The 72,089-nt window shown below is 46.5% G+C and overlaps 1 protein-coding gene across 1 annotated transcript; it reads left to right on the top strand.

Moving 5' to 3' along the window:
* The first annotated feature begins 12,739 nt into the window (after window positions 1-12,739).
* TRIM29 (tripartite motif containing 29) lies at window positions 12,740-37,182 on the top strand. The gene is made up of 9 exons (XM_032780813.2): window positions 12,740-13,594; window positions 21,086-21,181; window positions 22,848-23,081; window positions 23,507-23,705; window positions 27,052-27,135; window positions 30,006-30,095; window positions 31,356-31,457; window positions 32,567-32,643; window positions 36,361-37,182. The coding sequence occupies exons 1-9, from the start codon at window positions 12,740-12,742 to the stop codon at window positions 36,421-36,423; spliced, it is 1,800 nt and encodes a 599-aa protein (XP_032636704.1). The 3' UTR covers window positions 36,424-37,182.
* The last annotated feature ends 34,907 nt before the right edge of the window (window positions 37,183-72,089 follow it).

The following is a 72,089-nucleotide window of genomic DNA, read 5'->3' on the forward strand; positions in this document are numbered from 1 at the left end:
TCGCTCCTGAGAAGGCTTCTGCCATCCTGAGGGTGTGGTGTTAGCTACAGTGCACTTGGGTGAAGAGTGTGTGAAGAGCACGGAAGGCAGGCTGGGCCTGGGGAGAGGACCTGGCCTTCAGGCTTTTCCCCTAGTGGGTGGAGTGGGGCAGGAGGTTGAGGGGGGCTATTTGTTTGTACATTTAGCACAGTTGCTTCTGGGAGCACAATGGGCCCTGCTTTATAAACAAACCATTGCACAGGTGGGTGCATCTGGGGGGTAGCTCTACATTTCCTACAGCATTCTCACCCACAGCTGGCAGAGGGAGCAATGAACATGACTTGAAATGAGAATTGATGGCCAAAGCCCTTCAGGCAAGAGCCACAGGAATCCCCATTCCAACCCCATCTGCTTCTTAAACTTGCTGCTCTGCCACCTGACCCTCTCCTCACTCGCTGCCCAGGAGCTACCCCTGGGATGTTCTCTACCTCGACAAGACTGTGCAAGCGCTCCTCTTCACGCACACACACATTGCCTCTCTCCTGTCACTTGACAGCACCCCAACCCCATGCAAGAAGTAGGAAGAAGGGAGCTGGGATAGACTCTACTGGTCTCACAGGAGGGGTAGTAAATTGGGGCTGGGGACGCGTCCCCATGTTGCCCATCCATGTGTCTTTCCCCTGGTGGCAGAGGTTACATCCAGGTGGGAACATCATCCTGTGGCTGACAGGTCATCCACCAACAGTTCAACCCCAAACCTCTCTTCTCTGCCCACAGCTTCTGCCTCACCTGGGTGGCACCCTCTTCACTGTGCAGGAATGGGCACTGGGAGGAAACAAGGAGACTTGCGTGGCAGGTTGGCACCAGCAAGCAGTGGGTGGGGGAATGCATGCCCAACCTTGTTTTCATCTAAGGAATCAACACACCTGCGGCCAACCCTGCTTGCGCTCCCTCCTGGGCATCAGCCAGTCCCATGATGCTATGCTGGGCTGAGTTCAGACTTGACAAAGCCTCCAAGTTAATTGCAATTAATTTAATAAACGACATCAGCTAGTGCGCACTCACAGCCAGCCGTGAGATCCCCACTGGGGCAAGGGAGATGACACTGTCAAGCATTGAGATGCCCATCTATCCAGGTGTTCTTTGCACCTACATGGCACCCAGTGCTGCTTTCCCCTCCCCTTAAAGATCACATTCCCCTGGAGCTGCAGTGCCTGCCAGCATGCCTGAGATCCCTGTGGCAATCACACTCAGGTCCCGGGCAGCAGCAGCAGCGCTTTTCTTATCCGCAATGAGCTAAGAGGTTTTGGCCAGAGCTGGTTAAATAAACAAAGGTCCAGTCAGCAGGAAATACTGAGATTTCAAAATTATGTGTTGCCTGAATTGGGACCAATAGTGGAAATCTCAAGTTTTCCACAAAATGAAATATTCTGAAATATTTGGTTTTGACTATATCCTTTTGACATATAATTAATGGAATATATATTATAATACTAGTCTAAATGTTTCAATAATGACAAAACATAGAAGTCAAAACAATAAAGGAGAATGAAACACTTAGTTAATTTCCCATCAAAAATTTCAATACGTTCCTGCAATACTTTTCAGTATTTTCCAGTGGAAAACTGTTCTAGCAGAACATTTCTGAGCACCTCTAGCTGCGACCTCTTCTGGTGTGGACCTTGCCAAAATCCTCTACGCCTTTGAAACCTCCCTTCTGGGATGTGGTTACTCTTGCAGACCCCAGGGATAGATGAGCTGGCATAGAATGCAGTAGCTTGAGAGAAACATACTTACCCCTGTGCTCAAGTTTCCCATCTGCTTCTCTGGACAAGCAATTCAAGATATTGCTATTAATCTCAGGTTCTATGGGGTTTGGGACCTGGCTAGCTCAGACACCCCACCTCTTTCTGTGCACTATTGCATTAACTGGGATACGCGGAGACATTTTTATTGTTAATTCCTGGACGAGCGCTCCAGGCCATCAAATATAATAAATAATAATAAGTGATAATACCTAGCCCTTTATAGCACTTTTCACCAGCCGATTTCAAAGCACTTTACAAAAGGAGGTTAAGTACCATTATTCTGATGGGGAAACTGAGGCACAGAGAGGTGAACTGACTTGACCAAGGTCACCCAGCACCAGTGGAAGAGGCAAGAATAGATCCCAGTGTCTCCTGAGTCTCAGTCCAGTAAGCTATTGTCTGATTTTGTAAGCAAGTAGTTCTAAAGTGAGGTGAAACTTGGGGTACACAAGACAAATCAGACCCCTGAAAGGGGTACAGTCATCTGGAAGGGTTGAGAGCCACTGCCCTAGGCTACATTGCCTGCACCACAGGGGTGGGAGGGGACAGATTTCCAAAGCAGATTTGGACACCCCTTCCCCATTCGTTTTAATGGGAACTGGACGTCCAAGTCCCATAGGCAGCTTTCAGAAATCTCAGCCTACGTTGATTAGCTTTCTGAGCCTTGTGCAAGGTGCATTTTTCAGCCAGGCCTTTCCTCTCACAAGCATTCCAAGCAAGATATTGAGAATGCTTTGCTCCCTTTTAGAGTACCTTCCTTTTGAGGGCTTGGAAGCTCAATAGAAACATTCAGAAATAAATCCTCTCAAAGATAGGAAGGAATTCTCATCCTGCCCACCCCATGGTGGAGGTGGGGAAATCAAGGCACAGAGTGGGAAAAGGGTTTGACAGTCAGCCAGTGCATCTGTGTCAGAGCTGGAAATAGAACTCAAGAGTCCAGATTCACAGATTTTCAAAAGAGGAGGAATCTTTATGATCACCTAGTCTGGCCTCCTGTATAACACAGACCAGAAAATTTAAGCCAGCGATTCTGAGAGCAGAAAGAATAATTCTTCCCTATCATCACTCAGTGGGTATGTAGAGACCAGAGACACAATTGTACTAGCCACCTAGTGGCGTGACATTGGAGCCCGTCTCTCCAGTTAGGAGAAAGTGATCATGCCTCTAGGCCCTTGAAATAAATGGGTGCTCAAGGTCTGGGAGCACAACACCCTTCTCCTCTTTTAGATGCAGCCATGCTGTGAGAGGCACCACATCCTGGCCAGCCCTGGCAAGCTGTGCCTACTCCATTCCAGCCCCAACACCAGGGAAATCTGTTGCTGGGTTCTGCCAGATTCCCCCACGAAGCCGGTCCCCTGTTCATGGCCACCACAATAAGGGGCCACCCCAAGAAGAGCAGGAGATCCATACAGACAGCCGTGTTAGGGACCCGTGAAGCACCATTTGAAATTTGACCTATGAGACTGAAGAAAAGTTGAGCTTCATTGTACTGCAGCCTGGGGAAGACCAACTTCCACTTTGTTTCCCGCACATCCTGCTGCTGCGCACTGGAGACAAACTGGCTCCCCAGAGACATTTCACAGGCACTTGTCACCACCAGCTAAACACTCATAAAAACCTAGGGTGAAACTCAGCCATGGAGGAAAAATGCTGATCAAAGGCAAGCCAGCAAGCAAGCCTGGGCAAAGCATCTATATGCAAAGCAGGGTCTCACTCGCTATCAGACACGCACAAGGCTGGATTTGGATCTTGGTTTTACTTTGGTGTAACATCACTGACTTTAGTTAAGTTAGTCCTGATTTACACCTGGTAAATGAGAGAAGGATCAGGCCCCTAAGATCTATTCTTTTGCCTTTCTCCCCTCCCACCCCCATCTGCTCCTCGTTTTTCCTCAGCCTTTTCTCCTTCTTGTCCTCTCCCTTCACCTCTCTCCCCAGCTGTCTAATTTCTCCTGCATTTACAATTTTTGTAGGCAACAGAGGGGGAAGGGAGAATAGGCTCTGAATGTTTGTCTTGCCCAGCCACAGAGCAAATAAGCATCCCTGTTTCAACACGTTTTCCCCATTTAACTTCCCGGGGGCTTTTCAGCCTGAAAACTCCACTGAACAATAAGACGCAATAACTGAGCTCACAGCTCTTTACTGTTTGCGTTGGACTCATTCCTCACGGCTTCTCTCGCCAAGGGCGTTGCACACAGATTTCCAGTAACCCAACCATACAGAAATCAAGATCCCCCCGGCCTCACTGACACCCCTTGCAGCAGCCTCAGAGCGGGGCAGCATATTAAGTCCAGGATGTGGTTGTGGTATTGCACTGTGGATTTATGATGGCATCACAAGATGGCAGCCCTAGCTCAGACAAAGCCTGGAGTTTGATCTCTATCAACCTACAGGGCCCAAGGGCCATTCAGCTACCTGCCTCACGCTGCTCTGCCTTACTGACAAGCTGGGTCCAGTCCCAAGAGGCTAAAGGAGGGCGAGCGGGATGCGCAGAACAGCACAGGAAGTTAGGAGGATGGCAGTTGGAGGCTTCTAGAGGAGAAGGGATGGTGGACCACCAGAGGGTGCCAGCCACAGGCGTAATGATGGGGCCGGGGAAGGAACCTGCCTCACAAGCAGGAGACGCTCATCACTCCCCACCTCCAAGACACCCCGAACTCTGGATCAGTGCAAAGCACTTGCCACCCCACTGCACGTGGCCCTGGAGCACAAACAGCAGATGCCTCACTAGGATTTCCCCCTCTTCCCAAAGCTGCGGGGATGGAGTGCCACAGCTCTACTGCCTGCCATGCAACTGGAGACTTGCCAGCGGTGCCTCTCCCAGCCCTGACTGCCTCCCCCACCCTGTGCTGTTCTGCTCAGGCCCAGACAGCTCAGGGAGGAGACAGCCACGCTCTGGTAACACCAAAAACAGGGCTTCCAAGGGAACGGTTGCCAAGTGCTTGGCTGCCTCTGCAACTCAGCACTGCCCTCATCAAGTAGGGCCAGATTAATGCTGGGGCTTCAGGGGCTGCAGCCCACGGCCTTGGGCTAAGGGGGGCCCTGCAAGCCCATGAGCTGGAGGCAGCCTGCTGCTTCTTTTCATCCAGCCTGTGGCAAGTCTCCGTTGAGGGCTGGACACTGGTTCCCGAGCCTTGGCCCTCCCCCAGGGCTGTAACCGTAAGTGCCGGCTCACCGTGGCCCCTACGCAAGGGCCTTCAGGGAATTTCTGCGCGCTACCCCCACCCCCAGCACTGGCTCCACAGCTCCCATTGGCCGGGAGCCACGGCCAATGGGAGCTGCAGGGGCAGCGCTTGCAAGCATGGGTAGTTTGCACCGTGCAGACAGCCTGGCTCCTCTGCCTGGGGGCTGGACATGCCGGTCACCTTGTGGAGCAGAGCAGCACAGAGCCAGGGCAGGCAGCCTTAGCTCCACGGTGCTATTGACCAGGGGCTGCCAGAGGTAAGCGCCTGTCGCCCAGAACCTGCACCCTGCACTCCAATCCCTTAGCCCAGCCCAGATCCTCCTCCTGTGCCCAAACTCCCTCCCAGACCCCACACCCCCGCCTGCACCCTAACACCAAGTCCCAGCCCTGGGTCCCCTCCTGCAGCCCAACCCTCTGTCCCATCCCAAGCTGCAACCCCTCCTGCATCCCAATCCCCTGCCCCAGCCCTGAGCCCGCTCCCGAACTCCAAACCCCCAGGGGCCCCACAGAATCCAATAGCCCCGGGTCCACAGCAGAAGTAATCCAGCCCTGTCACCAAGCACCAAATATCTCCGGGAAGGAAACCAACCAGCTGCTAGATGGACACAGAAAGATACAGGTGGTCTCAGTGCACTAGAGACTCTCTCCCCTCTCCAGTCTCTCTTTTGCTCTCCTCCTCCCTCTATCCTGCTTTTGTCCTCCTCTTTCTCTCCATCTTTGCTCCTCCTGCTCCCTCATTCCCCCTCTTTACAGCCTGCCTCTCCTGGTCTGACTCCCGCCATCCCCACTTCGCCTTCCCATCCCTGACTCCCTGAAGCATGCATCATGTCCTGTGCCACCAGCTTCGCTTGTCTTCACTCCCCAACATAGCTAAAGACTGGAGATGTCAAGCAATTAGCAGGAGGCTGTAGACAATGGAGATCCGCTCACATCAGTCTAGGGAGGGCAGGGCGTAAGGGGGACTTGTTCTTTGCTGTCAACTCCCTTACTGCATGGTATATTATCAAACTCAGAAGCTCCGTTCTCCAGCTCCATTTGAAAGAGAGGGCAGTTTGTGTTGTGCTTGATAGATCCTTCTTCTATCAGATGTGATGATGCATCCCAAGAAAAAGGGCCTGGGAGACCAGGCAGGTCCAGAGTTCTGTTCCTGGCTTTGTGGCCCCGGGTAAGTCACTTCACCTCAGACCAATTCAGTTTCCCCATCTGTAAAACAGGGAAAATATTTCCCTTCCTTGCAGGGTTGTCATGAGGTTTATTTAATTAGCTAATGTTCCTGAAGTGCTTTGAAGATGTCAACTACTCTATAAATGCTAGGGAGCAAACTCGGCCTAGGCTCACATCCTGGATGCCAGGCTCACATCCTGCAAACTGTTGCAGAATGAGACCTTGAGGGGCAATTTCTGTTCTTGGTTACATGCTACAAATTCCACGCACTGCAGAGAGAGAAGCCACCACGTAACTGAGCACAGAGTTCGATCTCAAGTGATACTGTTATCGATCCTGATATAAAACAGGAAGCCAGATGATTAGTTGGTCTAAATGCTGCAGCTTCCTTGGTTTCCATACTGTAAATTCAGTGTAGCCATTTCTTGCATCAAGTGTCAGGATATTTATTGTTTTTCTTATAATTCCAGCTCCTGGAGTCATATGATTATGGGAAACTCTCATCTGGCATTTTAATAAATAATACCACCACCACCTAGCTCATAATCCATAGATCTCAAAGCACTTTACCAAGGTGGTCAGTATCATTATCTCCATTTTACCCCATGGCTACCCAGCAGGTCAACAGCAGAGGCAGGAATAGAATGAGGTCTCCTGATTCCCAGTCCTGTGCTCTTGCCGCTAGGCCACACAAACGGACTGGGAATCAGAAGACCTCATTCAATCAGGGAATGCAGAGAAAAGCTTCCACCTCACCAGATTGCACCCTCCAGGCTCAGATCCCCACTTTATTGAAGTGCAACATTTATTATTTTTAAGTCAATTTCATGATTTGAGGCAGGGGCTAATGCTTGGGGCTGGCAATGGTATGAATTACATGGGTGTAAATTGCACAGAAAAGGAGTTTAAGTTTCTGTAAGCTGTAAAGGGGCCTGAATCCACCCCCACCCCTCAGTCACTGAAATAAATGGGTGTTGCATTAGTACAAGATGGTCTTTTTGTTTTGTGTTTGCACCACACCTAGCAGAAGGGGGTTGTGGCGCATGACTGGGCCACTCCAGTGCTACCACAATATAACAAATGACTAATGGGAATGGAAGGCCAGTAAGTGTAACTTGTTCTGGAGCAAAACCAAATTCTGCTCTCAGGGACCTCTTGGTCCCATTGAATCAATGAAAAGATTCCCAGTGACTTTAACGGAACCCAGATTTGGCCTTCAGTTTCATCAGCATAAATTAGTCAATGTCAAATAGAGTTACTCTGTTATAACTGAGCTCAGAATTGGATACTTGGCCTTCAGTGAGTGTGAAAATCGAGTGTAACTAATTTAGGCATTCTCATCCTCTTTTTAGTGACTCTTCCTACCACCCACACCCCATCCCCACAATGTCACACTTGTTTTGCACACCCACAGACCGAAGTTGCACTAGTTAACCATTTATACCTACCATGTAACTCTCACAACTAATTTAATCCTGTGTCCCTTTGGCTTAGCTGCCTCTCCCAAGAAGGTACAGTTGACTTTAACGGGAATATATTTGGGCCATTGCTTGTTATAGATTTCTGAGGTCAGGTTTATAACTAACCCCACCCTCCCCATCGGAGCTCACATTTTAAACAAGCCTAGCACTTGAGTCTTCTCTCATGCAAGTTTTCTGCTAGTATAACGCCACCGGCATCAGTAGCTTTACTCCTGGTTTACGCTGATGTGAACTAGAGTGGAATGAGGCCTCTGAACTGGTTTTACTTGCTGTAGTTTGAAATTAGGCACCATATAATGGCTCTAGGAAAAGCAATCTTATGGTCATGGATCGTTACTATCAATGTTTTTTGTTGGATTGATTTATACAGACCCTGTTTGCAATATGGATTATTTATATCTTTGTTCACCACTGAGATGGGGGCTTCTCTTACGAAAGCGCATTGGTGTATCCTAGGTAAGAGACAGGTATGTAAAGAGAGGGCACGTCGTCCAGTGGTTAAAACACAGGGCAGGCAGGCAGGCAAGTGGTTTCTGTTCCCAGCATTGAGCCACTGGGAGAGTCAGCGCAAGGGAGTAAAACCAAAACTGAAAATCAAACATAAGAAATGGGGAGAAAGAAACTGATGAATAAAAATCCTAACAAAAATATGCTGAAAAAACCCAAGATGCTCCATTTCTTGGCAGTCATGTCCATCAAAAAATTTAAAACAATTTAAAAAAATCCAAATGGTTTTCACAAAACTTTTTAAACAACAAGCAGCTTTGATGCCATTTTTTCAATTGAAAATTTTTAAATGCTTCTGTTGCCTGTGCCTCAGTTTCCTTCAATTTTACACCTGGTTAGTAACACTGACCTACTTTGCAAGAGTATTGTGAAGCTGAATGTATTCATGTACATAAAGGGCTTGGAGTTCCCCAGATGAAAAGTGCTGAAGGGTGATTAAAAGCTCTAAACATGGGTGTAGCCTGTGAGTCAGGGATTGTGCCCTGCCTTATATGTGGGAGAAATGGGTATACACTGTCCCTAATGCATGAAGCACAGATGCACCATGCAAGAAATATCAGGGTGCCTTGGGCAAAACACACATGCACCCTAGACAAATATTAACACATCCTACAGAAATGGGCATGTCTTTATGTAAAAAAAAAAAAAAAAAAAAAAAAAAAGGTGTGCTAACTCAGGTTAACTAACCCACATTAGCTAACTCAGGCTAAAATAGCAGTGAGGACATGACAGCTCAGTTTTAAACTCAGGTTAGCAGCTCAAATGAACAACTAGGGAAGCAAGGGATTAAATTCAAGCTGTTAACTTGAGTTGAAAAACGGTTTGCCGTCTTCACTTCTACCTTAATCAGAGTTGGCTAATCTGGGTTAAGAGTTTACTTATTTGCAGTGAGGAGCTAGTGTGTTCATGCTAAAAATAGCAGAGTGGACGCTGTAGCAGGGGTGGCAGGGTGGGCTATCCGCCCCAGTCCAAGCCCGCCTGACCACTTAGGTCTTAGTGTGGCTGGCTAGCCTGAGCTGCCATGCACGCTGCAATGACCACACAGCTATTTTTAGCAGGCTAGCTGGAGCAAAGCTAGCAGGGGTCTGTCTCCTTGGGCTGGGATGATCCCAAGACACAGATAGAGTCTGTAGTAACCATAAGTCTATCCTATGAAAAAGACAACTGTGCCCCCGTGGAGCAGTATCGGTCCACTGGCCTGACTTGACTGAACTACTGATGGGAGCTATAGCCCCCCAACTGGGAGTCGAGAGATAGCCCACCCCAAAAGCTGCCAGCCGGGGATGGCTATTTATCCTCAGAATTCCCCACCACCCTCCCAGGCATGGGCACCACTTGTTATCAAGCCGCTACTGCTGGCACTTAACAAGATCAGAAAGACTGTGCCAGGCTCATGTTTCAGACAGGTGAGAACAGGATCGATCCACAGCAGAGGCCAAAGGTAACAAATGGGAGGTGGGTCACGTGTCGGCGAGGAATTTTCTGACTATCATTCAACGAAAGTGAGGTGCACAAATGGAAAAGCAAAGCAGGCGGCTTTTTCCTTTAACCCTTTCAGCCATGTCCACTGTGAAACGGCAGCTCTTCAGAAGCAGCGTGGCCAGGAAGCAGGGGAGCATGGGAAGTGAATTTAGCCCTCACTCACTGGGCACCATACAGCTATGGTGACCAAATCAGGAGCACCCTAAAGGCTGACAAGGACAGAATGGAATTCTGCAACAAGTAGTTACCCAGAACTAATGTACAACAGCCAGGCAAAGCTCGTGATGCTTTTGGCTCAAAACAAAGAGGGCATTACCCACTCTGCTGACTCAAGGCAAGCACAACCCGGCATGCAGGAAGCTACAAGCAGATAAAATGCAGGTCTGTCTGCTTTTGACTACTGTCCATTTGCTATGATCACAATCGTTCCCCCTCTTTGCATAGATAGCAGTTACAGGCATGGCATGATTCTGCAGGAACACAGAGTGAGCACAAGTGCATGAGAGCCACTATCTTGCCTGACACCAGGGTGTCAACTGGAGACCTCAGAGATGAAGAGTATGAGTTGCTATCGCTTGGGCTAAAGAGCAAGCTCCCTGGCTGGGGCTATAACAAACTCATCTCCCCTGTGCTCATCAGACACACCCCCTTAGCTTTTCCACCCCCTAAAACCTCCCCAACTCTGTGACTATTGGTGCAGCTCCAATTGTGGTGGAATTAGTGCGTACAAGGTCATGGCATTCAACACTCCCTTCTCATTGCCCAGTGCTGCCAACCTCAAATATTCAAAAATCAGGAGCCAGGCTCCCTCATAATGTAAGACTGCCTTTAAAATCAAGCAGTTTTATAAGCTGACAGAGAGATTTACTTCGAATTTACATCAGCAGAATGGATATCAAAATCTAGCCCTTAACCCTTTGCACTGCGTAACCAGACCCAGAGTGGTAGAAACCAAATTGCCTCTCTCTGAGCTGGGTTACTGCACACTATTGTCTTCATTCTTGAACTTTACTGCCAGTTTGAAAAGCTCTGCATATTTTTCTCAGTACATGTGAGAACAGACTATACCACCCTGGAAGGTTCCTTAATCATTTTCAGTTCCACAGGGCTGTTGCTGAGATCCTTTCTGCTCATAGGCTACCAGTATGTTGCTTTTAAGCTCTTTATCTTTGTCTCTCTCTGCATTGACAAAATCCTTAATTAAAAAAAATAATTGAGGACTGAGCTCTTTTTGGAATCCAGATCCAAAGTGTAGACTGTTCAGATTCAGGGCTTTGGTTCTACCCACTATGGACCAGCTGCAAAGCATGGACCTTGACTTAACTTCCTTCAGAGTGTAGGGTACTTAGATTTGGGGTTCTGGTATGAAGCCTCTCTAATGAAAAGTATTGTTGGGGAAAATGACACTCCCATCCCAAAGTAATAACCCCATTTTAGTATTGAAACTGAAACTAAGCACAGACCACAGGCCCGCTGAATGCCCTTACTAGGTGTAAATCCAGAGTAACTTCACTGATGTTAGTAGAGTGAAATCAGTATTAAATCGATGCGAGAGGAGAATCTGCTCCATCTCTGGAATTCTCTGAAGGTATACCTCATCCTGCCTTGGTGCAGGGGGATGGACTGGCTGACTCTGGACGTCCCTCCCAGTCCTACTTGTCTATGATACAAAGCACAGTGGCCTTTGCCTTTGGATCGTTCCATGTCTACAGTTTGTCGACATTTTATCATCAAAAAGCTGGAAGGGGTGTGTGTGTGTGGGGGGGGGAGATGAAATGGGCATATCGAATAATATGACCCTTTCACGGAAAATTTTGGTATTTCTCAAAATATTTCATCCAAACAAAATGAAAACATTCAATGTAATCTCAATCAAAACGAAAAGTTGTAGGGTCTCCTCCCCGATTCTTCTCCTTCCCTGCCCTCCCCCACCCTTTTCCAAGGGAGAAAAAAAAAGGAGATAAAGAGAAGAAAACAAAACCCCAATCTCTCAAATTCTTTCATTTCATTTGGACAAAAAGGTCAAAGGTTCTATGGGAAAAAACTCAATTTTTTTTCTCATCTTTTTCAGAAAATGTTCACAGAACACACTATGTTTGGCCACCCCTAGCTCTGCCAAGCAAGCTCTGAAATAGTCACTCATTCAGCTTCGAGACCCGCTGCTGGTAGAGGCCTAGGCAGTTGAGAGTTTGATTCCTGTCCAGTGTGAAAGAGTGTTGGGATGTAAAGGGGGTTAAAGTTGTACTGGTCACATGACTGGTGATCACATGATATGTGGTAAGCTGAGAAAAAAGTTAGCTTTTTTGAGCTTCTGATTGATTTTTTCCTTTGTATCTCCCACATTCTTCTCTTTTTTAAATGCATGGCAGAGCTACCTAAAGCTCTAGATGCATGCCCCATGACATGGAGTTTATATGAGATCAAAATCTAAATAGATAAAGATACAGGGATCATTTATATCTAGTATGATCCATAATTTTCTCCCCTACTTGTACTCATCACCTTAAACCTTAGGGAGATCCCACCTTACATACAACACATTTTATTCACCATATTCATTTTAATTTCAACCATATTTTGTGTGCAAGTATTTCATGCAAGTGTGTGAGAGAAACTCAATGAAACCGATGTCATTGACCTCACACTCTCTAGCCCTGCCCACATCTGAAAGGAGGTAAACCTCAGCTCCTGATGGCAAGAAAGTCATTATTTTCGAAACAAGCTGCAGAACTGGTTGCTCCATCTTAATCAAAATTATTATTATTATTATTTTTTTTTTTAAAAAAAAGGATATAAACAACCCTTCCTTCCAAAACCTGGTTAGGCAAGAATGTTCTGGGTGTGGGCTGCCTTGTATAATTAATCGCACACCTGTGGCTTCTGATCCCTTTTTAACATCTCTCTCTCTGACTCTACCCAGCACAGTTCTGGTGTTCTCCACCTCCCAGCAGATCAAGGTGTGTCATTTAGACAGAGGCTTTCCTGCATTCTGCCTCTACTCCTTGCTGACCCAGCCACCAGCAAGGTTGCCTGATCTACAGAGAGAGAAAAGCAGTTGGACAGAAGGTCTACCCCCTGCCTAGAGGGCTGAGAAAGGAGCAAGGGTACAGAAAGGCCAAATCCTCCCTCTACACAATGGAAACAGGGTTTGCTGCAAGGACCAATGGTGTGGCTGGGAACCAAGAAAATGTGACTTGTCCTTCCCCCCCTAAGAAAGATGGACAGGAGCTAAAGAAGTCCACCAGTCCCAGTGGGGGCGAGAAGGAAGGTGCCCAAAGCACCAGCAGTCCTTCTCTTGAGACGGGGAAACTGAAGAGCTCCATCTACTCGGGGACTGACTGGAAGAGGCCAATCATCCAGTTTGTGGAGTCTGATGAGAAGAAGTCAACCTACTTCAGCATGGATTCAGGGGACGGGAAGAAACCATCATACCCTGGGGTGCAGCTTGGGGATGTGAGTCGACCCCCCATCTCCTTTGTAGACAAAGGGGACTTGAGGAAACCACTCTTCTTTGCAGAGTCAAAAAAGACCTTCTCCAGTGAAGGAGAGGGAAGGAGGTCATTGTACTCAGGCGGGCAGACAGGGGACCTGAAGAAGCCCTCACTCCCTCTGGTGGAGACAGGGGACCTGAAGAGACCTAGCTACAACACGGCCAACAGAGTGCCCGGGTCGAGACCCCGGGTGAAGCTGGAGGAGGTCCTGTGCGACTCCTGCATCGATAACAAGCAGAAGGCGATGAAATCCTGCCTGGTGTGCCAGGCTTCCTTCTGCGAGCTGCACCTCAAGCCCCATCTGGAGGGGGCTGCTTTCCGGGATCACCAGCTGCTGGATCCCATCAAGGACTTTGAAGCCAGGAAGTGCCCGCTGCATGGCAAGACCATGGAGCTGTTCTGCCAGACAGACCAGATGTGCATCTGCTACCTCTGCATGTTCCAGGAGCACAAGAACCACACCACAGTGACGGTGGAGGTTGAGAAATCGGGGAAAGAGGTAACGCTTCCCACTGCCTGTTCCCATCATTCTTTCCACTCATCTAAATAGTGGATAGCTCCCATTCTGTTCCCACCCTTCAACTCCCCCCATCCCAAACAACATCTCAGTATAATGTTACTTACTCTGGGAGTGGAGCATGGAATGGACGTTGCCGGTGCACTGGATGATATTAGTAAGGTGCTGATCTTGGGGATAGGTGTGGGGCAACCTAGGTTCTAGTCCCTGCTGTGCCCATAGCTCACTGTGTGATCTTGAGCAAATCATTTAGGTCCCAATTTTTTAAGAGCAACCTCAAATTTTGAATGCCTCAGTTTTTCGGTACACAAACCTAGGTAGGTAGGGCCTAGTTCAGGTTCAAAGTATCTCCAGTTGGGGACCCAAAAGTGGTGGTCCTCAAAAAAAATAAAAAATCAGTGGTCACTTTTGAAAAGGTTGGGCTGAACCTCTCCGGGCTTGTAGTTTCCCTCGTGAAGATGACAATGCTGGCCCACTCTTTGTTGGGACAAAAGCTGCCTAGTAAATGCAAAGTGTTATCATCACTGAGCTGTTCGCGTGTACAGAAGCTTGTAGGGCTGGAATCATATTTGAGAGGGAGTCTGCAAGAGAATGTAGTAGCCTCACTAAAATAAGGGCTAAAGAAAGACTTTCCCACCTTTATTCAGTCTGTTTACTGAGTGGATGCGGTACGATTACTACAGAGGTATGGGATTGAGGTCAGGGCCCCATTGTGCTAGGTGCTGTATGGGTTAGTCCTTGCCCAGAGACCTTCCAATCGAAATAGATAGGACAGAAAAAGGCCCATTATCCCCATTTTACACATGGGGACTTGAGGCACACAAAGATCAAGTGACTTGCCCAAGATCACACAGCCAAGTGTCAGGAAATGAACCCAGATCTCATTCCTGTGCCTTAAGCACAAACCCATCCTTCCTTTGAGAATTGGGAAGCCACTCAGATACCATGGTGAACAGGAAAATACAAATGCCAATATGGACAGAGTGGCTGAGAATTCTTCAGTGACACTAAATACAGAGAACTGGTTTAACTGTTCCCAAGGCCGAGCAGAAGGAAACAGCCCACCCTCTTCAGTTAAGTGCGTGCAAGAGGGACTTCCAGAGAATCTAGAATGATCAGATATGTTAATGTTGAAGAAGGCAGCAGGGAAGTCTGTCTAATCTCCATCCTCTCCTACACAGTTTGCAGTCTTGCTTGTAACTTTGTCCTCATCTAGCTGCTTTTTAAAACCAGCCTAAATGATGGTTTGCTCATATCTCAGCAACTCTCTATATAAAGAAATCCCATCTAAATCCCTGAAGGTCTTTCACAGTCTGCAGGTTAATTTCATGCCTCGTTGTTACATTTGATGCCTTGTAGCATCTGCATCGCCTCTGTTCCCTTTAACATCATGTCTAATCTCAGGGAGGTCCGCGCTTAATCTCTGTTCTCTGCCTTAAAACACTGTCGGTCATGTTCTCTTTAGTTCTTCTGATTAACTCAGGTCTCCCAGCAGCCCTGCATCCTCCCTGTTGCTTGATGAACCTAGAATATCCTGACTGTAAGCAAGTGACCACAACTAGGCAGCACAAGATAGCCTTCCCCCGCCCCCAGGACTTAAGTGATGTTATTTGATTTCTCCTATCTGTCTTTGTCTATTTATTTGGCTCTCATTAGTGCCACAGCTGAGCCCCTGGGGAAATCAAGCAGGACTTCAAATACATCCCTGAACTGTGCTATTTCCACTGCTTGCTAAGCCTAAAGAATTTAGGGGTTTATCCATATGAATCACACACATGCACAAGGTTTTCTACACTAGAGGTTTTGGCCATGTTGTAACTTTAATTAATTGGAAATCAATTAGTTTAACTGTAGTTGCTCATTTGTTTCTGGTGCTGGTTAATGCACTCTAGGCTGACCCATAATGAGGAAGGAACATGGAAGAGTATCTATATTAGCATTTATAATGGCTTGTGAGTGGTGGAAGCTAATTAACTTGAATTAAAAGGCCACCACAAACTGGAGTCAGAAGCTTCCCACATACAATCAGGTCCTTCTGCTGCTCGTCATCTGACAACAAGGGAAGTTTGTAGGGATTCTCCTTCCTTGGAATCCATTGAGATTTAGCCCAAATACATGGGACTCTTGCAGCAAGGTTATTTTTCTTTCTTGTTATACTTGATCCTATTGATTGCTTTGAATGCCTGAGAACACGGTAAGATGCACCAACCTGTCACATACCCAGCTGTGTTCTCCTTGTCGTAGGTACTTATACAATCCCCTGACCATAGGGTCTGAGCACTTCACAATCTTTTTAATACATTTACCCTCACACCGCTCCTGCGAGGTCGGGCAATGTTATTATCCCCATTTTACAGATGGGAAACTGCGGCAGACAGACAGACAAAGTCACTGGCCCAAAAATCACACAGGCAAGTCTGTGGTGGAGCAGGGAACTGAACGCTGGTCTCCTGGCTAGCATTCCACCCACCAAACCATGCTGCCTCTCCCTGTCTTTCCCTCTGCTACACTGCAGAGTATCCACTTAAATCCTCCCCAAGGCACCCTTCCTGGTTAGTTTCCTCCTACAGATTTAAACAAACAGTAACACATCCTCAGGGCCAGGCTGTTGAAAAAAGCAACAAATCATAAAGCTAAGATAGCAGTACAAAATATCGGCAAATGGTGGCTGCTGATAGCAAATGCTCACATACAAAACTGATTCGCCGAGAGAATTCTGCAGTACAGATGACACCCGGCATTTTAAAAAGAGACTCAGTTCACAACCAGTTTTGCAGGCCTGTTTTCAAACGAGAAAGTATCAGAAATACCCAACCACCACCCATCTGTAAATAACATCGCATTACCGTCCATCCCTAGCCTTCATACTCTGCATGTCAGATCAGACCTAGTGGAGAGTGCTTTGATTTTTTTTTCTTTTCCCTTTAAGGAAAAGTTTACATTGTACAGCAGGTTTAATGAAGTGGTTGAGAACTGACATTCAAGTGACTGGAACTGGGCGTTGCTCATTTCAACAAAGTGGCTTTAAATGGAGCGAACAAGGCTTTGAAGTTGACTATTCATTCTGATGGTCTGGGGTGCTTCTACTTAGTGCCCTTTCTGTATTGTTACAGGCTGTCTGCTACAGAGCAAATCACTGATATACACAATGGAGGCACTTTTTTCCCTCCCCCATTGATGTAAGGTGATGTTTTGGTTTGGCTTGTCTGAGACCTGGTGTACACTGGAGGTTTCAGCCACTGGAGAAGTTTTGCTGCTATTCTAGATGTGATCCTAATGCAGACTCTATTCGAGGGCAGCACATCTTGCAGTGGTGTAGTTATTGACAGCCTAAAGGCTGGGTAAGCTGCACTGCTGCAAATCATTGCTTAGAGCAACTTTGTTTCTCCATTAAGATTTTGTGCTGGTGCAGTTATAGTCACAGGGCCAAATTCACCAATGTAATTCACCAATGTAGATGAGGCCTGGAGTAACCTGAGCAGGGGTTCTCCAAACTTGGCATTCCACAGACTATTATGGGAGGGAAAACTTGATCCAATCCCTCACTGTTTGGTTCTTAAACTACTGGAAAAAGTTGAGCAGTATGAGAACAAAGCCAATAGATCTGGACCTTGAGGAAGCCTCCCATCACAGAGGAATTTTCCCTAAGTAGTGTGGAGCTGGCATAATGTCTTTATGAGACCCTAAAAATCCCTCCTGTAAGGTTGTCCCTATGCATTGGTGTGAGGGTGGCTGGAACATCACTGTGCTCTGGCTATTCCCAGCTGCCAAAATAGCCTCTTTGGGCCACAAGCAGCTGAGTGGAATTTAAGCCAGCCCTGAGTGCTTTAATTTGCACTGGATGCTAAACTGGCCTCCCAGGTAGCCCCAGGATAAAGGCAGCCAAGAGGCACCTTTGCCCAAACCCTCTGGATATATTCAGACCTATAACTGGGTTCAAAAAAAAATTGGATGAGCTCATGGAGAGTAGATTCATCAATGGCATTAGCCAAGATGGCAAGGGAGTCAACCTCATGCTCTGGGTGTTCCTACACCTCTGATTGTCAGAAGCTGGGAGTGGACAACAGAGGATGGATCACTCGATAAATTGTCCAGTTCTGGTCATTCCCTCTGAAGCACCTGTCATTAGCCACTGTCGGAAGACAGGACACTGGGCTAGACGGACAATTGTCTGACCCAGTGTGGCTACTCTGATGTTCTTACCCACTAATGAACTGGGACTTTTGTCTTCAGATCTTTTAATTCTCTTGTCACTAGTTATGCTGCATTCAAATTTCCTTCTCTATCCCTTCTACCTCCCAGCTTACTTTTAGATTATTTTCCCTGTTCTTTTCTGTGAACAGTTTTTGCATCTTCCATCCTTTTTATAAATTACCTCTCCCCAGAGTACTCTAATTTGCTTCAGTTACCAACCCCCATCCCCCGCTACCAATCCACTTGATTTAATCTGCATCTTCCTTGTCTTTTGCTAGTGTCTTCATAAACTTTCCCATCTGCCCTTGGCCCTGGTGCCATATCTGGTGTGGAAAACTACAATATTTAGATTCTGGCTACCTAAATTGCCTGTATGATTTACATCAAAAATGGTTTCTTGCGCTAAATCATAGAGAAGTAGGGTGACCAGACAGCAAGTGTGAAAGATTGGGGCGAGGGTGGTGGGGGGTAATAGAAGCCTATATAAGAAAAAGACCCAAAAATCAGGACTATCCCTATAAAACTGGGACATCTGGTCACCCTCTAGAGAAGTGTTTCTTGTTGAAACATCTGCCTCATTCCACCCCAGAGGCAGCTGCATTTCAGTGCTGGAGGCAGCGATGGTTATAAAACTTATACAGTGAACTAGTAATAATTGCGGGAATCCTATAGGGATCCATTTTCACAAAAAGTGTCATCAAAATTCAGGATCATCATCACTGCCATTCATCCATCAGCTTCAGTTCTCTTGACAGTGCTCTCTATTCAGTCCTCCTCCCTCCAGAAAGAGTCCATCCATTCCAAAGAAAGCCATAATGCCTTGCAGACCTAAACCTCTCCGCACTGTCACTTGCTTTCCAGCCACACCACCAAGATCTTGTTCCTGAAAATGATACCAGTAACCCTTACGAGAAAACCACCTTCATAATGCAACTCTTTCCTTGACTAACCATTCAGTGCTACCAGAAGGTAACCTCACAGGCCTGGCTGTCTGTGAAAACCCCTTGCTGTTCAGTCTCAGTTCTGAATTTGGGCTGGCTATTAGAGGATAATGGGGGCTTGGATCCAAAGGGTTCGCATCCCATGGTGTTCCACCTTTGCACTAATGGTTGACTGTGCCCTCTATATGACATTGCACAGCATGACGGAGAGAAAGAAAGCCTTCAGGAAGACTGCTACGTGGTCAGGGACTGTTCCAGCATAGGCTGCTCCAGGTAACCTATTCCCTAAAGACAAATCAAGGAATTGAGTCTCATCCCTTCACCTTCCAGCTATGAGGTCCAGCAAAATCTCCTCTATCTTAGATATATCAATATTTCCCACCCCCCATTGTCATAGTATCTTTTCCTGAGGCAATCCACCTTCCCTCTTCCTCTCATTGTATGTTAGCTGGAGCTAATCAGTGAACAAGCCCCAGACACATCCTTTCCCCAGCCACTCAACCTGCTTATGTCTGCTTTCCAACCTCTGTACACCTGGAAATCTGGGATATGGCTCTATGTTGGTAGTCACAGTCCAACAGCCCAAAGGAGCCTTCCCAGACCTAGGAACCGTAAAATGGTTTAGAGGATCACAGACACCAACGTGCAAAGATTGTTCTGAGCGAGATTTCGTGGGAGAAACAGGGATGCAACTTTTAACTTCACTTAGCTATACTGGAGTGGCTGCATTTTTATTTTTTTTGGATGGGGCAATAGGAAAAAAACCTGGTAAATTATGTTTTCCCTGATAAATAGAGACTTATTAAAGAGGGACAGTTTGAACCAATGGGTCTTAAAAGCTGCTGCAGTTTGCTCAAGCTGGCACTCTGATACTATGGTGATGGGCAGAAGTGTAAGAACCTAGTATATAGATTTCCTTGGCTTGAGCTTGGTTGCGCTTGTTTGGCTGACTTTCTGCTGTGTGCATTCTTTATGTTGTGCAGCTAATCTCTTAAGTCGCATGGTACTCTTTCCACTACATGACTGGATGACCGAAACCTTTAGACCCTACTTATGCTACAGCTATAATTAAGATAGGGAACCTACTTACAATGTGGTTGGAATTGCTAGAAGTAGCTAGATGACCTACTTCTGTTAACCATGGCTGTAGCAGCTCAATCGCCTCTGTGGGGCCCAAGTACCCCATAAACAGGGACAGAGTGGGTTACACACATAGTGAGTGATCCCAGCTGCCAGTGTAGCCAGCAAGAGTTAAAGGTACTTTGGATCTTTGAAACTAGCTTTAGCTTAAGTATGGGATACGACACAACTGAATGATATTGTAAGCAAACCAGCATTATATCCAGATTCCCTGACCTAGTTACAATTATAGTGTAAACCCAGCCTTATTACCCCGAAGTGGAAGACCTTGAAATAGTCACGCAAATTCTCCTGATGCAATTCACTATGCTGTGCAAAGATGATTGTCACCCATCTTGGCCAATCCCAGGGATTGGACCAGGGACCTCCAGAGCTCAAGATGTATATCACTACAACCTGAGCTAGGCTCTAGAGGTGGGAACCAGACCATCCTCACTCTTCGAGGACAGAATGTGGAGGGAAACACGGCAAACACTGATAGATGGGTTACACAACTCGTAATTGCATGGGTATTTGGGCTCTCTCTCTCTTTACATGAACATCCTCATTGACAAATAAATCAGTTGTACAAATGTTCGTGGGAAGCCAGTAAAAAGGACTCATGAATGTATCAAAGCAAACTTGCTGATTTAGACCAAGCAAATGTTCCCAGTCACCCCCACCCCCTTTTTTGTTTTACTGCTTTCACCCAGCTCTCTCAGAACATTAAAACCCTAGACTCAGAGCACATTAATCCACAGTCCTGTCTCAACAGAATTCCTGCTGGGGGCGTCATCCCCAGTTGCAACACTAATCAAACGTCATTCCATAATTACATGAAAACTGCTACTGCTGCACAAACACGCCCTGGGTTGGGCCCTTCATTTCATACCCAGCTGAATTTTGAAACAAGCCTCTTTGCCCTCCAGCTAATGACTCCAGCATGATTAAGAGCAGTACCATTTGCAATCCTACCCTTCCCAGTCAGGAAATTCTGCTGCTTCTTTTGCTTAGGAAGCCATATCTCTTGACCCAACTGAAGACATTGGGATCTTTTCCAGCTGCCAGTATATGATATCCATTGAAGTGGTGCCAGGAGCCTGTAGCTCCCAGCCATTATGATTCAGGGCCAAATGCATAAGTAAAAGCAGAAATTCTCTTTTAAGTAGGCCATACGCTGCTCGATTTCACAGGTTTCACCCTCTCCTCCCTCCCACAGGCTGAGCTCTCACTGCAGAAGGAGCAGCTGCAGCTGAAGATCATAGAGGTAGAAGATGAAGTGGATAAGTGGCAAAAAGAGAAGGATCGCATCAAGGTGAGGATGGGACATACTCTTCGGCTTTCCCCAACTTTCCCCTTCTCACCCACATGCTTTCCGCTGTTTTTCACACTTTAACCCCCTTTCACCTCCCCCCTTTTCCTGTGCTCTGATTCTCCCGTTCATATTCTCACATCACTCTCATTTCTCCTTCCCTCCACTCTACTCTTATCATCTGATCAGCCACACTCATTCTAAGTCTGGGAGAATCGTGTCCGCTGCAGTTCTCACATGACACACCCTGCAGGAGACCAAGAACGCACAAGATGGACTTGCTAGATGACTATCCTTGTTACCTCCTTGCCTGGGGTTACTGGTGCTCTCTCTCCATCCAGTTATCCAGCAATCATCACGAAAGGCTCATCTATACACAAAGGTTGGGTTGGCTCAGCTATACTGGCATAGTTAAAATAATTCAGCCCCTGCAATACAGATCAAGTTAAAACCAATAGAAATGTGCCTTATACTACTAAAGCTTATTTCTGTATGAGAAAGGGAATAAGCTATACTGGTATAGGCACCTTTATACTGGTATATCTACATTCATAGGAGGGGACCAACGTAAATATCAGTCAACATAATTCACACCCTACCTGGACACCAGGCCCAACAAAGTATGTGCAGTCAACAAGAAATCCTGCCTTCTCTCAATCCTTCCACAACTGTACCTTGATTTTCTTTTTTCCTTTAATATTATTTTGGGAAGCCAAGCTAGAAAGCCTGGGCCTGAACATGGGGCTATCCTTGGTCATTCTGGGACACAATTTCAAAAGGGCCAAAGGACCAATCCTCAAAGGTATTTAGGTAATTCCATTGGTTTCAGTAGGAATTAGGCACCAAAATACTACTGAGGACCTGGGCCTAAGTGACTTAGGAGCCCAGGTCCTATTTTCACGTATCACTTCAGAACCTAGGACTCTCTTAAAAGTCCAAGGGACATAGGCTTGTCTACACTGGAAATGTTTGCTACTGTCACTACACTGGCATAGTTAACATGGCAAAAACCCTCCAAGTGTGGACATATTCATGCCAGTACAAACTTGCTTATAGGGGTGCATCTTAGTGCAGTGTATATAAGCTATCTCAGTATAATTGCATACACACTAGAAGTCATACCGCTATAGCCATGCTGGTAGAACACAACCCTAGCAAACAGAGTTATACCAATGTAACTTTTCTAGTGTGGCCAGACCTTAGAGTAGGCTCTCTGCTCCCATGGACTGGCTGCTGAGAATGCTCTGTCACCCCCTAAGCCTCAGTCCCAAGGGTTTCACTCTAGTAAACCATTCCCTTTAAGTGACAGTGATGAATCTTTATTTTGCAGTAGCACTCAGAAACCCCACCCAGGGTCAGGGCCACTGCTGGGTGCTTCACAAACACAGGCAGGGTCCCTAGCCCAGAGAACTTACTAAGACGTCTCCATGCTACACTTCTCCAGACACAGCCTAGGATTTCAGCATCTCCAGCTTGCATTTTGATAGACTAGGGGATCTGCATGCACAAACGCTGCCTAATGGGATGAAGGGGCCTGCCCATGTGTGGAATAGCTGGAGGTGCTGGGGAGGGGTGTCTGCCTCCTGAACATACATTGTGATTGTGTTGGATTGCTGGAGTCCCTGGTCCGAGCGCCTCATGCCACGTGCCTTCTATATCCCCCCACTAGAACTTCACCACCAACGAGAAAGCTACTGTGGACCAGCATTACAAAGAGCTGGTCCGCGACCTGGAGAAGCAGCGGGATGAGGTGAAGGCTGCCCTGGACCAGAGGGAAAAGACCGCAGTGGAGAATATAAAAGAAATCGTGGAGGAGCTAGAAGAGAGGGCAAAGCTGCTGCAGGAGGACAAAGAGACCAGGGAGCAGATACATCAGATCAGTGACTCGGTGCTCTTTCTGCAGGTAAATCGAGGCTGTATCTTTCCTCCACTCCTGTTTCTACTAAGAAAGGGATACCTCTGATGGGCAGATGAGCCACACAGCATAACAGAACGGGGTCAATTTACACTGGCTGGCAATCTTGCTGTGAAATGTTACAGACTGTTTTTGGGAGACATACCCCTGACGTAAGCAGGAATCAGCTAACTAAGCAGGGTATCCAAGGTTTTCAATGATCAGAGGGAGTTCACATGGTACTGTATTGCCTAAGAGTGATGCATAATCTTAACTGATTGACCCCGATACCTTTCATGAAACCTAACATCCCCCAGCCTCCTCATGACCCTAATCCCCATTGTATTTAACCTCTTCTGTACCCGAATACCTCCCTAGCCTCCCCTGCATCCTCACCTCTCGGTACTTTAACCTCCAAACCTTCCGGTTGGCAGGAATTTGGCGCAATGATGAGGAACTATATTGCCCCGCCGTCTCTCCCGACTTACAGCGTCTTGCTGGATGGGGACACCATGAGCCCATCGATGGGGCTCCTCCGGGATGATCTGCTGAACGTCTGCATGAGACACGTGGAAAAGATCTGCAAGGCAGACCTCAGCCGGAACTTCATAGAGAGGAATCACATGGAGAACGGTAGTGTTTCCCTGAGCTGCTCCTCCCTCCCCCTTTCTGCTTTCTATTCATATCCAGAGTCAACCCCATCTCCAGGTCACAGCATTTCCCTGTAAAAACACTTTAACCTTTTTTTTTTCCCCTTTGAAATTTTCCAGCCCATTCCCCAAACTCCAGCAAAGGAGGTGAGACAAAGTCAGCCATCAGGTCAGAGCTCAAAGGTTAACAGATGTAAGCTTCCGAGTCACTTCTGAAGATTCATAGAGTCTAAATTCTGAGGCCAGAAGGGATCATTGGGATCATCTAGTCTGCCCTCCTGTGTAACACAGAATGGGACTTCGCCATCTGTGACTTAGGCCTTGCAGCACTGCTTGTAGCAATGCTTAAATCTCAGGCACTTTAGAAAATTTTACCAATAGTTTAGTGAACACTGCTTAGAATCTGGCTAACAAGTCCAGTGGTGTTCAGACTGCTGGGAAAAGTTATTTTAGGTAATCCAAAAACTCTTCACAGCGTTCATATCTGCAAGTCACAGTTACACTGAAAGGCGGAAGAGTTTGTATCTAGTGACTGCAAGGAAATAACTGTACAATTACTTATTGGCCTGAATTAACAGACTCTCTGAGTCAACCCAACAAGCTCACTTGCAACCCATTTGATATTTCATTGTTTAAAAACTTCACTGGGAGAAATAATATATTAGTGGACTGAAACCTGTTTAATATCAGTCTCCAAAGAGACTCCGCTTGTTGTTATAACAGGTGCCTGCTTAATAGTCTTGCAAAGAGGCAGAACATTCAAGCAGCATCCTGAGAGTTTTAATACGGCAAAAATAAATCAGAGCAAATAAACCACATCTCTATTCGCTAACGTAAGAGTCAAACCAATGCAATTAGCAAACTAAACATTGGGTGAAAGTCATCTCTTTGCAGAGAGCTAGCAGAAGGCTCATACGCCACTCAAGGCCTCACAACATGGCTGAAGTCAGATATAAGTGGCACGTAAGCCTTGTACTGGCTCTTTGCACAGGGTCAATTTTGCGCATTTAGGACTAAGCCTGACAACACTTCTCATCCAAACCAGTTCCAGAACTCAGAGCTGTTTGCAATTCAGCGCAACTTTTTGCATGTGTCTTTATTATGAGCCACACTAAAACCCCTTGATCTGAAAATCTTCACAGAATGGGGTGTTTGCAATTCCACATCCAGGTCTGAATTTCAGTCGCTTGAGCCCACATCTACGCACCCAAGAGAAAATATCCCTAATCTTTAAGTGGTTTCCATTTCTGGCCAGTGCAGCAGATCACTCAAAGGGAAATGCCCAAGCCCCAAAGTTGTGATGTGGCTGTTTTAAACAAGGGGTTTAAGTAGGGAGCCTCTTTCTAACTGACTGCAATGCATTTTACTCAGCTGTTCAGATCTCTGGGTAGCTGGAATCCCCTTAGGTAAAGAGTTGACTACTATAGGGAGAGTTAAACTGGAGGCCACAGGAAATCTCACACGGACGGAAACTGTACTAGCTGATGATACAGGTGCTCATGGATAGCAGGTGGACATAAATTTATATTGGGTTATAACATGTCAGCTTCTGTAAAGTGTTGCTCCTTCTTGATCAGTGGGATTTCTGTATGGGGACTCATTAATTCAATGCAGACGGTACATTTCTCATGTGCAGTTAGATCCAAGCAACAAACTTCATTCTTTGCTCGGAAAAGGTGCCAGACTGACAGCTCAGGAGAACAAAGTCCTTTATTTACCCAGGTTCAGCAGCCAGCTGAGCATTTTAATTCCTCACTCTCTCAATAAGCCTTGGCCCAAATGTCTAACATCCTCACCCAACCAATATGATCTGAGGCCTCCGCCTCTAGAGATGGGGCTGGAATTCAGTTTCCATGGCCCAAGCAGATTTTGACTCCCCTCTTCAGAGAGTGCAGCTATCATGGGCAAGGATCCAGGCCTTAGAACCCACTGACTCGTTTCACACAATCTGTTCAACTTTAGGGCAGCCCCCTCATAGACTCCTCTCCTTTTTCTCAGGCGATTTGCCTGCAGGCGGAGAGGAGGTCTCTGCTATTCCAGTGCTCGCGATACTCGGCAGATGGGGCATCGTGACTAGATAAGCTGACCCAACTCATCCCCAAGTAGGCTCCCCTGTGATCATGGTGAACACGCTGAGTGAGAGCCACAGCCCACCTGACTCAGGGGAAGTCTTCCTGTTGACGTCCAAGAACTTCAGATCAAACCCTTTGTTTGTAAATGGATAGGAGTGTATCCGGAGAACATTTGATGGGCATGTCCCAATGCACCCCAAAACTAGCATGTCATTCTCTAGATGCCTGCTAGCGGATAACAACTCTCAGCTACCACCAGTAATGGCCCAGTTTGAGACTTTGACCTACCAGTGAAAGGATTTGATTCCAGTTCCATTCCCCTGAGCCATCAGGTTATCTGTCCAATCCGTGTAATGCCAAGGAGAATTGTGCATTAGTGTCAGCTAGTGAGGAGGCACTTACTGTCCATCTCTCAGCTCTTTGGGAATCATCCACGAAGCTGCTAGTAGGGAACTTTCTTATTTTGTCACACCGAGCCCCATGCTTCTTGTCACACATTCATGGGGATCTCTAGCACTGGTTCATCGAGTGGCTGAGTCCACCCTTTCAGTCCTCTACCTCTTCTATGAGGAACTGCTGCTTCCCAAAACATTGGCTACTATCTTCTCACTAGTGATCTTGGGAGCACAGTCTGTGTGGAAAGAGGACAGAGGCAGATGGAGGGGGAGGTTGCTATGCAGTCAGAGAGGCCCTGATATAGCAAACGAGCGCATTGTCTAAGACCCCAATTTCACCAACAGACCCTTCTGCACAGAGTCTTGATGCATTAATGATGCCAACTCTGAACAGGGGGCAGGATGAAAGAGGAGAGGGAAAGAGGACAGGGAGGAAAGGCTAATGTAAATTCTGCCAGGGACAGGTCTTTATTAGACAACTTTTCCAACAGGATCCTGTTGAGACAGCGGCTCCAATCCTGAGCCTAATGGAGTTAATGGGAGTTTTGCCACTAACTTCAAAAGGGATGAGACTGCCTTTGACCTTGAAGTCAAATCCACTTAGATACCTTTGTGCTGTACAGCCACCCTCGCTTCACCCCATTCCTAGGGCATTCCAAGGGGCCCTAGACAGGGGTTGCACAGCTAAGGAAGTCTGTTTTCAAAGGATCCATCTTGCAAGGGCAAAATGGTTTCTCCCTGAAGGTCTGAGGAAGGCCAAAGGGGAAAGCCTTGACCTGTGCTGCCCAATCCCACCCACTCCTCACCTCTGCTGCTTCCAATCCTACCTCCTGCTGACCCAGACTTTGCTCTGCTCCTCCAGGTGATCACCGCTACATGCTCAATAACTACGAGTGGAGCCAGCCTGACAATGTGAAGAGATTCTCCATGTTCCTGACTCCAAAAGGTACCGTGACTGACCCTTCTCTCTCAAGCTCTCTGTCTGTCCACAGCAGGGCTGCCTTTAAACAAAGCAGGGCGCACATGACTCAGAGATGCAACGTATGACTTGTAATTTGCTTCCTCTGACTGCTTACTTTTCACATCACCTTCCTGGAATCGGGCAAATTCAGCCCCTTCATAGTGTTCATGCCAGGTCTGGATCTGGCCCCGTGTTCTCTGTCTAGCCTAAAAAAACAGACATTTTTGCACCCTCTGAAACAGTGCAACAGACAAAGTGCTGTCCAGGGTAACTGGCTTTGAATGCTAACGTGCTTCAGTGCAAAGCCCGGAGGAGCCCAGAAGGGCTCAGGGCTTGTCTCCCTCAGACAAATGTGTGCTCTGACCTTGTCTTAGCCAACATGAGGCAAAACCCTAGTGAAGACGGGGCAGTCTGAAGATTTAACATGAGTTAGCAGATTGAGCTCTTTACCTCAACCTGCTAACATGTACGAAAGCTCAGTAGACTTGGGATCTACTCCCAGCATTGCCAAGGGATTGCTGGGGAACACTGGGCATATCACGGCTCCATTCGCTGAATAGATTGATCCTCTCGTATGGAGAACTGCACTGAATACCATTGGTCATGTTATCCATCCCCTGCATTAGTAGGTGGACATATTACAGTGCAAAAGACATTATGGACCGGATTCTACAAACGCTACAGGGAGCAGTGTTTACTACTCAGAGCTGTCCCACTGAAGTCAATGAGACATTCACGTTAATAAACCAGATGGGATTTACAGGTTAATAGTGCACAGAGCTGGCTGAATGCTGCAGAGCCATGGTTGGAATTCACACCAATGACCTCAGCCACCCCTTGTTGGTTTGTTATTTTCATGTACACACTGTAGGAGAAGCAGCTGCTGCCCTAAGAGTGCCCTGATTGGCATGAGAACAAGGGATTCATTCCCTAACAAGGCTACTCCTTAGTTGGTATTTGCTCTCAATCATTTGCTCGTTCTGTTTTAATCAGCCAATGAGGAACAAAATCAAGACCATGTAATTTAGGCAACAAATCACCTACTATGAAGAATAATCAATAGCACAGAGTCAGAAAGTGAATAGTTCCCAAAAGACAGGGGGGTTTGAAAATGGTTTGCCCAAAGATCTCAGCAAAGAGTTACACGTAGTAAAGCTGTTTGCAGACAACAAGACTGGTTCGTAAAGGATTCATGAACAGGAAAGAAAGCTGGATCCCAAACAACTATTCCTAATAATGAACAACTTCACAGCAAGTTATCAAACCTGTACATCCCCTCGATACCCGTCTCAGTGCATCTCTCCCTGCATTTGAACAGACACCCCTCTTGATGCAGTGCTGGGGCCCTTACACTCTCCTCAATTAGTTTTCAGAGGGAGGTCTTTGCCAATAGGGGTTTTGTGACTGGGAACCCTAGGCAATCCCTTAGCACTTGCTAAATACAGGGACAGTCATCTGCTTCAGAGCCCTCTAGCACAGTAGTTCTCAAACTGTAGTACTGGTGACCCCTTTCACATAGAAAGCCTCCGCATGTGACCCCCCTTAGAAATTAAAAACACTTTTTTATATATTTGCTGAATGCAAAGCGGGGTTTGGGGTGGACGCTGACAGCTTGCAACCTCCCATGTAATAACCTCGCGACCCCCTGAGGGGTCCCAACCCCCAGTCTGAGAACTCCTGCTCTAGCAGCAGTAACTAACTCAAAAATCCTCACAACGATCCCTGTGGCATGGGTGTTATGCTCCACATGGGGAAACCAAGCAAGGTGAAATGACTTGCCCAAGGTCACATAGCAAAGTCAGTGTCAGCACTAGAATTCGAAGTCAGAAATTCCTGGCTCTCAGCCTGTTCCACACACACCACTCTCTAAAGCAAATGATTTAGTGCATATACAAATTAGCAGTGAGAGGTCTATCTAGAGGATGTACTACAAGGAAGCAAGTGTGCAGTGCTTAATCTGATGGCCCCACAGTACCATACATGACAGGCTGCCATACCAGCTAGTGCGAAGTAATCCTAGTGGACACTAGAGAGAGATGTGGTCAAAAGTTATTGAAGTCGGATTCATTTGCAAATCAGTCATTTGTGGCCATCTCAACCCCTCATCTAGCAAGGGGCAGCTCGCTGTCTGTTTAAACCACCTGCCCACAACTGAAAAGCTGGAACAGAGAGGTTACTTGTCCCTGTATCTGGTGAGCTTTGCAAGGGAGCGGTGCAGATGCTGCAGCTACAGCACGTGAAAGGAACGTGAATGGAAATACTAAAATGAGAGCAGCCCACAGGGTGGCAGTAGATGCCACCCTTGGAGATCTGGCTCCTTTCCTCTTTGCATATGGCCTCGGTGCCTGGTAGCTTGGAAGAGAGGTACGCAGCGGAAACCCACACCTCTGCAGCAAGTGCTGGGGAAACCCTGAAGCACAAGCTGTGGAGGTGAAGTGAGAGTGTGTGTGTGTATGCAAGAAACTTTTCCCTATTACACGTGTCTCATGTTCAGAGTCCCAGCCTCACCCTGCAGATATCTCTGCAAGATAATCATGCTGAAAGAGCATGAGTGGGCAGCTTAATGTAACTGATGATGGCTTTTTGTTACACTGACAGAGCTTTGTTCACACTGCTCAGAAAGAGGGAGAGAGAAGCCGCCCTTCCTCTCCCACCCAGGGCATTGTGAAAAGAACAGATGGACAATTCTTTTGCGGCTTGGACCGAGCCCTCTAGCTTGCTTTAACCTCACCTGTACCATGCTGGTTCTGATTCTAAGTCTGTCAGGAGGACTGTTAGTGGAGCAACACCAGGGCACAGGCCTAGGTGTGGGTCATCAGGAGCGGATTGCTGAACTGGATTCTCTGGTCTTGCAGCCAATTTCAACAACCGAGCATGGGAATATTCCTCCTTCCAAACCACAGAGGAGACACTTGGCGTCGGTAACCCTGCTTTCTCAATGAAAGGTATTCCTACCACCTGTGCCAGGGCTTCTCGCCATTTTCTACCTCCTCCACCTCCTTTGTTTCTCCACCCTTGCCCTTTTAGGGCAGCTCTAGCTCACTATTTGAACCTTTTCTATTTGGTTTATATCATCATCATCTACATTACAATCAGGTTCAGGGCCCCATTGTGCTCAACATAGTTAGCGAGAGTCTCTGCCCCTTATAATCCAAATAGAGACAAAGGGAGGTAGGAAATATTGTTATTCCCATTTTACAGATAGGGAACCGAGGCATAAAGAGATGAAGTGTCTTGACCAAAGTCATGCAGGCAGTCTGTGGGAGACACAGGAACAGAATGCCGACCTCCTGAGTCTCAGGCCTGTGGCTTACATATGACCATGCTTCTCCTCTCATCTCTGTTTTGTGTAGATTGAAAGCTTGGGGCACAGACTATGTTTGTACAGCACCTAGCACAATTGGCTCCTGTTCTTAGTTGGTCCCTTGGTACTACCAGACTAAACACTGGCCCTTCTCCTTAGGTCTCTCTTCATTTTTCTGTAGCATTCTCTCATAGCCCTGTCTGTGTGACCCATGAGCTAGCAGGATGGTCTCCTTTTTACCACATGCTCTGCCATCAGACTCCTCTCAGCAGCAAGGGCCTGATACAAAGGCCTGGTGAGGACTCCCGATGACTTCACTGAGCACTGCCCAGGGTTCCAAAGGCTGATGGTGAAGGAGCTTTGGTAAACTTGGAGTCTGCCTAGTGATTCTAGTTTGTGGCACACTGGTTTATTAGGGCTGGTGCCAGCACCATCCATTCCACATCACACATGCGCAGCGGTTTCTCGGCAAAAAGACTCTTCCCTCCCTATGCAGAACTTTGAGACCATACAAACACTCTGCTAACGTCTACCTTCTCTCACTGAGCCTTGCCACCTCATACCTACTCCCGCATTTGCAGCCCTGGCCTTCCCCTTCCTCTGTTGGGTCCTGCTGAGGTTTTCAAAGTCCCCCCAAAAGGTCAGGATGTCAGATCCCTAGGCAACTTTTTAAAATCCAGACCACCACCTCCTCCTCTCGTTTCTGGCCGTTAAGAATCCGTTAAAACTAAACAGAGATAGCTGTTGGGTAATTATCAGTCCTTTGTTTGCATTCCCAGGGAGCTCAGTTCCCTCGCCCAGCAGGTGCCAGGCCATTATACAGGTTGATGATTACACAGACAAGGACTTTTACCCCTGGAAGGCAACATCACGAAGTAACATAAGCTCTTTTCTCTTCCAGTGGGCAGTGGAACTAAGATGCCATATCAGTTCTCCCAGATAGGGCAAAGTTCACCTGGTGACTTCAGCAAACAGTCGGATGGAACCCTCTTCACTAAGACTGGTACGGGGCTTTGGGGATTTAGCAGCTTTATACTTCTCCCTATCTGCCCCTTCCACTCCACCATTCAGGGGTCAGTCTGTAGTGACTGACCTGAGGGGGGTGTTTAATCCCATTATCTGTTGCTCCCCCTGTGAAAGGCAGCCTGGAGTAATGACACATGTGACCCCCAAACACTCATTCTGGCTTGGTTATGGGAGTAGCTTAATGCTTATGGGCAGTGGTGTGGGGGAGGGAGGGAGTGATTCTAGTGAATGACATTCATTGACACCTCCTTGTAATATCCTAATGGAGACCCTTTACTAACTTAATAATGTGGGAGGCAGTGTTGCCCAGTAGATAAAGCACTAGATTGGGACCCAAGAGACCTGGGTTCTAGTTCCTGGCTTTGCCACTGGCCTGCTGGGTGATCTTGGGCAAGTCACTTCCCTGCTCCATGCCTCAGTTTCCCAATCTGTAAAATGGGGATACTGATATACTTTGAGATCTACTGATGAAAAGTGTTATCCCCATCAATGAAAACAGAGGAGCATGCACTTTTAGGGTGAAATCCTAGCCTCAGACTTCACTGGATCCAGGATTTCACCCTCTCCTCCTCACTGGCTACTGCCAAGAGTTGTGATTGCATCAATTCCTGCTAAACACGGTCACGCCTGGCCAATATATGAACAGGACAGCTCAGGATGAAAGCTATGGTTAGGGTTGCTGGAATGCCATCTTTCAGTGAAGCTGTAAACCCAAGGTTTTGATTTTTTGCAGTAATTAAAGATCCCTTTGCATTCTTTGTAAGAGTTAGAGCAATTAGTCTGGTATCTTGGCCTAACTTTAATTTACCTAATGATATTCTGCCTCCATAAATTCCCCTGACATTCTAACTGGATAGGTTTTTTTCCACTCCTTTCCCCTGAACTGTTGAATGGTGGTGCCACCATTCTAATAGGGGCTGCAATCCACCCCAGAAGTGGCAGCATTTCGGTCGTAGACTATATGACTCCTACCTATGTGTATTATCTAATTCTGTAATTTGCGATGGTGCTTGCAAGAAAGAGTATTACACAGACCAGATCATGACCCTATCACTGCTCCTAACTAGCTATTTTGCATTGTCACAGCTTACCCTGCAATAGTGAGACACCAAGCTACAAAGGTGCAGCCGCAGACATGGAAATCCTCCAAGCAGTCCATGCTGGTAAGTAATAAGACCTGGACTTGTGCACTCATGGGGCTCCAGCAAGAGAAGGAACTGCTGTGGGAGCACCCAGGACTTTGGGAGTTATAGGGGTGTTTCACCAGTGATAGAATTTCTTATTTTTCATAGAAAACTCTGTGTCATTGAGAGATGGGCAGAGTTGTATGGTTCAGACCGGATTCCAAACCTTCCCATGGCTCAGAAACGTTTGGCTGCAGGGTTTTGGTTTAACCCCATTTCAAATCTTAATTTTGGGGCTTTAAATGGAAATTTGCTCCATTCTAGACTTTGCCAGAGTCGCTTAGACCAGAGGATCTCAAACTGGGGATCAGGACCCTTCAGGGACGTCACAAGGTTATTACATGGGGGGGTCGCGAGCTGCCAGCCTCCACCCCAAACCCCGCTTTGCCTCCAGCATTTATAATAGAGTTAAATACACTAAAAAGTGTTTTAAATGTATAAGTGGGGGGTCACACACAGAGGATTGCTGTGTGAAAGGGGTCACCAATACGAAAGTTTGAGAACCACTGGTTTAGACTCTGCAATATTACTGTTATCTGCATGGGGGTCACCTATTATAAGTGTGATCTATGGTGCCTAGAAAACACATACTGTGGAGTCTGCACACCACAGACCATAATGTAAGACCACTTCACATATTATTCACAGAGTCTTGAAGGCTGATGGGGTGTATCACTGATCAAGGATCAGTCTTTATGAAAAGTGGGCTCAATTCATTGCTACTTTGTACCTTATGACCACTTTGGAGTGGTATAAATGATTACATAACACACTCCTAGATCCATGTGGTCATGTTTTGCACCCATTTCCCCCTTGTCTAAACTACCACCAGTATTATCAATCCCATGTGTTGAAATCTCACAAACCAGGCCATCCAAAACTCAAGAGATTTTAAAAACAGTACATTTGTGGGCTGGTTCTTTTTACTTGCCTTCTGCTTTTTGAGCCTTTGTAGTTGGCTAGAGGCTTTTCTTTAAAAAAAACCCAAAGCAGAGATTCTTAGGTAATTGCCTGACTCCAGGACCTGGGACTTCACAAAAAACACCAAATATCTCAACTCACAGTAATCAGAAACACTAGACTACAGAAGGTGCAAGGCCATTTTATTTAATTCCAAAATAAAAATCATACTGGATTAACAAGTCCTTAGCAAGACAAGTGATCACATAAAAACCTACTTGAACCTCTCTCTCCTGGTTCCTTTATCTCCCTTAGCACTGAAATATCTTAGCATCTTGCAAGTCTAAATTAAATGCATGAAGAACTCTTTCTCCCCTTCCCAAAAGAAAGTTTATCTTTTAATGACTACTATGCATTTGTAAGAACATGCCATCGCCTTAGGAATGAGAAAGGGAAAAAAATACCAGGAGTTAAGAGCACTTACCAGCTAGAGGAGAAGAATGCAGCAACCACTTGGAAAATGGCTGCTTTAGGGTGACAGCTGTTTGGCTCTGCCAAATTTAAAGGACTAGACCCAGAAAGGCATGCTGGGAAAAAATGTTCCCGTAAGAGATATCCCTGCAGTAGAGGAGACCAGAAAGTTGCTGCTGTAGCATATTATAATAATGGGGGAAGCAAGGCTAGAGAAGCAGATTTCCAGTTCCATCTGAGAGTGATGAGATTGAGGGTAGATCTACTATCTACTAGGAGTGAGCCCCACAGTGGGCATGGACTTGTTGTGACAGTCCAGTTCCATTAACACAAATAACACCCTTACTAGTGCCCCAAGAGTCTGGGTAGATTCGCCCCCTGTAAACACCTGAATCTCTTTCTCATGCATATAGTAGTTGGGGCTATTTTATTTTTATAGCTTATATTCACCAGATAGACCTGAACCAAATAATCCAGATGATATATATTAGCACTAAAAAGTTGCAAAATAGATACATGTCTCTGGACTGCAGTGGCTCTGTAGGAGCTGTTACAGTCTATTGGGCCAATAATCTGGCTTTTAAAATAGCCTTAAATATGTTTTTAAATAATCCACCTTCTAAAAGGCCTGTAAATATTAATTCACACAACAGACTGCAATGCTCTAGGAGGCCAGAACTGCTGGCCCGCAGAGAGTTATTTAAAGGGAAGCTTTTCTTCTTTCTTTAATTACGCTGGAAATTGGAGCTGTAAAGCAAATGGAATTCACACACGAGAGGGCATTGAACAGCAGGTATTAGAAGTGTGGGCTGAACAGCAGGACTGGCTGGACATGTTACGTCCATTCATCCATCTCATGCTCATCATTGCACAGTGTATGCAATGCTAATTGGTATGATTAATAGAGAGAAGCCCAAACCAGTCCTTTTAGAGATCTACCCAACCCTTCCCAAGATGCGATCTGGATCTAGGTCAGTATATCATGATGAAGTAAAACCAAGGCTCTCTTTGCTTTTACCCCATTGGGCCAATGCTAAGCAGAGAGATCTATACTATGAAAAGGCTGATTTGCTGATTTACCCGTGTTCTGGCTTATCGCCTATTCATGGCTGCACTAGTTTTCACATTTTGGGACTCCTTAGAATTCTGGCCGGATCACCATATTTTTGGAGTGGATCTCACAGGGCCCAGCAACATTGTTGGGAGCAGAGGCATTTGGGTGATTTCTATAAGCAATGCACTGCATTCTAGGAGGTAATTAAGAGGACCTGTTAAGCTGGTGCAGCTATGCACAGCAGAGAAGTCATGGTAGATTTTACCAATACAGGTGGCTCTGAGTTGAAGATCTTGTCTGAGAGGTTGCAAACCAACTAGCACAACTAACCCATAACATGGCTGTTGTGTTTTACAAGAGCTGCAAGCTCCCTCATTCCAGCCAATGTTGTTTTTTGCAACACACCCTTCCCAAGAGTAAACATGGCCAGATCATCCAGGCAGTAACAGTAGGATGACTAGGTTAGATGCTGATGGGAAGTGGCAGACTAAAAGCAGCAATGAATAGAATAGGGGAAAGTTTGTAAAACACATGTTCAAGTTCAGCTTTGTTCCTGCCCCTTTATCATTCATAAAGATTACTGGGTTTTGTTTACACGGACTTTTGAGGGCTCGGCTGTTTTTCACACAGAAACCTATATTCACATGTGGACTTGAGGACAGACAACAGCACTGGTTATTTAACAATGGTTATTCCTTATAGTCACGTTTAAGGGCTTTGCGTCATCCAGCCAGAGAGCAGAAAAACACCATGCAGTTTAGCTGACCCATCACACACAGTGCATAGGTCAACGTTTGTGAGCATCCTATAAATTCAAATTTTAGTTCATCAACAATTTTAGTTCCGAACAATGAGTGGCTACGTACAAAAATCAAAGGGTGAAATTCAGCCCTGCCCAGAGGGCTGGCAGCAGACACATGCATCCCCTAAGTCCTATTTTGAGGGCTCACACGGGATTTAGTTAATGCAGATACTTGGTGTAGATCTTCTGCCTCAGAACAAAACTGCCCCGAAGTCTGTGTGCAGCTGGAGAATAAGGGCTACGTTTGCAATGAATAAGTCAAGCGGCTCCAGTTTCTGAAAAGGGGGAATGGGTGGCATCGCTCTGCTAGAAGAACGGCTGGAAATATTAATATGTAACGGTTTGAGTGGAAGGGGTATGTGGGAGGGTTAATTAGATGGCGGAGGCAGTGTAAATTTGCAAAGGTCAAGGACAGACTGCAAGCTACAGTCCTGCTCTGAATTCACATGCCCCAAATTCTCCATTGCAGTCACACCACCGCCCCTTTTACGTCAACAAAGGCAACGGATTAACTTCAAATGAGGCACCTTGAATCCCGCTGTTCATGGGAAAAGCCAGATGTGCCGGGAATGGAGAACCAACCAAGAATTTTCACATATGAACTTGCTACTATATTAAACTTCCTGCTCTAATCTCTGGAGGGGCTGGATAGGGTGGTCGGTGCTAGAGGAAATGAGGACTTTTCCCAACTCATAATCAGTCCCAGGACCGTTTTATATTTCCCTTGAAAGCTCTGCTGCCCCGGAGAACTGTAACAAGCACAACCCTTGTAGATTTCTTATTCCCTGTCTTGCAACACCCTCCTCTGCCTGCAGAGCAGATTGCTCTACTCCTCCTACGTGCTTGGGGGAAGGTGGGATCTTGGATATGGTATGCACTGAGCCCTTCCCCTCCATAATATCATACCATGTGCTTCCTGCTCTCCCAACCACATAGTCATCACTGAATGAATTTGTAGAGCTGGTGAAAGGTGCCAAGTTGGAGTCTGAAGTGCTCTTTGAATCTACAAGGCAGGGTCATCCTGGGAACTGGCAGGCCAAGCTTTGTCTCCTCCATCCACCTGCCTCAAACCTAATTTGCAGACGTTCCCCCCTCCCCCAGTGGGAAGGGCAGCTCTGTCTCTGTGAACCACTCAATCCTTGGCCTCTCGATGGAGACACTTCCCCTTGCCAGTGTCCAGTGGTTACCACATGGTGGACACTGCCTCTGCCCTAAGGAGAGCTCTGAGTCCCACCCACTCCTCTCACAGTGGCCACCAAAGATGCATCGGACTGTAACCACTTCCAGTCACTCCTCCCCTGGGCTGGCTGCCAATCAATGGCAAAAAGGCTCGACATCCCATTAACGGGCCCCCCCAGCCAAAGCTTCAAATTAAAAAAGAAAAGGAAAATCCATTCCACTAATGGAAGATTGATTAGATGTTTTAGGTGGGCTCCCCCCTCTCCCCGCAAATAAAATTGGCTTATATATTTTGGTTCCATTATTTTTTTCTGGATCAGGAATTTTTTGTTGTTGTTGTTCAGGGTAATATTTCAGGATTGGTTTTTTTTTCCGACTGTGCTCTGGACAGAGCAGTCGCGTGACTGTTGCCAGCCAGAAAGCAGGGCAGAAGCAATTAGTGTTCCAATGATCCAACTTAGCTTTTTCCTCTGGGCAACAGGGAGGGGTCATTGTAACTATGCAAAATCTCCAAGAGCATCAGAGCTTGCTGCTGCTCAGCTCCCTCAGCTCCTTATAACGGCAGTGCCTATCAATGGGAACTAAAGGCAAATTGCAGGATCATGGCCTGGCTCTCTGACAACGACAAGTTGCTGCAGAGTCGAGAAGCAAGTGTTTGCAGCTACTTTTCATGACTTGTTCAGTTCAAGCCTTCCTCAGGTTCACAGCTAGCTCACCCCTTCTCCCACCCAGGCCCGCTCACACATGCATGCAGCACCTGGTTAAATGAGGTCGCACCTATTGCTTGCTGAAAATTACTTTGTAGTTAATCCCCATGGCAAAGCTATGTGCTGTTTTTTAATCTGACTCTGCAGACAAAACTTCCTCTTTTATATCCATGTTTTAAATGAAAGGACGGGGCTGGGGAGGGAAAAGGAGGCTGAGGTTGGGTGGGAATGGGGTTGGATTTGTGTATCTGTTTGCTTTGGAAAAAAAGCTAGAGTAGTGTGTGTGCATGTGTGTAATATTAAAATAAGCCCATGCTCTGTTTCAAGTCAGGAGCGCGGGGTGGGACAGAGGTCCCGAAGTCATGGACCTAGGGAAACAGCGCACAGTAATATAATATGTTTAGCAAGCAACAAGACAAACTACAGGGGAAAGGGGCAGTGATGCATTGTCTAGATACCAGGGATGGGGTAATTTAGGAAGAGGATTTCCCTGGCTTCTCCTCCAAATACAACAGTTGCTTTTTTCTAAAAAGTGTCCCTGGTCTGGGATCTTGAAAGGCACTCTGATTGTTTTCGTCTGATAAATGCTCCCACTTCCTTCATGAGTATTTGTTAGGAGACAGGAATGATCCCCAGAACCCCAGATCTAAACAACCCACAAACTCTAGAGCTGAATATCATTGCAGACTCTTATGTCTATAATAAGGGAAACTGACTGCTTTCTCCCTCCCTGAGACCTGCCCCAGTGTATATGTGTCTCATTTCCATCTCGATAATATTCTCTACTTTAGATGTACTCTGATGGGCCTGATTCTGATCTTGCCCACATCATTTTCTACATTGGTGTAACACCATTGACTTCAGTGGAATTACTCCTGATTTACCCCAGTGTGAGAGAAGAATCAGGCCCCCACTTTCCCCAGCCAGCACCCCTACTTTTCTTGAGGTCGTCTCACCCAATGGAAAGTGATCATGTATCAGGCAGGGCTCTAGTCCTCACTGTACCTCATGGATTAGCACTGGGGCTTAGAGGTGAATTTTTCATGAACTGTTTTATTATTTTGTTTGTCTTGATCAGCAAAGCAGAAACACCACTAAGAATTATGTCTTATCGGGCAGGCTGACGCTGTGTCGATGTAAACGAGGCTCTTGGAGTGTGCAACCTACACTGCAGAAATAAAAGAGAAACCTCTGTCTGAGGAGCGTCTAGGCTCAAGATTTCGCTCTCTGGGGATTGCGTGTTTCCATTATTCTGGATGACTTGTAGGGCAGGGGAAGGGCTGAGTGTACGCCTGCTTTGTGCCCCTCCTCCCAGCCCTGTAACATCCCCTGACATATAACAAATCCCATTCTTCTAACTGTACACCCTCTGCCAGTGCATAGAAATCCAGATGTGCAGAATCCCTAGCTGGCTCAGGCCCTCACACAAAGCACCACTAATGCACCTCGCACTTGGTCTGAAGCTAGCCCCTCCCAGCCAGCCCAGTCACATCCCACTCACACAGCTCCTTCCCTGTAATACCCATTCGTAGAGCCCCGCAAAACTCTGCCAGTGTCCTTCACAGCTTGCACCTTGGGCCAAATCCTGAGCATGTGCAATTCCCGCTGAAGGAAAGATTTGGCAAAAGCTGCCAATCAAACCAAAAAAAGACCAGAGTGTAGCTGCTTTATGATATAAGGGGGCTGAGCTGAGGATGCTATCTCACCCACGGTCTGGGCCCAGGTCTCTGTAACAAGCTGGTACATTATAAGCCGGTTCTATCTACCGGTAGGTCCCTCACACTAACGTAGCTTTACAGAATCTTCTTCCATGGAAGCAGCTCTTCTCCTATAGGAAGGATTGAACATCACCTGAACAAGATTGCTGGTGAAAGGGGCTTGATGCTAAGTTAAATGTAGTGGGAAATAAAAGTAATGGCACTAGAATGAGAACATTATGTCTTCAGGGCCCAAAGGCTGGTCCGAGCAGAGTGAAGCTCTCGCTGTGCTCAAGAGGAAAGATGGTCCAGTGTTTAGGGTACTTGCCTAGAAATCAGAAGACCTAAATTCAATACCATGCTCTGCCGCAGGCTTCCTGTGTGAGCTTGGTCAAGTCATCTAGTCTCGGTGCCTGTAAAATGGGGATAAGAGCCCTGCCCTATCTCAGAAGGTTATTGTGAGGTGCCCAGGTACTGTGGTGACTGGTGCCATAATAAGCCCCTAAGATGCATCTCTTTCCAAAGGGTGGCTGGCTCATTTCTTGCCATAGGATACCTGATGGGTACCTTTTCCACACTGAGGGTCTCTTTTGCTCTCCAGCAGAATGAAGCCGCACCACTTAGGTGGAGAAGCCAATAAATCCTGCTCATTTATCCCACGTGTGTTTGTGAGCACCCACATCTCGGCTCTTCCCCATCAAATCCACTCACTGCATCCATTACTGTTATTACTGTGATTAAAAAGCAATCACAGGGAATCTTCTTCCAGTCCTGAAATTCCTGAAAACCTCTCTGTTCCAGCTCCTAAACACGAGGCAAGGAAGTTACAGCCGCAGCCCGCACTCCTGTCTCTGTGACTCCAGGAGGAAATAATGAACCTCAGCTCCTGGGAATGAACCTCAATGCCAGGCCAGCCGCAGAGCTAGCGCAGTAGCGTGGGGATCGAATAATGAACCTTACAGCTGCAGGACTGTGTACTCTCTGCTTACAGAATATAGTCAGAGCCAGCTCTGAGAGACAAAATAATGAACCTTCCGCCCAGGTGTGTGCTCCATGCTCACAGCCCTGCCTGATGCCCAGCTCTGTGACACTGGGACAAAGCCTCATAGAAACAGACAAGCTCCAACCAAAGCTGGGTCTGCACAGCCCTGAGCTTTGGGGAAGTTCAGACCTGGATTCATGCTTTGATGCTTGCTCCCAAGCATTATGAGATCCCCTCAAAAAGTTTGAGGGCCAGTTCACCACCTGGCCCCTCTAGAAGCTGCAGAACCAGGTTGGAAATCTGACAAGAACAGAGATTTTCAGTGCTTCCACTCCCAGCGAGAACAGGTGCAGGCCTGGCCTTAAATTTTGCCAGACCCTGTGCAACATAAGACGTGCAGGCCCCAAATCACATCCCTCTTCCACACCTAATATATAGTGAGAGCAGTTGCTCAGGTCAGGGACACTTGATGTCAGAGGGTGCAGGACGGCAGTAGCTGCTGGGGTGGCAGGCCAGCATGCTTTTGGGTGCTTCCAGACATAGGCTGATTAGCTCCAGACTATTTTATAGCCAGATCACCACTGCCCAGGGGTTCCCCTCATGTAGCCTGTCCTTGGTTTAGATTTTAAGGGAGAGAAAGGAAACAAACTACAAGGAGAATATAGCCATGGCGATGAGCATCTCATGGCCAGCCAGCAGTGAGAGGGCGATGGAGCTGGTGCTAAGGGTCCTGCAGCTTGGCTGTTAGACATGGGAGTAGATAGAAAGATTCAGAATAAGGGTTGCCTGGAGGAGGACAAGCCAAGAGGGCTCTTCCCAGCTCTGCCAAAAGGTCCCATTGGTTGAGCATTCAAGACAGACTCAGTTATTATTCACAACTCAGCACCAGCTCTTCCTGCCTGGGAATTATTCTGCTGAGCTCCCTATGAAACCCAGGAAACTCCGGATCTAGAGTCTTGGCACAGAGGAGGGGTTTCTCCTCAGGAGCTTAGCAGTAAAGACTCATCGGCGGAGAATAGCCTTGGCTCCCCCTTGCCCTGCACCATGAGCAGTCGATTTACATCCCTGCCAAGTCAGTGTGAACTGCTACCATTCTGGTTTGCGGCACCACCACTTAGCGCTGGCCCAAGGGACAACGAAAGGGGCAAGATGACAGAGCAGCGGGCCCTCTTGTCGCTGCTTCCCGATGTGCCAATGCCAGCAGCGGGGAATGTCCCGAAGCAGCAGGGAGGAACATTCAGACACCTCCATCTCTAAGGGGAGCAGACAGAAAAAGGCCATTGCTGCCTTTTCCACACATCTATTCCCATAGCACGGGGGAATTCCAGGTTTGTAAGACACGAGAGTCCAATAGGTGTCAGCATTAAACTGCCGTTCAGTTATAGCACCTTCTGTGCTGCGCATCCCTGGTGCTGGGCCCTTCTGGGGATTATCTTCCCACAATGGATCAGCATTAACCCTTCAAGATACTTCATTTCGACACGGCACTTGGTGAATTAGCGGCACGACTGCTGCTGGCAGGGAGTGCAGACGAAGAGCTGCATGCCTCAGTCGTCTCTTTTACCTGCTCAGGCTGAGAACTAGATGGCAGTCTGGTACTATGGGTCGTCTTCTTCTCAAAGGAGGCTGCAGCTCCGGTGTTGCAGGGCTGAACGGACATAGGCAGGGCTGTGTGTTCAAGCACGTTGCATCCATTTCGCCATGCGATACCCAGGAATTATACAGCAAAAGCCTGTTGCCCAAAGAGGGGAACCGGATTAGACCTAGGAAAGTAGCATTTGAGAGTCAAAGGTGACAGCTGCTCTTCAGAAAGGGGTGGATGAGTTGCCTATCATGAGGACCACTGCTGTGCCATTGTTTCCTTGTGCTTCCCTGTCCATCTGTATCCATCCCTTGTCTTTTGTCTTATACTCTGTTCTTTGGGGCAGGGACTGTAGCGCCATGGCCGGGGATCCTAGGCGCTACAGCAATACAAACAATGTATGAGCCGCACCAGGTCTGAACGGTGAAGCTGAGACCTGAATGCAGACTCCTCCTCTCTCACAGTCCAAGGGAGCTCAGGTGGAGTGAAGGCTGCAGCCCACACGCTGGCCTTTGTACCCTTACTGAATGCAAGTGTCAGAGCCCGAATCCAGCCATTGGAAAACCAGATCAGGTGGAGTTAAGGCTCCTCTGCATGCCCCTTGGGATGCCAGGAAAAGCCTGCCACCCCACTGCACCCTATCCTCTCTTTGCCATCTTCCCATGCCCCGCAGCTGTAAGGCATGACTACTGTTCATACAACTGAATGGGACTCTCCATCTGGCCTGTGTAGCAGCACAAGTGTCACTGGCTGAGAGATCACACTGGACAGGATGAGATGCCTCATTGGAGCAGATGCACAATCCTCCACTCCCAAACATGGCAGTACAGCCAACTGCTATTATTCCAGCAGGGGCAGCGCTGAGGTGGGGTGGAGTGGGCAGCATGGGTTGAACTGGTCATTCCCTGGGCGTCTAACCTTTGTTCTTTGTTTTTTCCCCCTATAAGCAGCTTTGTCATCTCTTGCACTATTTGATGCTTTACTTGAAGCACCAGGTCCTGGAAACATGTTCAAATAAGAAGCCGAGCTTCCTTTAAAAATAATTTCTAGCCCTCCTCCTTGCCAAGAGGAGCTGGAAAATGTGACTTGTGCTCACTCAAAGCGCTGAAAGAAATAAAATGAACCTATTAATTATTATTATTAAATTGCATGGGTTTTAAGCCATGGTTTCTTGGGGCTGGATTAATGGTTTTTGAACATCGCAATACTATGTGAGGCTAAGGCTTCTGCTGACTTAGCTCTGTCAGATAAGGGGGTGAAGGCCCCTCCCTAGATGGCCGTGCTGGCAGAAGTCCCTAGTGTAGACACAGTATACCGGCAAAGCTGTGCTTCTACTGGCATAGCTTGTTTTGTGCATGGGTGGTAATTTTACTATTCTGCTACAACATGCATCTTTGCTGGCACAGCTATGTCTATACTAGGAGTATGTCTACACTGCAATCCATAATAGGGTTGTAGTTTGGGTAGGCATAGCTGGCTAGCTTTACCCACACTAGCTGGGCTAAAACCAGCAGTGTAGATAAGAACATAAGAACGGCTATACTGGGTCAGACCAAATGTCCATCTAGCCCAGTATCCTGTCTTCCAACAGTGGCCAATGCCAGGTGCTTCCAAGGGAATGAACAGAGCTGGTAATCATCAAGTGGTCCATCCCCTGTCGCCCATTCCCAGCTTCTGGCAAACAGAGGCTAGGGACACCATCCCTGCCCATCCTGGCTAATAGCCATCGATGGACTTATCCTCCATGAACTTATCTAGTTCTTTTTTGAACCCTGTTATAGTCTTGCCCTTCACAACGTCCTCTGTCAAGGAGTTCCACAGGTTGACTGCATTGTGTGGAGAAGTATTGCCTTTTGTTTGTTTCAAATCTGCAGTCTATTAATTTCATTTGGTGGCCCCTAGTTCTTGTATAGGGCAGCATGGGCTGTACAAGCACACTGGGGATTCTAGGTACATACACACCCTGCTAGCCTGTGCTGAAGCCTGCGTCCCCATGATTGCACTGCTATTTTTAGCTGTGTTAAGGCAGGTATGCCTGGCCATGCTGGCATCATACTTCAGATTGCAATGTTGACATACGCCAGGAGCGCTTTGCCAGCACACTATTCCAAACTTCCTAGATAGGTGAAGTGTTCCTAGCACAGATATAGCCTAGTGTTCTTGTAGGGGACATTTGGACAATACCTCACCTCTCCAGTGGCTGAATTTGGGCTTTTACAGCCCTGTTCAAAAAGGTCAGGATGACCCCAGAGCAGCACTGAAATGTTTGTCGTGTGAATGGACTTTTGTGGCATTTGAGGGTACTCAGCAATGCAGGATTTGATCCTCAATCCACAGTAACATAGGTTTGCATCATAATGGGCTTGAGTTTATTCATACTTATGTTTGGTTGTGTGTTGTTGTCATTCCCGTGATGTATATGGAGCTATTCTCGAGGTGCACCATTGGGCAGGAGATCAGGATAATGTTGGGCCAGATCCTCTGCTAGCGTAAATCAGCATTGCTCCCTTGAGGCCAGTTTACACTAACTGGGGACATGACCCAATGTTCCCTATACTCCCCCAAAGGATGGGCTTCTTATTAATCCCTTTCAGTCCATTCAAATCCTTGGCACCTCTTACCAGAGCAAGTCAGGCCACCATTTTATCTTTCTTATATACTGACTATAAAGTTTTAAAATGAACAATTCTTGGGAGACATAAACAAGGCTAATAAAATCTAATTGCATGTGAACCTTTCTGTTCTCGCAGTATTTTTTGCCACATAAATTTACCACTTTTTGCATAAAAGAAATAACAGATGAAAGTAGAAGTTGAATTTGCAAATTAGCAAGAGTAAAATACAGCCTCCTGGTAAAACTACTTGAGGATTATAAATAGTGACTGGAGACCTTTGGAAGATCCAGAGGTGCTGTTTCAATATACACCTCAACCTTTAAATTCTTAGCAAGAGCTTATTCAAATCATTGGAAACTCCTGGGTTTAGGATGCTGAAAAATAACCTCCACCCCACCCATCATTAATACATAACTTAAAACCACATTACTGATAACACAGGTGTCGAAGTTGATGGAAGGGGGTCCATTAACTTCAACAGGAGCTGAATCAGGCCATTAGCAAGACACCACTGCCCTGACAGAGTTTACAGTTTAGGGCCTTGAGCCTGCAAACATTTATGCACTTGCTTAGCTTTACTCACAGCAAGTGATCCCACTGAAGCCAAATGTACGAGAAAGCACTAAGCATGTCTATAAGTGCTTTCAGTACTGTGGCCTGAGGTTCTTTGGTGGCAAGTTAGACACACAGGAGCTCAGTACACTATGTAGCTAGAGTGACATGACACACCCTGTTACCCAAGTGTCTGAGTACCTCACAGACATTTAGAACTTCATCCTCATAACATCACAGGAGATAAGGGGAAATATTAGCCCTATTGTACAGGGTGGAAATGCTGTAGCAGCGACTTACCCCAAGTCTGTGGAAAGGCTGGGAATGGAACCCAGGTTTCCTGGCTTTTGGTTTAGTACCCTCACCAAGAGATCATACTGAGCTACTTCTCCTTGTTTCTTGGTGGTCCCCCAGCTGCCTGCCTGTACGCATCTTCTCTCTCTTGTCTTATACTTAGATTGTAAGCTCTTGGGAGCAGAGACTGTCTTTTGATCTGTGTTTGTACAATGCCCAGCACAATGGTGCATGACTGTGACTCCAGGTGCTACTGAAATAATTCTGATCACATGACCATTCTATACACCATCATGTGCCAGTAATGCCCTTCTGCTATGTACATCAGCCAAACTGGACAATCCCTACATAAAAGGATAAATGGACACAAGTCAGATATTAGGAATGGCAATATACAAAAACCTGTAGGAGAACACTTCAACCTCCCTGGACACACAATAGCAGAATTAAAGGTAGCCACCCTGCAGCAAAAAAAACTTCAGGACCAGACTTCAAAGAGAAACTGCTGAACTTCAGTTCATCTGCAAATTTGACACCATCAGCTCAGGATTAAACAAAGACTGTGAATGGCTAGCCAACTACAAAACCAGTTTCTCCTCCCTTAGTGTTCACACCTTAACTGCTAGAAGAGGGCCTCATCCTTCCTGATTGAACTAACCTCGTTATCTCTTGCCTGCATATTTATACTGCCTCTGGAAATTTGCACTACCTCTGTTGAAGTGGGCATTCACCCATGAAGGCTTATGCTCCAATACATCTCTTAGTCTTTAAGGTGCCACAGGACTCTTTGCTGCTTTTTACAGATCCAGACTAACATGGCTGCCCCTCTGATACTTGATGACTATTCTAGTGCTTCGGTCACCTCACTAGGTTGAGGGGATTGATAACAGTGACGCTTTTGACAGTGAGACATTGGCTTTTTTTTTAGCCATTTGCAAAGTGCCCCAGAAAACAGCTGTAAATAATCATGTGCTTAATGTTCTCTAAGCACAGGAAGAACAAACATAGGCAGGAGGTAGAAATCCAGGCCTAGAAGACAGGGCAGCCTGCGTCCACATCTGTGAAGATGTCATCGTCAGCAGGGCCAGATGCTGAGCACCCACAATGCTCACCAAGGTCGGTGAGCCAAACCCGGAGATGCGTTGAGTATTACAGCCCCAGTTGCTATCAATGGAACCTGGAAGTGCTCAGCTCTCCTGTGATTTGACTGGGATCCCTTTGATTTATGAATCCATGCAATAGCTCTTGGACTCCCTATAGGACATCGCCACCTATTCTGCATCCCAGGAGCCTGTTAATTCCATTCTTTGTCCTTCACCTGTGCATCAAAACACACTGATTTTCAAGGCCTATCATCACACCTTGCTGGAAATTAGTCTCGTGTGACTGCACCTTCTTGGACCAGATTTAGGGAAAGACAGAGCTTGGATTTGTTTTCTCTCCCAGGCCAAGCTCCTCCTCCCTCACCTGAACATAACGAGCTTTCTCCCACTGCTCAGCCAGCCCCTGCCCCTCTGAGACGCCCTCTCAAGGCTAGAAGTCTCACACTCCACAGTGCAGCTCCTATGCCACAGCTTTTCAGGAGACCCACCTCCCTGCCCAGTGGAGTTGTTGAGGCAGTGACCTGGAATCATCCACAGAGGGTTGCAAGTTGTGTTGGGAGGTATCTGCTAATCATCAGTGGCCAGAAAACCCCCGTTTCCTTCCCCAGCACAGCACCCTCTTGGGATTCAAAGCTATGGAAATTCACTAGACCCCAGGTGACATCCACATGCAAATTGACTGTTTCCTTAAGACTCAGAAGACTTGGCCATCTTCTCTCTCTCTCTCTGTCTCACACACACATACACACCTCTTCTCTCCCATCCTGGTCAGAGATCAAACATTTAGTTTTTACTCTGAATTTTCTGAGCATCCCACTTTTACTTTGGTGCCTAGCATAATGGGCCCCTCATCTCAGCTGGGGCCTCTCTGCGCTACTGTAGAACAACTGAGGACTAGAAATAAACATATGATACATTCCTTTACCACTCCAACTCCTTCCTCTAACAGGATGTTTTAAACAGTTTTCAATTAACCTTAGTATCCAAATAGAAGGAAGTGCGGCTGGAAAAGAACTTAAAGGTTAATATTTCTCCTAACCCATGAGTGAAAGTTTGAACCATATAAAATATTTGGGGATAATTGTGGTAATTAATTTGCACATTTTATCCTACTTAAAACTAATAATCCTATATAATCTCATCAATCATGTATATAGTCCATAAATAGTCTCCATGAACTGTCAAACCAACCAACCAGTACATTAAAATAATAAGTGACAATCTTTTGCCTTTCCCCAGCACGTGCCATGAGAGTGATCTTAAAGTGCTTTGCAAATATTAATTTTCACCACTTCCACCCTGGGAGATAGGCAAATATTATCTGCATTTACTAATGGGGAAACCAAGGCATGGAATTTCTAGCATGGAATTCGTCACTGTGAAATATTTTTGAGATGAAGAGCTCAGCAGGATTCAAAGCAGGATTGGCTATTACTAGCAAAGATATCCAGAGTTATAATAGTAAGGATTAAAAACAACCAAGGGTGAAATCCTGACTCCACTGGTCAATGGATATTTTGCCATTGACATCAACAGAGCCGGGATTTCATACCAAGAATTCTGGAAGTGATAGAAACCCTGGTTTTTCAGGGTAGCAACCAACCTCTAATGCAGGGGTCAGGCACAAACTTTCCTTGAAGTTAGGTTATCCCATAAGGGTTTCTTGCATTTTACCCAGAAGCAGGGGCAGATGTAGCCTCCCGATTCAATGACTGCAGACAGGAGGCCCTGGGGTTTGGGCAAGCCTGCCTTGTGCTCACCTGCAGCCACAGCTCCTGTCCTGTGGAGCTGGGCCTGGCTTCCTGCTCAGGCCATTGCAATGTGATGCACAGAGTCTCAGTGCCACTCAGCTTAGGCCTGGCTGCCCCTCTGACATGACGTCACAAAGGAGGGGGGGCTGGGCCAAGCCTGAGCAAACTGGCCAGGCGCGGTGACCCTGTGTGTGCAATTGCACCCATGACCTTGCACTAAAGCTGTCCTTGTCCTGAAGCACCTGGGCATTGATAGCAACTGTGAAAAAATGGGACGGCAGGTGGAGGGTAATAGGCGCCTAAATAAGAAAAAGTCCCCAAAAACGGGACTGTCGTTTTAAAAATGGGACATCTGGTCACCCTACTGAGGCCAGACTAAAAATGGACTAGATGTGCAATGCACAATTTATTCAGCTTGTTGCACCTCTCTCCATTTGCCAGTTTCCTATGGAGAGAGAATTTTCTCTAGTCCTAGAAAGATCGGAACTGTCAGACTGGGTCACTCGTGGTCCATCTAGTCCAGCATCCTGTCTCCAAAATTGCCCATCATCAGATGCTTCAAAGGAAGGCACAAGACAAGACAGATGTGGGATCATCTCTCTCTCCCCCCACCCCCCGATGAAGATCTCTTTCTAATCCCTGATAGCTGGAGATTGGTTTAAATCCTGAAACGAGAGGAGGTTTATCCCTTCCAAAACTCTTTGTTTGCATTAATTGTTACAACTCTGCATGTTCTTGTAATCCAATTATTATCTTAAATGATTCACACAACCAGGGCTAGCTCCAAGTTTTTTGCCTACCCAAGCAAAAAAAATTTCTCTCGGCTCCACCCCAACTCAGTCCCTTCCCTGCCCCATTCCAACCCCTTCCCCAAATTCCCGGCCCCACCTCATTCCCTGGGCACACCACATTTCCCCTCCTACCCCCAGAGGGGAGAAGCAGAGTGGTGGCACGCTCGGGGGAGGAGGTGGAGGTGAGCTGGGGGGAGCGGTTTCTCTGTCCCCCCAGGGTTACTTCCTGCAGACTTCCCTGTGCCCCCCACTACTGCAGCTCACCTCTGCTCCGCCTGCTCCTCTTCTATCCCCTCCCTCCCAGGCTTGCCGCAAAACAGCTGATTCATGCTGCAAGCCTGGGAGGGAGCAGGAGAAATGGAGTGGCAGCGCGCTCGGGGGAACAGGCAGCAGTGGAGCGGAGGTGAACTGCAGGGGGAGCAGTTCCTCTGCCTCCCCCCCCTCCCCCGGGTTACTTCCTGCAGCCTTCCCCACGCCCCCCCCCCACCGCCAGCTCACCTCGCTCCAGAGCCAGCTCTGGCTTTTTCACCCCAAGCCAAAAAAAAAAAAAAGGAGCCGGAGTGCTTCCCCTTGGAAAGTGCCGCCCCAAGCACATGCTTGGAGTGCTGATGCCTAGAGCTGGCCCTGCGCATAACATTTCCCACCTACTGTCCTGGGCTGTTAGCATCTGTCTCTGCAAGGACTGGATATCAGTGATTAAAGCCATGTGGATTGGCTGAACAGGTGCTGGGATGCTATAACTGGGTGCTGTACAGACAGAAGTTATGTGATATGTCTCTGTACCCTTCCTGGATAAGCCAAACTCTTAAAATCACCTTTCCGGGCCCAACGTAGTAACACAAGTATGAAATTTGGCTCTATTGTGTCACATTTATAGCAAAAATTCCTGCCAGTTCACTGGCTTGTTAGAACATTAGTGGAAAGCAAAACCAAAAAGAAGTGCACAAAAAAAAAAATCAGTTGGATCTTATTAGCCTGAGTCTTGTTCTCTTGCTGCAACCACTAAATCACACTCCCCTCCCAGAGCTGGGAGATAGAACCCAAGAGCCTGGGCTCCCATTTCCCCTTGCTTTAACCACAAAATCACAATCTCCTCCCACCTGGGCAAAGAACCCAGGAATCCTCCTTCCTAGCCTACTGTTTTAACATCTAGCTCAAATACCCCTCCCTGAGCTGGGAGATGGCACTATAGAGTGCTGACTCCTGAGTCCCCTTTCCAACATCTAGGCATGCCCCCATCTTCTCTTACACTGCTTCTTTCAGGCATGTTGAGTCAGCTACTGTCTGAGGCCCCAAGGTGTCTCAAGAGGGAACCTTTAAAGGCCATAGGCCTGTGCATGTGTGCCCTGACCTGGAGCATCCTTCACAGAAAAGCTTCACTTCTGATTCTCTCTTGCCTCTCAGGACCTCCAGAGGATGATCGCTCCCTGGCTCTGCATTTCCCACCTACTTATGGATTCCACTGGTATTCTGCTATTGCAAATCCTGCAGGATTTAATATCCACTCTGTAATCTACTGGCACCAATAGCATTATCTAACTAAACCTTAAATTGAAAATGCTAGTCTTTCCATTTTCCCAGGCCGTCAAGTAGGAGTCAGGGACTCTTGTAGCCTGATGTAATTCACTCTCTCTCTAATTAAAATACATCAGCGGCCATCCCTGCCGAGATATGCAGCTGGCTAACGTTGTGGGTGCTGGAGGCACTGGCTGTGGGAGTGGCAGTGCCAAGCTTTCCCAGCTCAAAGGCCTGAAGCTGGGCTCCTGCACAGTGAAGGACGGGCTGCCGTTGCATCACTGCATGCACCAGCAAGAGGAGCTTGTTTAGTGTCAGTTTTCCTGGGGCTCTGAGCAGGAGAGATGAGATCTGTGTTACTTGCATGAGTGAAGTCCGGCATGACAAGCTCCAGTGATCTAACATGGAGGGGTCTATCCACATCACTGCTGTTACAAAATCTCTGATTTTTATTACTGTTCAACCCCCCACTCCCACAAGGAAGCAGCAGAGGCTTTAACTCCTCTAAAGTCTTGCCTACACCAGCTTTAAGCTGCATTGTGGAAATCCCCAGAGGAGATGCACTAATGACTCCAGTTACTGGGGGTAAGCAGGGCACTCATTGGCGAACTGGCAAACAGTCTAGGCTGGGCTGGAAGTGGTAACCTCCAGGTGGGAGGATATACAGTGCTGACTCAAGATTCACGTTTAGTTCACAAGATATAAACTAATGAATCAGATTATTAACCTCGCTCAGTCATGTGCTTCCAAGAAACAGAAGCAAATTTCCTGTAACTCTTCTTACCTCTCCTTTATCAGATGCCATCTCAGCCTAGTCACTGAGGCCTGAGCAAGGTTCATTTTCTTTGATGACTTTCAATTTTATTAAAAATAATTAAAAAAAAATCAAAAAAGCCATCAGCCAAGCCTTTGCATGTATCAGATTTTCCAAATGGATATGAGACGGATTCTGTTCCACAATAATCAGTCCCCATTAACAAAGGGAAAATGCCAAATTTGAATGGGGAATCAGAGGATACAAGGACAAAGGAGATGCCAGACTGGATGAGGCCAATGGATCCCTCCAGGCCAGTCTCCTGTCTCACAGTGAATAGTAACAGATGTTTAAAAGGAAGATGCAAGAAACACAGTGGACAATAATGGAATAACCTGTCTATAATGGGAGCGTCTTCCTGACACTCATCAGTTAGTGGTTGGCTTATGCCGTGAAAGGTGAGGATTTATGAGAATTGATTAAGGGTGTGGAACAGCTTCCCCATGAGAAGAGATTAAAAAGCCTGGGACTGTTCAGTTTAGAAAAGAGATGACTGAGGAGGGATAGATGACAGAGGTCTATAAAATAATGAGTGGTGTGGAGAAAGTGAATAGGGAATTGCTATTTACCCCTTCACATAACACAAGAACTAGGGGTTACCCAATGAAATTGATAGGCAGAAGGTTTAACACAAGCATAAGGAAGCACTTCTTCACACAACGCCCAGCCTGTGGAACTTGTTGCCAGGGGATGTTGTGAAGGCCAAATCTGGGTTCAAGAAAGAATTAGCTAAGCTCATGGAGGATAGGGTCATCAAATGGCTATTAGTCAAGATGGTCAGGGATGCATCCTCATGCCCTAGGTGCTCCTAAAACTCTGACTGCTGGGATTTGACGACAGGGGATATATCACCCAACAATTGCCCTGTTCTGTTCATATCCTCCAAAGAATCTGGCATAGGCCACTGTTGGAAGACAGGATACTGGGCTAGATGGACCCAGTGTGGCCATTCTGATGTTATACCCCTCCTCTTTTTTAAAATCCTAACAACTACATATCTAAGGTACTGTACCTCAGTGGCTTTCCCCTTCTTGGCTGGAGGGTCTGGGGCTAGCCAACCCTGATTACTAAAGGATGCACACTTGTGGGAGGAGCAGATTCTCTATAAAGAGCAGCAGGTGACTGCAGACAGGTGGGTGATCTGCATGAAACAGAGGTTGCAGCAAGCAACATTAGCTCTTTCTGAGACTTTAAAGTGTGCCCAGATTTAGGGAAAAGGGCTGGGAACCCCCCAAGTAAGGGGAGACAGACACTGAACTGGGCTTGGGGCGTGGAGGGCTACTGTGTACTTGAAGCGTGAATAAATTGGACTCCAGGAAGGATATTTTGGTTTCCTCTGGGTCTGAAAAGTGGAGAGTTTGTTTGAGAAGCACTGCAGAGGTGAGAGCTGCAGAATAACCTCTGGCCACAAGGGGTGCTTGAAAGGCAGCCTACCCCAAGGCAGGGCAGTGCTATTATCCACATTTTATAGGTGGGCAAGTAAAGCACAGATAAGCTAAGTGACTTGCTTGTGGTCACACAGGAAGATAGTGGCAGAGCAGGGATTTGAACCAAAGTCATCAACTAGTGCCGTTACCATCAACCATGCTTCCTAACATAACTGTGAGTGTTCTCATTCTTTATATAAATGTCTAATCCTATTTTGAAAAGCACTAGAATTTTGGCCTCAACAATATCTAATTGCAAGGAGTTCCGCCTGCTAGTTATGGATGATATGAAAAGTAGAAGACATGGCCCTGACCTGCAGTCCAGATTCGGGAAGTCCTCACATTGATTGCTCCATATGCTAGAATGTCCCTTCCACCAAGGTCTCAATGTGTTTGCCAAGTCAGTCGGTGAGCAGGCAGCACAATGGGCACAGTGAATGCCAGGACATAGAAAGACTGCAGTTTCTTCTCCCATCAGACGATGGGCCTGATTTTCCCAATGATGCATACAACAGAAGCCAAGGAGCATGTTTTGATGAATCGACTTCATCCATCCTCACTTGTCATGAGCAGCAGATTTACATTAGCAAAATCATACTGGCTAAAAGGCCAGCTGTTGATCAAAATGAGAACTCTGGCAGGACTGAGATGGTGGCATTAGGGGTGAGGACTCTTCAGGATGCAGTATGAATTCTCTGTTATAAAGGCGGGATCCATTAACCCGCAGGTATAATGCCAGTGAGGCTTGTGGTAAGTAAAGCTGGTTGGGATATAGGAAATATTTTCCAAGCATCCAATTATTTTGTGGAAGTTTGGCAGTTTTATCAAAAACTAAAAGCGCTTTGTATTTTGAAAGCCCCAATATTGGGATGGGAGGAAGAAAATTTTCAACAAAAATATAAATTTTCTGCAAAAAGATTCATTTGGAAAAAAGGGCCATTTTCTGACTGAAACTTTTTTTTTTTTGGAAAAAATATATTCAACCAGTTCTAATGGCAGCAGCACTGGGACTGAATGTTCCTGCTCTGCCAGCTCCTGCTAAGATTGGACCAGCCTCAGAGGATTCGTGAATAATCCTGAAAACCAGCTATTACCCTGAGCTCTGTCCCAGGGTCAGACTCTACCAGGGTCTTCTGCCCTCCTTAACTACAACCCTGCTAGACTCCTTGCTCAATGACATCTAGTGGCAAGAAGTCCCACTGGCTCATTGTGTGTTATTTAAAAAAGATAGAGGATACAGCTTTGACTTTCAGTCCTGACTCAGGCAAAACTCACATTGACTGACCACTTTTATATAATTTCCTACAATTAAAACACAAACTTGTTTCCCTCCTCACCACCCCTGGATTTAGACTCTCAGACCTTACCCCCATAAATCTAGGATAAAGTTCCTGAGAAGGAACTGTGACACACCTGAAAAGAGAGATCTATTCTATCCCATAACCAATCTGTAGCCACTTAGGACTTCGTGATTCTGCTGTGTAGCATGGCCACTCAGACATTAACAGTGGCAGATGGGATAGAGCTCAAAACTTCCTGTTTTAAAAGCACCCCTACCACTTGTGCTAAAGGAGAATCTTCATTTACTTTTAGCTGTATGGGGTTTATGACATATAGCTGATATGTTCCAATTCCAGCCAGTAGAGTGTAGTAGCACACACACACACACACACTCTCTCTCTCTCTAATGAGTCATATTAATAGTATGGTAGACGGCAGTGGTCATGAAACAAGCCGTTATACCCAGAGGGACCTGGAAGTCTCTGAGGAGCCGGCCCCTTCTTCGCATTTCAGACAATCTCAAGGAATGTAACAAAAAGCCAGGGATTCCCTCCCTCCCCTAGGTTCCAAGCATGGTCTGTCTAGAGGGCCTCACTAGAGACAGAAGCGAGGCAGCAAAGTCCTTCTCCGAGGCAGCCGCATATCAAATAAGAAATCACACAAGCACACTTGATAAACGGCAGGCAGCCCTGCTCCTGCCAGCTAACAGGATTAATCTAAATGCACATAGACTCAGCTGGGCAAATCAAAACACCAAGCCGAGACTAAATTACACCACTTAATGGTGAAACGTCTCCACGGCTCCCGGTTCATCCCCTGCCTCCCACGCTGCTGCTGCAGCCATGGCAAGTGAAATAGGAGCAGAATTCCTCCTCCAGCCTGGCAGCAGGCACCGGCTTCAAGCAGCGCGGGCTGCTGGTGACACATAGGCGAACTCCGCCTTCAAACCCTCTTCCAACCCAGGTGGTCAACTTGCAAGAGTGGTGGAAGGAGGAGATGGTCATGCCAAGTAGGTCCGAGGATGGCACTGATGAGGAGCAGAGGAAGAAAGACAGTAGGCTGGCCTCTGGAATGACAGGTTTCCTGTCTCTGACAATGTCTTGCGCCAGATGCATCAGAGGAAGGTGCAAACCCTGTCCCCCTGAAAATGGGCAATAAATCGAATAACCTTCCCACAGGGAGAGAGAATGATTTTAGTAGTTAAGGTTGTAACTGGGGAGACCAGGCTTTGATTCCTCTCTCCCACAGACTGCCTCTGTGACCTTGGCCAAGTCACTTGATCTACACTGTGCTCAGTTCGCCCCAATAAAAATGGGAGATTAAACCTTCTCTCTCATACAGCGGTATCATGAGGGCCCACTCACTAATGACTGTGAGGGCTCAGATGCTATGGCAATGAGGAACATGCATGTAGACAGGAAGAAGATACTCCTATTCCTCCCGCAGAGGTCAGCATATACTCTCAAAAGCAGGCAGGATTATATATCCCTTCCAAACTATCTTTAAAAAGAATAATCCCATTTAACGTAACTCCATATGGTCTCATTCTCCGTGGAAATATCCCATCCTTTTTCAAATCCTGCTAAGCACTTGGCTTCACCTCCCATCCACAGATCTGAGGCCTGGGAAGGGGGAGTGACTTGCCTCAGCTCACACAGCGACAGAATTAAGGAAAGAGCCCAGCTTCACCAGACCGCTGCTAGAAGCTCCAGAGCATGGCCAAGTGTATTCAAAATGATACCAAGAGGACAGGTATTAGCACTTCCAAGCTAGCCAATTTGTGGGGGTTGGAATGGGTTCAGGTTGAGCTTTTCCCGTGGGTCAAGTCTCGTTCAGAATTTGCCAAGTGAGTAATCAGGTGGGATGGGGCCATGCACACTCGTATCAGCCTCACTGAAACCGGGACTAGAAGTCTTCAAAGTAAAGATTGTGTGTTTGCCTCATGTGAATGTTCTTAGCAAACGCAGGTTGAACCTCATGTCCCTTAAAGCACGGAGACCTCAGAATGTTCCTCGGCATCCAGAGAGGGCCCAGAAAAGGTCACATAAAGCTTTGACAGACCGTTTCCTGATGGTTCAAAAGACGTCCTTGTGCATGAACACAGCTTGAACTCCAACCAAAGAGGCCTTTGAAAGCTGATGACAGTAATAATACCTAAGTACTTAAAGATAGTGTTCTCTGTTTTCCAAAGCACTATACAAACATTTAGCTACCTATGGTAATCCTGGGATTTGTGGAGTTCATGTCAAACTCTTTCAGCTGTGCTAATAGGCATGCTGACAAGGGCCAAGAGATTCTCAGTGGTGCTGCCCAGAACCTGAGCAGCTTGGAGACCCTGGTGCTCCAAGTGGTACTGGGGCACGAAAGATTTGCAGAACAGACAGTGCATTATCACGCTATAATTCATAGATTTTAAGACTGGAAGGGAGCATTATGACCATTTAGTCTGACCTCCTGAATACCACGTGCCAAAGAATTTCACCCAATAATACCTGCATTAAGCCCATATCTTGTGGTAGAGCTAGAGCACTTTTTAAGGCCATGGCTACACCATGGGCAGGCACTACAGTGCCCAGCTTTGCTCCTGTAGCACTGTAGTGTAGATACTTCCTACAGTGATGGAAGGGGTTTTTCCATCACAGTAAGTTATCTACATCCCCAAGTGACAATAGCTAGATCAAAGGGGCATTCATCCATCGACCTAGCCATGTTTATGCTGAAGGTTGGGTTGGCATAGCTACAATGCTTGGGATGTGAATTTTTCATATCCAAGGGATGTAACTATGTTGAACTAAATTATATGTGTAGACCAGGCTTTAGAAAGACATCCAATCTTGACTTCAAATGATGGAGAATTCACCCTGTCCCTCGGTCAGTTATTGCAATGGTTACTCATTGTTCAATATTTGTACCTTTATATCAAGCCTGAATTTCTCTGGCTTCATCTTCTAGCCATTGTATCTTGTTCTTCCTTTGTATGTTAGGTTAATAGCTCTCTATCATCAGAAGTTTTCTTTCTGGTAGGAACCTGTGAACCGTGATCAAGTCACCTCTTGACCTTCTCTCTGATAAACTGTAATAAGTTGGCCACTATATCACTGCCTTCTACTGGATGGAATCACAAGTGCCTTACTGTGTGTCATAAGTTCTATAGTGCCAGCAACTCAAGGACATTTTGGGGAAAATGAAGAGATGAAGACTTCTTTTCCAGATAGCAGGAGCTGCAGACGATAAGGCCTTTGTGCCCACAGAAGCAAGAACGTGGGAAAAGACAGAAAAGAGACTCCTGCTAGATGAGAAGAGGTACACAGAAAGAGGGACCACATGAAAGAAAAGGCAAGGACGGCTTTGACAGTGAGGTGGGAGTCTGTGGATTTGCTTGAGGATGGGGAGGGACCAAGAGGTTGGTAGCACTTTATATGTGTCAGTCAGCCACCATAGTTCTGAGTGGCATCAAGGAACAGTCACGGCACAAGGCTCCATCATTCCTGTGCTGCTGATGCATCCAATGGATCATAATCTATAGCAGTCAATATTTGCTATTGCTGTGTCTACACAAGCCGAGCTGCCTAGTAACCCCACAGATGGGTAGGCCTGTAGTACAGAGAAACCAAGGCAGCTACTAGCTATGTAACTGCAGCCGGCACCTGCTCTTCACCAGCCAAATCCACACTAAACTGGTGGGTGCAGACTGTTTAATCTGGACCCATTTCGCTACAGACTAAGTAAGCCAGGCAGCAGTTAGTTTAATTCCGAGTTATCATGAAATAAGTCTGTGTCATATGTAATTTAAAGCAGAAACAGATGAGTTGATCTAAATATAGCCAGTGTGGCTAAACCAACCTCACGTCATATGTAATTTAAAGCAGAAACAGATGAGTTGATCTAAAATAGCCAGTGTGGCTAAACCAACCTCACGATGGACTACAGCTTGATTGCCTTCAGGTGGGTTGATTTCACTTTAACTCTGAATTAGGGGCAGCTTTTCCACAATGCTCAGGAACAAGGCAGAGACCTAATCCACTGTGCAATATGCTGCAGATAACAACTTAGTCATCAGGCAAATGAAATATGTTCCAAGCTTCTAGGATTTTATTGTATCTTCGTCCCTCTGTTCTCCCTGCAGAGCAATGATAGCTTTGCTTGCACTAGGATATTTAGCCAGTAGAGGTCTCTTTCCCCTTCCCTGCAGATTCTTGGTGGACAGAGCTAGCATCAAGCTGTGGCAAAGCAGGTTTGTGGGTCTGCAGTCTCAGAAAGGGCTCCTGTTTTAGGGAGGCTGCAGTTCCCCAAATCATGGGGAAAAGAAAGGGGGTGCATTCTATATGGCCCCGATAGGAAACAATTCAGGAGTGGAAGGAAAAAGAGAAAGCAGGGTCAGGAGGATCTATGGGAGATGCAGAGATTGGAAGGAGAAGACAGATAGGCACTTGATGGATAAGAGATAACAGGGAAATTTATACAAAGGACCCTTTTGACTCCATCTTAAATCAACTCTTTAAATAAAGGCTGAAGGAAATTACAGTGGTATCTGGGAGATACTCTAAAGACCAATCTCTGCTCTAGGCGATTGATTTTTGCAGCTTGCTTGGGTCATCATGGAAGGCAGGTTTCCCATTTCCTCCATTCTCCAGTCACCACTTTGCAAACTCCACTGCCTGCCACTGAATGCAGTGCAATCCCTGACTGGTGCTGGAGTCTCAGAAGACTTGAATGCATTCAAACCGCAGACTGGGGCACATGGGACTTGGCTCACGTAGCTTGGTGGAGCTTTGTTGACTTCAGTTGCGTTACACCCATGTACACCAGCGATGGCCTGGCCTTGTACAGCTATTTCTGTGTTGTTATCAAGCGTCAGAAATGCTCCTCTCCCTTTTCCTCAGGACAGGTGGAGAGAACCTGGCAGATGCTTCTGCTCGCTCAGGTGTCTATCACATAGTCAAATGCATTGCGGGGCGGGGGGACAGGGGACAGACAACAAATGTTATGTGTGCTCCAGGGCGCAGTGGAGCAGGTGTACTTGGTGGAAAGGACTGCTAGTGCAGGTGCTGTGTCAGAGATTCTTCCCACTACTACGTCCATCGGACTCCCACTTCCCCTGAATCTTCCCCACCCGTCTTTGGCTCCCAGCTCTCTCTCTCTTTCAGCCACTTTCCTCCCACAGCCTATTCCATCCTCTGTGACTGACACTTCCTAATGAGACAATGCTCAGCGGTTTCACTCCTGTGGGCTCTTGTTTGGGGCGAGGTGATTTTCTGTAGCTTTTCAGAGAGGAGGTGCATAAAGACAGATACTTCACAGGCCTTAAGGCTTCTCAGGAAGGGGGCAGTGAAAGCATTCCCCAACCGCCCCCCAGTACCCAGACTGGAAATGCTCACACAAGGCTAGTACTGCTCCCCCCTCATCTCTCTGTTCTGGGGATAGCCCTGCAACTACTCGAATGCTTTGGCTTACCTAAGCCCTTGCAGTTAAACAAAGCCCAAAGGACCTTACAGTTTTACCATGGAGTGAGTTGGCCTCTGTCCTCTACTGGATGGAATCAGAACAGCTCAGCTGTGTATGATAGGCCCTGTAATTCTAACACTCTCTTTTAGCTCCTGGGGCAGCTGCCTGTGCTTTTCGCGCAGACAAATCCGAGTTCCCTGGTTCATGACCATGGCGTGCAGCACAAAACAAGGATAGTGTATAGAATTGTAGGACTGGAAAGGACCTTGAGAGGTCTTCTAGTCCAGTCCCCTGCACTCAAGACAGGACTAAGTATTATACAAATGGTTTCTCTCATCACTGAACCGCTTCTGGCACATAATGAGGCCCTAGAAAGGGTTTGTAACAAGCGAGGACAGGACATGAAGGAGAATGGCAACTCTAATGGAAAGTTAGGGGCGGATAACTCAGAAGCAGAATGCAATTACTCACACTGGAAGGACAATGAGGTTGGCAGAACAATGCAGTTTTTAGTGATCACAGGTGATTGGAATCAGGGTTTAATACCTCAGCTAGAAGGCAGACCCACCAATCCACACCACCGCCAGAAAGCAACCACTAAATCACTAGCACTTCACCTGCAGCACCTCCAGTTTTCTTTGGAGGTCTCCCCTCCAGTGACTGAGCAGACACAACCCTGCTTAGCATATACAATCAGTGCATGAAGTCATATAGTTACTGGGGTCAATGACTGTCCTAGGCAAGTACCTAGGCAAGTACTGTCCTAGGCAAGTACCTGAAACTGTGCTGCAGTGAATTATTCCAGCAGGAGCAGTGCAGGTTGGCCTGGCTGGCCAGTCCACACGGCCTCTGCTATTGCTATTCTAAGGCGGTTGCTAAAACAAACCTATTATTCTCTCCTCTTCCCCCCTTCCCAAAGTGCTGTGCATTCCTCATAAGTATGCATTCATAGCCAGGGTGTGGGCATGAGCTGTAATTTGGCATAATTGCTGCAGCTCTTCAAAAATCCATATTATACTTTCTCCATCTCAGTCTCCTCGATGCAGGAATATGCCTGAGCAACTCAAATTGTAAAGCACACTCCTGCGTGGAGCCAGGGAGCCGCCCTTTGCAGTGGTCTTCGTGCCTTCTGCTAACCAGTGAGAGGAGGAAGTGTTTGACCTTGTGAGAGAGACAAAGTCCTTTATCAGAGGGGTAGCTGTGTTAGTCTGGATCTGTAAAAGCAGCAAAGAGTCCTGTGGCACCTTATAGACTAACAGACTGTTGGAGCATGAGCTTTCGTGGGTGAATACACACTTTGTGTGTCCCTTACCTGCCCATTTGCCTTCTTCAGGAGTCCTGGAAACACTGTCCCCTACCCTCCTGCACAGGCCTCTGCCTATAAAAGCCCATAGCCTGCCAGGGGAGGAGTCTCCGAGTGTAGGCATTGCTTAGGGCTGCTATAAACTGCTCTACACAAGCTCCCTCGCAAACTCCCAGCTCACAGAGACAGCCCCATAGCACTGTGGACTTTCTGTGCAGGTCTAGGCAATGCAGTGGCACAGCCTGGGATGGGAGGCCATAACTTAGAGCAACACCAGGGCCTGCTCTGGCCCCTTGAGCAGCCAAGAATTCTGAGAGGAAGGATGGCACAGTGGTTAAGTAGTTGTCTGGGAACTGGGTGACCTATGTGCAATTCTTTGCTTTGCTACAGAATCCCTCAGTGTGGCCTTGGGCAAGTCCCTTAGCCTCAGCTCCCCATGGGGATAAGAGCCCTGCATAATCCACTGGTGAGTGTCCCCAGTCTGGTGAGGATGTGTGTCTGTTACAATCACACTTAAGGAGCCACGGTACTTTAGCTTATACTTTCAGCTCTTGAGGTCCCCAGTTCAGCCCCAAATGCGTCAGCTAAGACAGGAACTATCATGCATATGCCACTTACATCTCCCTCCCTCAGGGCTTAAATCTGTGAACTGAGCATTTTTTTCTGCTCCTCTTACAGGCACAGTACAGCAACACACTCCTGTTCATATACGGGTACTTCTTTCTTAAGTACTTCTGGTCAGCCACTAAACATAACTCCAAATCCTGACCCCACAAGGAAACACTCCTTTCCCTGGTCTGGATGGTGTTTGTAGCTATGGAGATGTTGGTCCTTCTGTTTTCTTCCCCTTGAAATGCAGAGGACCCTCATTGTCTGCTGCACAGGCATTGTGTGTTTTAATTCAGATGCAGAATGTTCCAGCGAGATCACTGTGCTCTCTTTCATAGAGACTTTATATTTGTTCTTTGTTTCCTCCCCATTATCAGAAACAAGTTAAGTAGTTTAAAAAAAACAACAACAAAAAACCAAATGTGTTTGCCCTTCTGTGTGAGACAAAACTACCAGTTTGACTTCAGGAGTAAATCCCACAGTCCCTTCTGCAGGTCAAGAACTACAGCAGAGCAAACAGTATATTGCCTTAAAAAAAAAATCCTTCACAATTAATCTTGATATTTACACATTTTCTCCCCATGTCCCATTCTAATTAGATTAGTCTCCTTATATTGCTTCCACTCTTCCCCTCACCACCAGACAACTCTATTGCCTGATCGTCACTGGAGTATCTGAGCATCTGTACTGTAAAAACAACATACCATGTACTCTCACCTAGGAGATGAAGGAAGGTGTAATGGAATCTCAAGTATGATGGGCCTGATGGCAATAGATGGCTTTCCACTGATGCCAATTGAGAGACCAAGGCTGATTGACCCATTTCACGGACATATTTATGGATTCATTAGGGTAACCCAATTGTTGCACCAATAGAAAAGCAGAAGGGAGCTGAGCAAGGCCTTGCCAGGCCTAGAGGAAAGAGAGAACAATGAGTTTGGCAAAGCACCTGAAGGATGGAGAGGATGTCCAAGGCAAATGAAGAGGCCAATAGAAGTGAGTGGAGTGGTAACGCAGATTGTGGTGGGGGATTGGATTATTTATAGGCTGTTTCAATCTTAGCACGTTGCAGGGCAGTGCGGGGAGGATCAGTTTACATGCAGGTTGTTTTATATGCAAGCATATGTGGTGCAAGGAGAAAGTCACATGGCGTATTGCAGCAGCAAGGCTGGAGTTAGGCTGTGCTTGCTCTTCCCAGCTCTGATTAATGGGCTCACAAGTGAAGACACCCTGTGGGAGGAACCCCAAGAGACTCAGCCACAGACTCTTTGATTCAGTGATCAATGCAACCGATGTTCGGCACGAAGTCTGCACAGCTAGATGTATGAGCTGGGCTTTAGCCACTCCCATGACATCAATCGCATTAACAGACAAACGCTGTCACAAACCTGTGGGTTACAAGACCAGAAGCATGAGGCCAGGCGCTAGGGTCTTGCTGCTTGTCACCAACCGATTAGTGCTGGCTAGGAAGCATGCAGAGGATTTCCTTGAGCCAAGTCTGGGGCAAGGAGGGAGAATAAAGGCCACTTGTGTCAAAGCTTCTCCCATTGTGAGGGCCAGATCCGCAGCTGCTGTAAAGCAGTGCAGCTTTCGATGCTTTATGCCAGCTGAGGATCTATTTAGCACCAGGATCCTTCTGCCCCCCTAGGTTTGTCTCTCATGCTATTTTTTAGACATAAGAGTGAAACTGGTTCTTTCAGGCTAGACAACTTATTTTGACTGAGGAAAAAACAAACCAAGAACAAAGAGCTCGTATGTTCCCAGGTAGATAAATAGAAATTGCTTGTTGCAAGACTTCCCTGCAGTAAAAACCTACAGACTGAGAGAGAGAGAGAACTGGTGGTCCTGGACTGTGCTAGGAGTAGGCTTGGAAGGATTAGATTTTTACCCCAGTAAATGTCGGGAAATGTCAATTTTGCTGCGTGCATACAAACTGACGAAAAAATATTCCCATCGATAATGATCAAAACGTACAGATAGGCCAGGTAAGAAAACTGCTACTTTAGAACTTATCAGTGTTTGAGTTAAGGATATTTGCTTGCATATCCTGACGTGTGATGTTGAGCATTTGGATTTTGACGATTATAAAGCTTTAACTTTTTGAATGTCAGCCTCTGCAGTCATTAAATAATCGCTGTCTGAGCCCCTCCCCGTATTTACCCACAAATGTGAACATTTATAAAAATGGAAAAATGCTTTTAGATAAACAGGTACAACAAATAAAAATCTAGTTCTGTCAAGTCTAACTATGAGCTACTAGTCAGCTCTTCCAAATTTCAGTGCTCTTATTGTTATTAAACCTGAGCCTAGAGAATCCAGTTGATGTCTAGGCCAATTATGCTAGGTTCTGAACATACCCATAGTAAAAGTCAATCCTGGTCCCAGAGAGATTAAACTGGAGGAACAGGACTCTGTATTCCACATCCTTATTCACATTTTTATTCTTTCTATACTCAGAATCTCTGTTTTCCCTTTTCTGGCCACTAAGATCAGGGAAATGGTGCTCAGAGAGTAAGAATTTTTGGGTTCTGTTGCTTGGTCTAGCTTATTCACTGTGATACCCGTGGATTGGGAAGGACTGTAACCAATGGTTAGGGGAGGGAACTAGGAGGCAGGACTCGAGTTCTATAAACAACTCCAACTCCAAATTTCTCATAAATTTTTTTCTCCATCATAAAGGCCATTTTGACAATTTTTTACAAAAAGGATTTATTTTTATGTTTTTTTTGTGTGTGTGTGCAGAAAATAAATTGTCAACCTTTTCTAAAAAGAAACAAGCAAAAATCAGTTTTTGGAATCAATTTGAGAAAAAATATAAAACTGAAGTTTATCTTGTTTCATTTTTTCGATAAAAAACAAAATCACAAGAAATTTTGAGGACCCCCCCCAAAAATAAAAACAAAAACAAAAACCAACAAGCCCAAATAAACTGAGGATCTATCAAAATTTCCCATGGAAAATTGGCATTTTTCAGTTAGCTCCATTCAAAACTCTTTTCTGGGAGAATACAGGCCTGTTCGAGCACCTATCATTGCCTCGGTTTCTTTAAAGGAATTCATAATCCACACGTTATGACTTGCAAAATCTATTTGAGATCCATGCATGAAAGGGGCTATTGAAATACAGAATTAAGTGAGCATTTGTCTTATATACCATAAACATATTAGAAATCCTATGTCCTATGTGCAAGGGCAAGGCTCCTCGATAGCCACCAGCATGGCTAAGTCCAGCTGCACTGCTTGTTTTCTTCATTACAGAAATAAACATAGACGCTTAGATTTTTCTATCCAATGGTGAATGGATGAGTCAAAACTGCAATTGGGAAGGAACCCTGATGTGTTGCGAGCTGTCTCAAGGGGAGCCAGAGGCTACAGGAGCTCTGACTCAAACTTCCTCTGTCTTGACCTATTTGTCTTCTAAAGAGACAGAATCAAGATCACTTTGATTTTTAACACAGGGTACTCTAGGGACATGGATGGCTCAGGGGGCTGGTAATGAGATTCAGAGATTTTCACTTTAGGCCACCACTTCATGTCTGACTCAGTTTGCTAGCAGCTGGACGTCAGTGATCTAACAGTTGTTTGGTGGCCAAAAGGAAGTAGGTGGTCTTGGTCTACTCACTTGTTCCCTTGTTGGGGGGTCTCACCAGAAGGGGCTGGATTGAATGGGTTATGGAGATTTAACTCCTCTTTCACTCTTAGAGGGGGTATCTCTCTAAGCCAGGAGTGAGGTGCAATAGTGGGGAATCTGTCTACCTTGTGGTTGGAGGACTGATCTCCATTGCCATCTGGCACCTTTCAGCAGCACTAAGATGACTCAAAATATTCAACTCCCCCTTAAAACAAGATACTGTGTCTGGACAGTGAGGGTTCTGCTTCACAGACCCAGGCAAGCGCATTAGGTGGGTTTCATGTACATAGCAAAGAGGGAAGCTATTAAAGACCATGTCAATCAATATGGCCTGAGATCTTGCCTTCCCTTAAGTAGCAAAATGCATCTTTGATATAAAAAGCCTGCCACAGCTTGGACCAGAGGGGTCTTCAAAGAATACAAAAGACATTTTAGGAGACAAGATGGATGGATGAGGTAATATCTTTTACTGGCCCAGCTTCTGTTGGTGAGAGAGACAAGCTTTTGAGCTTACACAGACCTCTTCTTCAGCTCTTCACAAACAGCTGTGTAAGCTCACAGGCTTGTCTCTCTCACCAAGAGAAGTTGGCCAATAAAAGACATTACCCCACCCACCTTGTGTCCCTAATATTCTGGGACACACGGCGACAACACACCACTGCATACAACAAAGATCTTTTGACAGGGAACGTGTGAAATACTATCCTGTCACCAAGCTTCTCTCTCCTTCTCGCTAGGGAGAATTGTAAAGGATGCAGCAACATTAATTATTGATCCGAGACAGGATTAATCTAGAATGAACATTTACTACAGCTGGTAAAAAGCTCAGTGTGAGGACATCACCCCGAGGTCAGCGGCACAAAGAAACAATTGCACACAAGCCCCGTTATGTTAAGCAGAACAATGCATTGTGCATTCCAATAGCTCCTTTTCATCCACAAAGGGGACTGCTCAGTGATCAGCAGACTGGGTGCCAGTTACTCAGCTGGTTGTACTTAACATGCTGACTTGAGGCTGATCCTGCAAGCACAGGGATTGTGTTCTATCTATAATACTTCTATGGCCCTCCATTACTGTCATACAACAGCTTGCTGAGCTCCTCACAGTCTGATACATTTGTCCCTACAACACCCTGATGAAGGAGGAAAGTGCTGTTTTTGCCATTTGAAGAAGGGAAACTGAGTCACAGAAATTAAATGACTTGCTCAAGGTCACACAGGAAGTTTGTGGCAGAACAGGCAATTGAACCTGAGTCTCCCATATTCAAAACTACTAACAGGCCAGACCTTCCTTTTGCTGCCACATTGCTCATCAGTGATGTGCAGCCGCCTCTGTGGTGGAATATGGCAGCTGTGCTTGCACTAGCATTGTTGCTTAGAGTTGCTTTTAGCACTTGGTTCCACAAGGTGCCAAGTGACTGCTGCAGGAGCTGAGCAGCTCATTAAACCTTGGTAAAGTGGGGACCCACGGACAAAAAATCGCTCTCAATTTTGCTTCATGGCAAAGTTCCCATTGATTTTCAGCACGAGCACGTTCAAAGTGAGGGAGAGCTTCTCCTATAACGGTATGGCTCATTCTACGATCAGCAGCATAAGGTCGTTTGAGTACAAATTTGGCCAGGATGCCTTCCTAACAGCAATAGTCTAGCTAGAGATGAGCCCAGCCCCTGGATTCTAACAGCTCCAAACTGAGTGTTCTCAATCCAAGATCTTAACTTTTCATCTTGTCCCAGCCTCCAATTCTGTCCTGACAAAACCTAGGAGCACTGGTAACATCACACGCTTCCCAGCCAGGAGCAGGGAAGATTAGGACAAACAACAAGATTTCTGGCAGTCAATCCAAACACCTCCCTGATCCTTTTTAAGTTCTGTTGTTTAAAATATTTTGGTTACTGCTTCCACGTGAGCAGGCTCCCGGCACAGATCCCATGGCTAAGGCAGGTGCTGGGAGTCCCTTTTGGAATCCTTGCAAGCCAGCTGCAGCTGCAGACCTAGTGCAAATGCCACTTTCAGCAGACAGCTGTGCCTAAGGAATTGAACACATCAACTACATCAGGCGTAGGCAACCTATGGCACGTGTGCCAAAGGTGGTACACAAGCTGATTTTCATACTGCCCAGGTCCTGGCCACCGGTCCGGGAGGCTCTGCATTTTAATTTAATTTTAAATGAAGCTTCTTAAACATTTTAAAAACCTTATTTACTTTACATATAACAATAGTTTAGTTATATATTATAGACATAGAGAGAGAGACCTTCTAAAAATATTAACATGTATTACTGGCACACAAAACCTTAAATTAGTGTGAACAAATGAAGACTCAGCACAGCACTTCTGAAAGGTTGCCGACCCCTGAACTACATGAACAAAACCCCACTCAGAGCGAGTCCAGGGCAAAAGGCTGCAGCCGTGAGCATCCTCAAAGACGTGTTGCTAACCAGCATCCTCGGATACTTGTTGCTAACCAGCAATTTGGAGAGGTGAAACATGGCTGAGCATACAAGGCCCACCATGCATGCTTTGGGGAAGAAGGAACTTCACATGCTGCTCTCAAACTGAGAAATCACAGCTCAGCTGCCATGTGCTACAGAGGGCAGTATTTACCCTGTAGGCAGAAGCACTGTCTCTCCTTTGAGTGTGGAAGTATGTTCTAGCACAAGAGGCATATAGCGTAACACTAGGCAGTGTGCTCTCCTGGTCATCAGTGCAAGGGTAACCCTCCTCTCAGCCTGGAGACAGAGCTGCCATGTGAATCTGATGGGAAGAGTTTGACCTCACTGGTGGCAGACCTGTGCCCGGGCAGAAGTGGGAGCTCAGAGTTGCTGCTGGTGCTAGCTGACCCCTAAACTTCAGCCCCAGCATTGGCATAAAGTCTCAGTGACAGAATTCTCTGCTTATCCACAGAGCAGGGACCGTAGCACAGCCATCTTCATCCATGCTACCCAGCCAGTGTGTTTGAGCCAGGAGCCCCGTTTCCAGGTAAGAAATAGGGAGGATGATTAAGGTTTCCCTGCCTGTTCGCTCTTGGCCTCTATGCTGAGCCTGCCAGCAGGGAGACAGCTGTAGTGGGACTTTTTTGTGACACATCCCTCAGTTTCATATAGGTCAATGAGCAGACATTAGATATTAGCTACCTTTCAGTTACCACTGACCAGGTCAAAGGAGACTTGGTGGGAAAAGCTCCATATCCCTTGTTACACATCTTCTGAGACATCCTCCCCGAATTGAATAGCCATCATGTACAGGCCAGGAGCAGACTTCAGAAGGGATAGAAAATAGTTCCACCAGCCATTCCAAACAGGTGCAACTACGTTCCCAGAGAATGGCTCTTTGCTAACGATGTCCAGTTCCAGAACTAGAGGAAGGAGATTAGAAGTACCAGCCCTTCACACAGGATCTCAACCAATGAGAGTTAATTGGGCATGGAATTGGGGTAATGCTGGACTGATCTGAATTCACAGGGCATCTCTGGGGAAACTTTCAAATGATATGGCAACATCTCAAGCCCAGTTATTTTCATCCTGAAGGCGTCTTTCTATCACTCAGGAACTGACTTTGCATCTCTGAATGCTGCATCTCAGAAGGGTAGCTCTAATACCGGCTCAAGCTCATACTGACTCCCCCTCCCCCACGAAAATGGAGACAGCATCACCCTGGAATACTAATGGCGTCCCAGTGAAGACAGTGTTTCTCCCACCCTGCCCCTCGACATTTCAGTACCACCTCTCTCTGGTTATTATCTCGATCTGAGGCTGCATCATTTTTCTGCCATGCAGCATTTCTCACGTTCCAGGCTCATGAGATTATTTCTCTCATTTAGCCTGCTTAGAGATCTGTTTACTGGGGTAAAGATCCCTGGAGACTGCAGCATCTGCTTATTAGGGACATCTCTGAGGACACCTTGTTCTCTCCCTATCCTCTCCGTGCACTCACACCTACATAAATATTGGTATTGTGCATAAATCTACATAAATTAAAACCCACTTGTTCCCTCTCCTCTCTTAGCATTCAGCAAAGGAGAGATCAGCAGGAAAGAGGGAAAAAAAGGATTAAAATAAAAGGCCAGATCCTCAGTTTATGTCAAACTAACACTGCTCTGTCGGCTTTGGTGAAGTTGCTCCAGTTTACACCATCTGGGGATCTAGCTTACAGATTCTCCCCACAGCCCCCAGGCTTTGAGTCTCAATGGTTTATGACCTGGTTCAATTTATCTGCACCAAAACTAATCTGCATTCTAAATTATAGTGGGAGTGGAGGAAAGTGGGGTTTTTCCCCCTCAAAAATCTTTACATTAATCAAAGTTAATTGTAATCTGCTGTTATGTCCCATAAATAATCAGCTATGTCACTGAGATATGGAATAAATCCACCCAAATTATGCTAACAGGGATAATTAAACTTTTTGAAATCCAAGGTTTGATATGGAACAGCAATCAGTAGGAGATTTCCATTTCTGAATGGCCCCTTCCTGCAGGCAGCCGGGGGATATTTTGCAAACTCCCCACTAATGATAAACAACAACAGGAGGGTTCACGACAGATCAAATGTGCAACAAAGAAGGTGTGTGTGTCAAAGCTACACGCTGCTTGGGAAACTCCCAGACTTTCAGGAAACCAGAAATGGATATCAATGGGAATGTCATGTACAGGCAGAGTGCAGAATATCCAGACCTTGGAGTATTTATTCCAGTGTACATAGCTTCTGATACCAACCCTCCTCATCACTGCGATATCTCAGAGCTTTGCAGTCCTCCATTACACAATGTGTCTAACATCTGGCATGTGTAGTTTGGGCTTTGCCTTCTCCCTTAAAATGGAGCAATGGTTGTAACACTGACACGGCAGTAAGTTCTAGTCGATCGCTGGAAGAATGGATGCCTATTGGCTGGGAAGGGCTCTGCTTCTGTACAAGCCATCTGCATTGATCAGTTTTATACTACTGCATGACCCATCCCTACTCTGAGGCACTCACTGTGTCCAAAGAGCATTCAAGGAGGACTGCCTCCTTCTAGGAGAACACACCTAAGGATGACATAAGTAGAGAAACGGTGAAATCCTTAACAAACATCACTATCTCTCCATTGCCGAGAGGTCAGCTGTACAGTCCCTGAAATCCAGCTCCCAGATAGTGATCAAACCAGCAGACAAAGTGGGGTGTCACTGTCGTCCTCAACTTATTGAAAGTAGACCCTCAACAAGGACAATAAGAGACTGCAACAATCGTTTCACTGACCTGCCCTTCCCTCAACCCTCACTGACTCGGTGGTAAAAAACACCAACTGTCGCTACACAGTGCTACTGCTGCACCAGGGCTAGTGCAATGGTGAGATATGCCAGTGTACAGACACAGCTTACATACAATCTCTGTAAGGCAAGCAGAGGAGGGAAAAGATTGTAATTTCATGTGTCAAGTTGTCAGGAAATTCCCCTCCTACTCCTTCCCCCATATAAAACTCAATGAAAACTTTAAGCCCAATCAATCAATCAATCAATCAATAAATGTATGAGTGCACGCGCGTGTGTGCACAGCAAAAATCGTGATTGAAACATCCCCATGCACCAGGAATGAAAAGTGATGAAAAACTGAGAAATCTGAATGTGCTGAAAAACAGGAAGATGTCCGGGAAAGGATCCAGCTGAAAAATTACATTGAAAAGATCCTTCCAGGATTAGGAGGCAGCAGAGTTCCAGTTCTGATTGAATAGACTTGTTAATAAAAACACATTAAAAAAATGAAATGGAAAGCAAATCCCTTCAAATAAGATTTTAGTCCAACCTTAAATCCATGGCTTTATTTACGAGCTCCTTTGTCCTCATGCACTGGACAGACTGGTGAGAGAATAGAATAGATAGGCCAAAAATATATATATAAAAAATTCCATGCTCCCACCCAACTCTGAACAGAAGAGAGATACATGGTTAGAGCAGGTCAAGACTTTTTCTACAAAACTTTACTGTTGTTGGAAAACATCAAGTCATCAAAACTGAAACTTTGGGCAGAAACCTATCAGTTTAGCTGAAACCTTCAGCAGTGAGGTTTCCCAGTGCAGGATGCAATTTCTGGCCAAAACCAGAGAGTCCTGGTGGTTAGCGCAGCCAGCTGGGATAGGGCAGGCCTGCGTTCAGGTCCCTGCTCTGAATCAGTTATTGGAAAGGAAACAAATGTTGAAACCTCATAATTTTTCATGAAATGGAAATCTTATTCCCCAGCCAGCCCTACACAGGGTTCACTCTCATTGTGCACCTAAGGCAGGAATTGTTCCCAGAGGTTGCTCTGCATGATGTCTCTCCATCTTTAATTCCCTCTGCCCCAGAAGGGATGAGGGCACCAGGTTCCAGGTGGCTACAGTAATTACTCTCCATCTCTCTCTAAGGTTCTAGGGCTTTGGATAGCTCAGCAGAGTTGTTCTGCATTCTTATCCGGGGTCCTAGGGTTTGCTCCTTTTAGAAAACTGAAAATGTACATTGGTATGTTATGTTTGACAGGGGTAATCCACACCCCAAAGAGACATGGCTTCCTGACCTAACCCCCACTGCAGACAGTGGTAAGTTGATGGCAGAATTCTGATGTCAACCTCACTACCACCTCTTGGGGAGGTGAATCAATTACAGCAATGGGAGAACCCCTCCTGTCTCTGTAGTGAGTGTCTACACTGAAGTGCGACAGTGGTGCTGCTGTAGCATTTTAAGTGTAAACATATCCTGAGTGTTTCACAAGCATTAGGCATGTGGAAGTTATTTTAATCTTTCACAGCTAGTTGAGTCACACTCACTGGAGTCACACCAGCTTCACACTGGTGTACAAGAATGGGATCTGACCCAGAGAGCTGCCTGCAGGTCTGATTCTGATCTCTCTTACAACAGCTTTGAACTTAAGACGTCACCATTAACTTCAGAGACACCTCGGGGTTTACAAGAGCACAAG

Source organism: Chelonoidis abingdonii, chromosome 18 (assembly GCF_003597395.2).
Source record: "Chelonoidis abingdonii isolate Lonesome George chromosome 18, CheloAbing_2.0, whole genome shotgun sequence".
Lineage (NCBI taxonomy): Eukaryota > Metazoa > Chordata > Testudines > Testudinidae > Chelonoidis > Chelonoidis abingdonii.

Excerpts from the sequence above, each read along its gene's own strand:
- TRIM29 (XM_032780813.2), top strand. The coding sequence starts at position 12,740 with ATGGAAACAGGGTTTGCTGCAAGGACCAATGGTGTGGCTGGGAACCAA. Across the intron at positions 21,182-22,847 it reads AAGAGAAGGATCGCATCAAG|AACTTCACCACCAACGAGAA; the intron begins GTGAGGATGGGA and ends TCCCCCCACTAG. Across the intron at positions 32,644-36,360 it reads CCTCCAAGCAGTCCATGCTG|TCACACCACCGCCCCTTTTA; the intron begins GTAAGTAATAAG and ends TCTCCATTGCAG.